Source organism: Marmota monax, unplaced genomic scaffold (assembly GCF_021218885.2).
Source record: "Marmota monax isolate L192 unplaced genomic scaffold, Marmota_monax_Labrador192_F-V1.1 WCK01_AAM20220418_F8-fsc00056, whole genome shotgun sequence".
Taxonomy (NCBI): Eukaryota; Metazoa; Chordata; class Mammalia; order Rodentia; family Sciuridae; genus Marmota; species Marmota monax.
The window spans coordinates 11,677,757-11,749,845 of NW_026695212.1; the positions used below are offsets into that span (position 1 = coordinate 11,677,757).

Genomic DNA, 72,089 nt, shown 5'->3' on the forward strand with positions numbered 1-72,089 from the left:
AGAGGTGGGGTTTGAGAAAAGTGATTGGATCCTTGGGTCTCTGGGACCTCATCAGTAGATTAGTCCATTGAGGGATTCATAGCTGAATGGATAATTGGGAGGTGGTGGAAATTGTAGGAGGTTGAACTTAGTTAGAGGGAGTGGGTCCTCTGAGGTGTTATATCTTGTCCATGGCCCCCTTCTTTTTCTCTCAGCTTCCTTGACGACACCAGCTAAGCAACTTTCCTGGGTTACACCCTTCAGTCATTGCCTTGCCTCAGGCCCAAAGCAATGGAGTCAGCTGAGGGAGGACTGAAACTCCTGAAACCACAAACCAAAACAAGTCTCTTTGTTTTTCTCAGGTATTTTGTCACAATGATGAAAACTGACTAATACAATACATAATTAACCAACAAACTATTGCTTATTAAAAAGGAATTATTATTGGGATAGAGAGATACATCTTACCATTCAATAATAAGCACAATTAATACATGGAAATACTTTAATCTGTACATAAGTTCATCAGAATGTGTATATGTGTCATGTTAACTTATGATGTTAACCAAATACAGCAGTCCTCTCTTGTGTATGTTTTTTACTTTCTATATTTTTTACCCAGTTACCATGGTCAAAAAATATTAAATAGGGGCTGGGGCTGTAGCTCAGTGGTAGAAGGCTTGCCTTGAATGTGTGAGGCCCTGGGTTCGATCCACAGCACCACATAAGAGTAAATAAATAAAAATAAAGATATTTAAAAAATTAAATTTTTGTGTATATTGTTAATTTGTGCTTGACTTTGAAGATCCCATGACTCTCCAAAATGTCTTATCTTCTTATAAAAATAGTATATTCTCACTATAAAAATAATAAAATTAAAGAATAAAAAGGATGGTAAAAATATATCCTAAAATGCCACCATTCGGTAATAATCACTAAAAGCAAATCTCTCTTTCTTAACACATATGCACATTTATAAAGGAGTCTATGATAAAAACGCAGGTAAGGACAGAAGAACTCAGAACAAAGTTGAAAGTCTCCTAAGAACTGGAGGATTCATTTGCATCTTGTAAATTTCTTGTCGTTCTGTGACAAACCAATTCTATGGACTTTTGAAATCTTAACAGTGTGGCTCTAAGGATTTAAGCTGCTCTGTATAAGAACAGAAAATGGTCTCTCTGATAGCAGACTTCCCTTTTGTTCAGTATTTTTAGGAAATTAAAGATTAATTCATTTTAATACCAAAATGATAATGCTAGTCCTTGGGAATTATATGTGTACAACAGGAACCGCTCAAGAAACCACAAATGTCACTGAATTTGCTGCTTATGAGGTCTCATTTTTCCTATTCTTTTGTCTAGCTCACAGAAACCCAGAAGAAATTGGGAAGTAGGCCCTGGATCAGACTGCAACTTCAAAGAGGTGGAAGGTCTCACTTTTGATTATCACTACAGTGATCAAAAAGTTGTCTTTGAGCCTCAGACAAGAGGCTTACCCTAAGTCAATGTGATGGGAAGAATGCTAGTAGAAATTGAGCACCCTAGGAAAAATTTGAAATTATAGAAGTGTTTTATTAGGTTGTATGTGTAGCAACAGTAATGTTCCCCTTAACTTTTTGTAATTTTTTTAATTCTACAAGTTCCCCAGTTAGAAATACTTCTGCAACTCCATTCCATTTTCCACATTTCTTGATTTTTCTAAATTACAGATATTTTCTAAAAGTAGATCACATCCCACCCACAGCTAAAATCCTCCAATGACTTCCCATCATTTAATCTTGGTGATTAAAAATCCAAATCATTGGCAGAACCAACAAGTCGTCCTTGATCTGATTCTTACCTCTCTCTCTCCAGCTGGCATGAGAACCAGTATCATGTTTCCCACAAGCCAAAATCAACACTTGAAAACCATGTATATAGAGGGAAACTGCATGTAATGTTTTTTTCTGTATCCTTCCCCTGACACCATGTTTCCAACTTCGCAACTAGATGTACAGCTCCTATCTCTCTATTCTGTTGATCTCTCCAGCCCCTTTTCACCAGATCATTACCTATATGATTCTAGTCTCCAACTAGACCTCACCTGCTGTACATAGGAAGCCATGTCTATCCTTTCCTAGATGGGATGAGCCTCCTTTCCTATTGAGTCCATACCTCTCTGTGCATTATTCTGTCCAGATCTTGAACAGCTTCTGTTGTAGACGCCCTTGTCACTATAGTCTCACTGCTCCTACCGCTGTAAGTTGCATAAAAACAGTGACTATGTTTTTAGCTCTATTTTACTAAGCCAAATACTCAGAGCAGGAATGTAATATGTGTCGAATCAATGCACTAGCTAGTTCATTTCATCCTCCCAAACCTCTATGATTAAGGAGATAGAAAACTTCCTGTTAGCCTCATTTAGTAGGTGGCTGGAGCTTAGAGAGTATGTTAACTTGCTCAAGGTCTCACAGCTATTTAGGAGCAAAACTTCAGCTAAAATCTGAAATCGAGACCAGTACTTTCTCTATAATTCTCTCTCACCCTCCCTTTCCTACACACACACACATACACACACACACACACTTCTACTTTTGTGAATGAAATTCTAGGTCAAGTTATGATATTAACCAAGTAGAGAAGTCCTCTCTTGTTCATGTTTTTACTTTCTATACTTTCAGTTACCCACTTACCATGGTCAAAAAATATTAAATAGAAAATTCCAGAAGCAAAAAAAAAAAAATCTTAAGTTTTAAACTGTGCACTTTCTGTGTAGCATGATGAAATCTTGCACCATCTTGCTCCCATCCTGCCTCAGGAAATAAACCATCCCTCTCTCTAGTATATATGCGCTGTCTATATTATTAGCCCATTAGTCACTCAGGTATCTCTGTTACCAGATCAACTCGTTGTGTCACAATGCTTGTGTTATTTTACTAATAGTGGTCCCAAAGCACAAGAGTAGTGATGCTGACAAATTTTTACACTATATTGTTATGGTTTTTCTATTTTGTTATTAGTTATTATTGTTAATCTCTTACTGTACCTAATTTATAAATTAAACTTTATCATGGTTACTTCTGCATAGGAGAAAACATAGTATATATAGGGTTTGGTATTGTCTGCTGTTTCAGGCATCATGATAAAGGAAACTCAGATAAGAGAGAGATATTCTATTCTCACCACTTTGTGCTGAGATGAGTCTTAAAGGTTTTTAAAAATATATTGCAAGTCATTCACAGAAACCAGAGATATGTTTTTATTTAATTACCACAACCCCCATAAAAAATTGGAGACTGTTATTTCTGGAGACTCTTGGATTTCCTTTGGAAATACCTCCCAACTCAGAACAAAATCTGAACAGTCTGATTCAGTCTCAAAAAAATTATGCAAGAATACTTGTTGGAATAGGTGCTGTGTCACCGAGAACCACTGACATGAAGGGTTAAGATTGCAAAACCAGCTACAAACCATATATGGAAAAACCCATTTCTTAAAACTTGTGATGAACTCATGTTCTGTTTTCCGTTTGCTCAAAGCTGAAGTCAGCTATGCTTTGTGAAGCTGGCAGCTGAAGACAGAGAGGAGAATTCTCTCAGAAACCCAGGCTCTGGATTTAGCTCCCTGTGGCTTTGTGCCCACCAGACTGAGCATGCGGGTCACACTTGCTACTATGACCTGGCTGATTTCTTTTGTCTATAGTTATTCATATAAGGTAAATAACTTGCCAGATATTGAAAATGAAGATTTCATCAAAGAGTGTGTTCGAATACATAACAAGTTTCGATCAGAGGTGACTCCAACAGCCAGGGACATGCGATACATGGTAAGGAAAAAAAAAAAAACAGTATTTGTGGCATAAGTCAATCAAAAACAGCTCAGGTATTAACTTTGGGGACATATTCTTGGTAATCTTGGATGATTTTTTGCTTATGATTAGTGTGTTCTGTAAATTCACAATCCGTGATTAAAATGCAGTTTAGCCCTTTACTCACCACATCAAAAGCAAACACCACAAGAGCAGTGTCGTTCTCTTTTGGGGCCCTTTCCTTCCTCATCTTGGGGAGACTTCTTTATTTTTTTGGTTATTTTCTTCCCTGTTAATAGGATTCTTTCGGTTTCTGTTTTTTCTTTTCTTGACTCTAAGCTCACTTTTTCTGTTGCCTTCTCAGGAAGACAATGTGGATTCTAGGGTAAGGATGGGATTTTTGATTCTGGGTTTGAATCCCTGATCTGTGACTTTGAGCTGGTTTGTAGCTTTTCTGAGCTTCTTCAGATGAGGGGTGTTGTGGCTAATAAATTGCATAGACAGTGAAACAGTATATACTATCTTGCACATAATTAGGCTTCAGTGAAACGTTGGTCTGTCTTCCTGGCTTAGATGCTAAATTCCATCAAACCAGATTATCGTTATTTCCTCAGCCCTAATTATTGCTTGAAGACTGTCTTTAGGGAAGATTTACATAGCATCACATCTCATGTGCCTTTTAAATCCCTGCTAGATCACACCACTTACATTGTTGTGGAAGATTCCATTCTTGATTCCCATATTGTTTAATAATTCCTTTTGCAGACTTGGGACCCAGCACTAGCCAAAATTGCAAAAGCGTGGGCAAAAACTTGTCAGTTTAGACATAACCCACAGCTGAAATCAAGCAAGATGCACCCAAACTTCACTTCACTGGGAGAAAATATCTGGACTGGGTCTCTATCCTTATTTTCGGAGTCTTCAGCCATCTCAAACTGGTATAATGAAATTAAAGACTATGACTTCAACACCCGAAGATGCACAAAAGTCTGTGGTCATTACACTCAGGTAAGTATTGCCTGATGGTTTTTTGCTTTGTTTTGTTTTGCTTGTGGAGCTGAGGATTGAACCCAGGGCCTAGGGCATGCTAGGCAAGTATTCTGCCACTGAGTCACATCCCCAGCACTGCCCCCTTGTGTTTTTGAAACCATCTTTTCAAGTAGGAGGAGAAAACTGAAATCTGATATTAGGAAATATAAAGAAGGCCAGTGCCCCTGTAAATATGTGTGAGTAGACATAACAGTCCTAGTTCAAAGATAATAATAAATGGAATAGACTCCAATACCAGAGGAAATAATTCTTGAAAAGTTTAGTTAAATGGACAAAAGTGATATGTGAGGACCATCAATCTGGAAAAATACTAAATACTAGTACTGTATGAGATAACTTGCAAACATTATATTTAAAACCTTATAACATCTGATATCTGAATCTGAACTTTTACTAGCTAAATGATATTGAAGAGGTAACTTCTTAACCTCTCTGGTCCTGTTGGTTTGGATATCATCCCTTTATGGGTCTGTGGTGAGAACTGAATTAGGTCTTCAATGTAGAGAACTAAACCCTACAGTCACTGTGAAAGTGGTTGCTATAGCTTTGTCTTCCCAGACCCTAGGGATCTCTGGGCCTCTCCCCATGAGTAGAGTCCTCTTTTCAAGTAGGGGCAGAATAGGGTGGTCTCTTAATAATGAGAAGAGGTTAAGATCATTTAGCAGGGGTTCTAATAGCTATTTTGTGTCTAAAATATTAGCCCTCTCTTTTCCACCTAGATATAAAGCAACAATTTACAAATAAGTTCAGTTAATTTGGGAAGATCCATCTCTCAAATCTGAGGCCTCTGTGGCATAAATTTAAGTTTCCTTCTCTTATTTTGACTCCCTGTAATGATAGATATTATGCCTTACTTGAATATGCATGCAGAGGTTAGGAGTCTGTTCTCAATTTAACTGTATTCTAACCTCTATATATTTTGCATGCTGAGCTACTTGTCAATCATCTGAAGTACCAGGCTCATTCATACACATTATATACCTTCTACACCTTGTTAATTTTGCCTGGAATTGTTTTCCTTTTCAGTTGACTTAATCTTCATGAACCAGCTTCTGTTTTTCTTGCTACATGAAGTCTTGCACACACACCCCACCCTTGGCTGGAGAGTTGTTCTGTCCTCTTTGCTCATTGGTACCTTGTCAGTAACTGTGAACAACACTAGCCAAGCACTGTAACACATCCATTTACACATAATGTCTCTTCCAAAATATGACCAACTTCTGAGGACTAGGGACCAATCCAGACTGTATCCCTCCTTCCCTGTCTCATTCCCTACATGTTTTCCCTCCCACTTTTCTTGAGATTATGCCCTAAAAATGTGTTAGCATATTGTTGACTTAGGCTCTGTTTTCTAGGACTCCGGAGTGAGATTTGTACTTTGAAGGCAGTGAACAAAGATCCATCCATGGGCTAGTTTACCAGAAGTAATATTGGAAAAGGATCTGATAGCTTGATTAGGAGTCCATTTTTATTTTTATGAGAAATCTTGCTGATAGATTCAAGATCACTCAATTGCCATTTTAAATTCATGCTAGAAAGTTACCTCGAGTGGATATAGTAACTCCTGACTTATTCTCATCTTCTGTTGAAAATTGAGCTATTTATAAATTTTGGTCCATGTTGGCTGGTTATACAGAATAAAAAGAATAAATTCAGATAAATTATCTCCCCACAAAAGGTTTAATATTTCTTGACATGTTAATTTAACACTTTAGCTTTATATTCACTGGATACAGCCTATTATTAAGGAATAATTTTAGTGTGGTAATATAGAAGATCAATCAAATCATATGTTTTGTTGCTGCCAGTCCATTTTGGAAAAATTTGAGAACAGTTTGGCAGTGTAGATTACTTGGGTCTGATAGTGCCAGAGCTTCCCACTAGATGGCACTATTCGTCTTATTTTTGTTTTTAATCTCGATTTCCCCACACATTCACCCTCCTGAAATTTTTCTTACACTCTTACACTCTCATGCAACAATGAAAATTTCACAATTTCTCTGGCAGGTCTTATGCTGTTATGATATTATCATGCTTCTGATAATGATTCAGATGGCTCCATGCTGAGAATTGAAAGGGTAAAGATGGTGGGAAGAAATTGTTAGAGGAAAAAAAAAGAGATATGGCTCTCCCATATGGGTTCCCCTGATGCAAAACTTGTTAGAAAGTATAGAATCCCTAGGTTCTGTATGGATTTCATATGGAAAAACACTCTGAAAGCATCTTGCTCAGGGCATATACTGTCCTTACTGTACTTTGTGATCAGGCAAAATTAGCTCCCAATCTCCCATCTACAGAAAATAGTGTCAAAACACCATTAAAAAGAAGCCAAGTGCTTTGCACAGGGCCATTTGGAAAGATGACCTGAGGGCATCTCTGGAAAAGGCAGATCCTACCCATCACAGGATGTCAGGTATTAAAAAGTATAAAATAATTTCAAAGACTTTCCTTTGAGAAGAAAGCCCCATGGCACCCTGCTGACACAGGGCCACTCAGGGAATTGTTTTCCCAATTTTTTTTACCTTGTTCAGTCATCAAGGCACTCAGAGGACACTGGAGCCATGGTTTAAGTGTGTCTGGTGCAACCCAGGCTGGCAGCAGTTCTTGGAGTGGTCAGTGTGATGGTGCGGACATGCGGAATGCAAGAGTTAGGGTGTCACAGAGGCTTCCACCAAGATTTCAAAGTAAAGCCCAGTAGGCCAGACGGTGTGTGATAGTGTGCAAGCCCCTGAAAGCAGTCTCTTACAGAATGATACATGAAGCTGGGAGAGTGAGCCAAACCACAATGGAGACCCCAGGAAGTTAGAGATGCCAGGAACGAGGAATGCCTGCTGAGGGAAGCTGAGGCAGCAAATAAAGCCAACCTGTGAGGGTGGTCATGTAGGCCATATTACAACCCCAAGATGGGAGAGGTGGGGCTGCCCAAATTGTTCAGAGCTCACATCACACCACCCTGTCCACCAGATGTTAGACAGGGAATGATAGGATTTGATGTTATCTGCTAGTTTTAAATCTTGTGTTGGTTTAATTCCTTTTTTTTTCTTTTTTCACTTAGTCCTCTCTTTTTGAATGGAACTGTATATCCTGTGCCATTTTTTATTAGTGTTATTGTAGGGACTCTTAGCTGTTTGCCTTGACTCTCAGAGGAAACTTTGGACTTTTGAACAATATTAAAATATTTGGGACTCCGGTGACTCTTGGGATGGACTAAATGTATTTGCAATAGGAGACAGACATGAGTCTTTGGGGACCAGGGGCAGAATGCTAGAATTCAGATCCTGAATGTCTCTCATGTGTTAAAGGTTAATACCGCCTGTGGCGGTATTAGGAGACTGGTAAAATGTTTAGTATTGAGGACTAGTGGAAGGAAGTTAGATCATTGAGAGGTATGCCCTTGAAGAGACTATTGGGATTCGGCTGCTTCCTTTCTTTCTCTTTGCATTCTGGCTATTATATGCTCCTCTCATGATGTACTTAGTATGTTGTCACAGGCCCAAAGGCAACAGTCAACTGTCCATGAACTGAAACCTTTGAAACCATGAGCCACCGTAAGCCTTTCCTCCTTATTCTCTCAGGTATTTTTGTCACAGGGACAGAAAGTTGACTAACATACCAAGTAAAACATATAATAAATGCTAACTAAAATTTGTATACTTTTGGACAAAAATAGCATTAAAGATACAGTATTACAAACATTAAAAATACTTGAGATGTAATGACTCTATGGAAGGAAGTACTCAAAAACCAAAAGATAAAACATATCAAGCTAAGGTGAAAGCCAGGAACAGAGACCACATTGAACCCAGGTAGCATGTGGAAGAATCACCGGAAGAACTTGTTAAAATAGATTTTAAGGACAATTCCAGTGACTTTGATGCCAGAGTTCTGAGATGAACCCCAAATTCTGCAAATCATCCCATGCAAAATCAGCTTGAAATGCAATAAATAAAAATTCAGAAAATTTCAAAGTAAAACAAAAATAATTGAAAAGCAAAAGTTTAAGAATCAAACCTGGGGAACAATAGCCACTCCAAAAGCTAGATTCTCTCAGTAAGATGGAAGCCTAAGCCACTTCTATGCCTATGTAGGCCGGGGTTCCCTGTAGAGGATTCCTTGGAATGTGATATGCAGAGAAATGTTCCTCAGGAAATACTCCATTTAGACCACAGAGAAGGGACCATCCCTTTCTAAAAGAGGGTCCTGCTCCTCTTCTCTGGGATGTTGGAAATGCCTTTCCGGATCCTCTGCAGTGGTCAAACCAAGAGAAAAAAGACAGTCTGAAAAAGCAGCTGTCCTCACTGGTACTATGATCACGTCCCTAAATACTCCTTCACCTCCGATGCCACATGTAAACCCTGGGGGAACTCATATTGCATCCGCAGCCCCCCTCTCCCCTCACTCTTCACTGTTTTCCCAGGGAATAAATTTTTTCTGCAGTCACCCTGGCCATGGTTTAATTCTGTGAACGAATCTTTTCCTCTTTGGGTTCACATGAGTATTGCCCTCTCCAGCTCCAACTTGCTTCCTTGGAAAAGGGCTCCATGCTACATATGCCCTTAGAACCCTTCACGATGGTCAACACTCTTATGTAATGGTTGCAGGACTGATTTCCTCTATATTTTTGCAAAGGCACCTGCTGGCTCTTGCTCATCCACTATTACACCCCCATATTTAGCACAATTCTTATCACAAAATTACTCAACAAACTATGGTAAAAAATGATTTAAAATGTAAATCAGTACCACTGTAAAAAGGAATGCATTTAATTGTTGGCTTGTCTTCAGCTACTGACTCTTTAAATGCTTTGTTTAGTCGTCTATGACACCAAACACTCTTTGTCAGGTAAAGCTACATAATTTGTGGGGCCTGGTGCATACTGAAAATGTATACTCCTTCATTCAAAAAGCAAGGGAAAAGTCCCACTGCTGGTGCTAGATTATGCAACAGTTTTGATTAACCAAATACGGAGCTCTTTTGAGCATGGATCCAATTTCCCAGCACAGGCTGCTCTCCCTGAAGCTGTCTCCACTCTTGATTTCCCTCCACATCACTGACTACTTTTGCATCTGATATGCTGCTCTTGACTTTTTCTTGGTCCCAAGCTCTGCTTTAATTTTTCATAATCTATTACTTTGCCTATGTGATGTAATCTAGCCTCATGTCTTTATACCTCTAACCTTATGCTGTTCACTGAACTGAAAATGGTTAAGTCCAGCAAATGTCCTGAATAGAACTGTTACCCATGCTCTACCCACCTTGCTTCTTCCCTAGTTTGAAACATCTCAATAAATGTTGCTTAGATCAAACCAAAATGCTTCCCACATCCATAATAAAAGCAAATCCTTCTACCTACGCTTCTAAGCTGAGCCATGAACTTGATCAGTCTTCAGGAATGCCATCACCCAAGTGTGAGTTACCATGTTTCATTCTTGTAACACTGAAATAGCCTCCAAAGTTACCTCTTTGTTAGTTAAAGCACTTACTACCATGCTCTTTTCAGTGTCTTTACTTCCTAACTGCTACTGGGTTCTTGCTAAGATATGATTAAAAAAAAAAAAAAAAAAAAAACAGTCACTCACCTACAAGAATCTCCACGGTTGGTTCCCCTGCCTTTGAGCTAATTGTCTATGACTCTCCCCCACTCAGTAGATCAGGCTCTATTTGCCTTTATTCTGCCAGTCTAATATATTAAGGAAAGGCTGCCTCAGGGCCTTTGTTCCTGACAGGGCTCTACAGAATGCTCTTTCTTCATTGTTGAGGTCTCCTAAACCATTAGCCTCTATGTTGTACCCTCATTGTTCATGTCGCAGTTCAAATGCCTCCCATTCAGAAATGGCTTCTCTGAACACCCCTGTTAAATCAGCCCCCTTTCTCCCCACTGATCACTCTTCATTGTTAACCCTGTTTTATTTCTTCATTGTAGTAACTCAAAATTATCTTGTTTATATGTTTATTTCTCTCTCTCGAACACATACACACAGACTACCACCATCAACACCAATGACAGTAATTATAGATCTTGTTTCCAGCTGAATTTTGAGCACCTGAAACTTCCTTGGTAGTAAGTACTTTAACTAAATAGAGCAAATATAGCTTACCATGTTTAACCACTGAGCCACATCCCCAGCTCTTTTTATTTTTCATTTTGAGACAGGGTCTTATTAAGTTGCTTAAGGCCTAATCATACCCAAATGTTCATTTCACTGTTTTCCTCTGTGTTAATATCCTCATTTATTTTCAGGTTGTCTGGGCAGACAGTTACAAGGTTGGTTGTGCAGTACAGTTTTGCCCTAGAGTTTCTGGCTTTGAAAGTCTTTCCAATGGAGCACATTTTATATGCAACTATGGACCAGCGTAAGTGCCTGAATTAACCTCTTTCTAAAAGTTAATGTTATATTTTAAAAGTATTCATCTTCATTTTAGAAAATCTAGTTAATAAAGTATAGAGAAGAAAATTAATATAACTCTTAATTACTCTGCCCAGAGATCTACTCCATTAACATTCTGGTACTTTTTTCTGTGTTTCTATACTCTTTTTAAATACACATATTTTTAAAAGCAGCAAGACTCAAGTGTTTATCAGGGACACAAACTAGTCTGATATGGTAATAACACAAGATGGGTCAATTTTTTATTAGTTTGTTAAAAATTTGGCAAATTTTATAGAATCTTCTAAACAAAAGAACTAAAGTTCTTCAATTTATATAACTTCATACTTTTGGTAGTTCTGTTTTTAAATGAAAAATGTTTTCACCCTTTGGAAAAAGTGGGAAGTGACCTTACCCATATCCTTAAAATAAACACATAAACACACACATAACATACCCAGATACATGTATAGGTATGTACATTTGTGTATTGTAAACATATGTAAAAAACTGTTACCATGCTGTAAATACAAGTTTTGTATTTTTTTTACTTAAAATTATACCATGTCTTTGTCACTTAATTTAAACCTGAAACTCAATTTCAATAATTATAAAATCATTGATGTTTTATATAATGCTTACAACATGCCAAGCACTGTTCTGAGTAATAATTTACATGTATTTAATCTTCATTAAAAGTTTAGGAAATGTAAAAAAAAGTTACACCTTTATCTTGTTTTGCAGATGAGGAAACTAAGGCATGGGCAAAGGAAATAACCTGCCCTGTCCTACAGTTAGTAAATGTCTTGGCTGGCCTCTGATCTGGCTGTCTATCTCAGTTTGTGCTCTTGATAGTTAATAAAACAGTTAATCTCAGTGAAGAATTTAGATTGTTCTGTATTTTGTGATGAACAACTATAGTCAGAAATATTCAGTCACTTTTATGTTCCTACAATTCCTAGGAGTAATACTAGTAACTTGACCCTTTTTAACTTTTTAATACCTTTTACCAAATTACTTTTCATCATTTATTTTCAATTTATACTGGGGATTGAACCCAAGGGGCTGCTTAACCACTGAGGCACATACCCAGCTCTTTTTTATTTTTCATTTTGAGTCAGAGTCTCATTAAGTTGCTTAGGGTCTCACCAAGTTACTGAAACTGGCCTAGAATTTGTGACCCTCCTGCCTCAGCCTCCTGAGTAGCTGGAATTATAGTCATGCAACATCACACCCTGGCGCATTATAAGTATTTTCTAACTTGAAAGAAATTATATTTGTTTTCTTTTGCATCTCTGATTACTAATGATGATAAAATCTCTTCACCTGATTGTCTATTTATATTCCTTCTTGGTAAATCATATGATCTTCCCATTTTTCTTTTAGAGTGGTTTTCTTAATGATTGATATTAGCTGTTTATATTTTAAGGCTTTTTAACCATTCGCCACATATGTAACATTGTTTTCTTTAATTTGTTGCCCTTGAGTTTTGTTTGGAGGGAAGGGAACTAAAATCAAGTATCCTTCAGAAAAGAACAACTTTGACTTAAGATTCCATAGTTGGAAAATAAGGAAAACCAAAGAAAAGGTAGACAAAACCTTAATTCAACCAGTGATAGTTTTTCATGACAGTTTAATGGTTAAGGTACAGTTAATTTACCATGTGACCAGAGACAAATTAGTTAATTCTCTGAATCTGTTTTGTTGTCAAAAGTCAAAATAATAATAGCATCTATATTTAGTGTAGCTACAAGAGTCATAGAAAGCTATGTAAAAACACCAAGTATGTATAATGCCTGGCACTGGTGATTGTTCATAAGTATTTATTATTTTTATTCTCATTATTAATTGCATGTGTGAATTCTAGTACAGAATCACTTTACTTACTTTTGGTTATAAACATTGTTGTGAAACTTATGTTTCTATAAAAAACTGAGTTAGCTTCATACATTCATTTATTCAGCAAATATTTCTTTACTAAACTTCAAAGAAGAGCAAGCCAGATGCACTCTGCCCTTATTTATATTTATGAGGCAGATCAATAAATATATATGACTGCATTATAATGGGGAAACTAAGAGAATATAAATAATACTCTAATAGGAACTACCACTGGAAAAGGCCCTGTTTAAAATAAAATGATCAGGGAAGGACATTCTGTGATAATTTTAGCTTAGGTGTGAAAAATGAGAAGGAATCAGATGTGAGAACTGCAGGAAGAGTTGTGCAGAGGGGAGAACAACTGCAAAACTTACATGGAGAGGACTTTGGCAAGTATGAAGCATGGACAGAGACCAGGGTGTTAGAGCATTGAGTGAAATGAAACCAAGGGGAAGATGGCAGCAGAGATCTCACAGGGCCTTGTAGATCATGGCGAGGGTTAACCTTAGTCAAGTCAGTAGAGGAACCCATCAAAGTATCTTAAATAGGGGACTCATGATGAGATCTGCTTTAAATCTGGAGATCAGTCTGTGAAGTGTGGAAAAGGAACTGGAGCGGCAGAAGACAAGAGGGGCCAGTTAGGAAGGTATTCATTTCCTTCTGCCTTCTGAGGCCTTTTCTTATATCTTCAAAGCCATACGCCCTCACTCCACATAATCCAGTATTTCCCCAGTGTTTCTGAGAATGCCTCAGAAGGGGAATAGGATGCTTAATTCTCCAGTCACCTGTACCTCTCTCTTCCCTGGGCATCATTCAGCAAAGCCATGGTAACAGATCTCTACCCAGAGTGGTTAGTGGAGAACAGGACTGTAACACAGAGGAGGAAATAACCTTAATTACAAGAACAGTAGCTAGTATGGTTTGGCCATCTCTGCCTTGGGAACCCTTAATCATATTTAACTTCTCTTCCTCAATGTCCCAATCTTCTCTCTCAAGGTACTAGAAAAAAATACTAAAGCTTTCTGCTTCTTCACTCCATAGAATACTTCAGATCTCTTTGTCATAATCACTCTCACTTAGACAAACCCAGGTCTTTCTAGTAGCATGCTTTTCCCAAATGCATTCTTCACTTTACCTACAACTCACAACTATATTGTTTTTAGCTTATTTTTAAGTAGCAATGTTTTCCTTCTCCTTCACAGTTTGGAATGCATAGTTGAAGCATAAGGTAGCATAAATGATTTTGTTAAAACCATCTAGAATTTAAACAATTTAATGAGTATTGTGCTTTTTAACAATGAAAGATATTCCAAGACTAACGTCTAATTTGGATCTTTTGTGATTGCTATCAGAATTTCTACTATATTGCTTTGATTATACAGTACAAGGATAAATTTCACTTCTGAAGCAACCAATAATGTGAAGCCAAATGAGATTAGAACATATACTTGGATTGAAAAAAAAAATGAGGTGTTAATATAAAGCCTCGAACTGGGGGCTTCTTAACACTAGAGTTAAATGTATAGTTTTACTGGGACGGGAGTTCATGAACATGGTTCAGAAAAAAATTACAATTCCTTCCACTTGAATGAAGACAACAGACTAGGCTTTTTAGTACTGTGACTCTGTATTAACAATATCTGTGTCTTTGAAAATAGTAGTTATTTTCATATTAACTCTAGTTGCTGCAGACACCTAAAAATATTTATGATTAACATTGATTTGAAACTACTTACAATATTAGAACCTGCTAGATCTGGTTTAATACTTAATAGAAAAGCACATATTTCTATGATTCTTTTTTCAACATTTTGATGCTCATTTCTGTTTAATCAGTTTCCCACATTCCTATGTATTTTATGCAATTAAAAATCATCCTATTTTAAGAAAGAGTCCTTAGGATTTACCAAGCTATCAAAAGGCAAAGAAGAAGAACTGCATTCCAAAAGCAGAGTTTAAAAAATTAGTGCAATGGTAGATCTGCTGATATAATGTACCAAACCTGTGAGCATTGCTACTCTTTAGGTGCTCATGGGAATATAAAATGTTTATATATAATTTCACTTTTGGGGGCTGGGGATGTGGCTCAAGCGGTAGAGCGCTCGCCTGGCATGCATGTGGCCCGGGTTCAATCCTCAGCACCACATACAAACAAAGATGTTGTGTCCTCTGAAAACTAAAAAATAAATATTAAAAAATTCTCTAAAAGGGCTGGGGATGTGGCTCAAGCGGTAGCGCGCTCGCCTGGCATGCGTGCAGCCCGGGTTCGATCCTCAGCACCACATACAAACAAAGATGTTGTGTCCACCCAGAACTAAAAAATAAATATTAAAAAAATTCTCTCTCTCTCTCTAAAAAAAAAAAAAATTTAAAAAAAAAAAAAAAAAATTCTCTAAAAATATATATATATATATAATATATAATTTCACTTTCTATCAGTGACTTTGGTCAGTTATTTGTACTGTGCCTAAGCCATTAGCTATCTAATAGGGATAAATAAGAAACAGTAACATCCTCATAGAAATGTTGTGAAGATTATCTCATTCAAGGATGCTTAAAACAGTGCCTAACACATAGTGAATGACCAATATTTAGCTATTATTCACAGATCATCTTTTATGTGAAAACAACCTGTAATTCAGAATTTCCTCTGTGTGTGTGTGTGTGTGTGTGTGTATTTTGAAAGGCATTTCCTATCCAATAAAAACTATGGTGGCTAGGTTGAATAATGAGAGTAAATACAGGCCATGATAGCTTTCATGAGATGGGCAGATTTTTGGATGACAGCAATTACTCAGGCCAGAGAACAGTAGAGGAAGCACAGCCCTGGTGTCAGACAAATCTAGTTTTCCTCCTGACTCAGGTATGTGTAAATTGTGATTTGGGGCAAGTCACTAATCTCTTAGATCCTCAGAAATAAAATAACTTCCTCCCAGAATTGTCAGAAGTGAAATAATGTAAATTAAGAGGGCCATTGAATGAACCCTACACATACTAGTAGCTTTCCATTTATTTCCTTTTCTTCACATTTTATGAACTACTGGTTGCTTACAAGCTCTCAATAATTTTCACTTCCACCTTATTATCATTCTGGATCTGGTCAAGGATTCACAGTAAATTGTAATTGGAAACAAAAACTCTACTAATAGACAGGCTTCTTCTGCTTTACAGAGGAAATTACCCAACTTGGCCATACCAGAAGGGATACACCTGCAGTGCTTGTCCTCCAGATGACAAATGTTTACAAAATCTCTGTGGTGAGTAAAAGGAACAATCCACAAATGAAATAATGGAATAGAAACTATTATGCCTTTCTCTACGGTTAAGAGTGTAATTATTTTATCCTAATAGCTGTTTTCGAGGAAATTGGCATGGAGGAGTAACCAACCCCATGGCTTACCGTTCTAGAAATAAATATGTTTAAGAAAAATTTGAGATATTCTTTAAGAAGATCTTTTAAAATATCCTTTATTTTCTCATGGTGTGAAGGAAAACCTCGTAAGCTATTGTGCAAATCGCATAATACTTTGTGCCTTTATCTGTAACAAACTCAACTGCTCAGAACAGCAGGGCTGGGGTGGGATGCTTAGGATAGGACAGTGAGCCAAATTTTACTGCATACATTTTCATTTGGAAAAAAAATGTTGCATTGCTTACATTTCCTAAGATTTCTTTCACACAAAAAATTAGGATTCTATTAAATTGCTGTTTCCTTCCTATTTGTAAACATTAAACTGTAAACCTTACTCCAGGCATAGGGGCACTTTCTGGATCAACTCTCTAAGCCAGTTATTTTTCCCTCAGTCCAACCATTTTTTTTTTTTTATTTTTATTCCACTCACATCAAGTTTGTTAGGAAAACCCAGTAACATGTATCCAAAATGCAACTAATCTCTTCTGAGAAAACAACATGTTAACCAAATTCTTTTAGGGTGTTACAACAAAGCATACATGTATACACAAGTGTGTATCCGTGTATAAGTTTCTTCCACATTAGGCAGTATAATATACGAGTTAAAACCATAGATTTTAGAACCATATGCCAGTTTCCAGTTCAGTGTCCAGTTCTACCACTGTGACCTCAGGCAACTTTCTGAACCTATTTCCATAACTATAAAATGTGCTTGATAGTATCACCTCATGGGTTTGGTGAAATAACTTAGGGTAAAATCATGTTTTCCCTTTAAAGTTTCTACATAATTAGTAATGCCATCACAATAATATTGCTGACAGTTTTTTTTTTTGATCTTTGGAGCTCTAAACTTGAGATGGTCTCTAATCTTGGGAGATAAAACTCAGATTAAAGCTCTAGTCCAAGAATGAAAATCCCTGAGCTCCTAAGGGTAAAAGCACATGCTAACTTGCATATTTACAAGATATTGTAAAACATATCACCCATTTACCATAGCATCCTCCAGATTAATTCTGCCACTAATTTTCAGAAAACTCAATTTTTCTGTAAAATGTTGGCTTCCTTGAAAGCATTCCATTTTTCTGCACTAGCGGGGAATGACAGGATTTATAATTTAAAAAATGAAAGGATAACCATCCCCATCCCACCTTTTATCCTGAAGTCTGAGTAGGGTAAAGTTAGATAAAACCTTTTATTTAACAGATTTCAACTCACAAATTATGGCAAACACCAGAAAAAAAAATTGTTCATAGTCTTCTAGATACTATCTGTAGTTCAATAAATACCAAGAGGCCATACCAAACTGTTTTGCAACATATGTCAAGCATACCCTTGATACAAAGGTAATTTTAGCTAGTAGATGTATATTAAGATGTATATTTGTTGAATATTTAAAAATATATACAAGAAAAAAATAATTAGAATATCACACCCTTGAATTCATGGATATAATTGCAAAAAGTTAGGTTAGCAGCTTCATGGTAACTCAGCACAAAGCTCACTCCCAGGTATGATGATGTTCAAAGATGCTCACAAGTGCCCAGAGGGCTAGGTACTTGATGGCTTCCATTACAGGAACCCAAGAGCAACTGATGTACAACTGGTGTAGAAAAGGTCATTTAATAAAACAAAAAATCAAGAAGGCTAAAGGCAGTTGTGGGACTTATTTCCTCCCAGTACTCTGAAATAAAAAATCTAAATAAAGCTCAGTAAAAAAAAGCGCATAGTTACTGCTTTTAATAAGCCAAAAGTCCTAATGATGACTTAGTGATAAACTGGAATGGATGAAAGAAGCTACTGTCCCTTTAGTATTAATTCAGCATTCACAATATCGTTGTTCTCAGGGAAGGACCCATTCTCAAGAAAAATATGTTGATAAACTGCTCATGTTGATTATTTCTAATATGATTTAAATTTTTAAATTTTTTTTACTCTTGATTGTATTTATTATCTGAAGGATATAGTTATGTAAGATAATTTTCTATTTATAATAGATAGTTTCCTCTGTATAAAAAGTTCATATAAAAAGCAGACTTAAAAATACAATGTTAGTACAGTTAAGACAAAAAAATTCTTTTGGCGAGGATGTGGGGGAAAAGGTACTTTCATACACTGCTGGTGAGACTGCAAATTGGTGCAGCCACTATGGAAAGCAATATGGAGATTTCTTGGAAAATTGGGAATGGAACCACCATTTGACCCAGCTAACCCTCTCCTCGGTCTATACCCAAAGGACTTAAAAACAGTATACTACAGGGACACAGCGACATCAATGTTTACAGCAGCACAATTCACAATAGCTAAACTGTGGAACCAACCTAGATGCCCTTCAATAGATGGTTAAAAAAAAAAAATGTGGCATATATACACAATGGAATATTACTCAGCAATACAAGAGAATAAAATCATGGCATTTGCAGGTAAATGGGTGAAGTTCAAGAAGATAATGCTAAGTGAAGTGAGCCAATCCCAAAAAACCAAATGCTTTCTTTGACATAAAGAGGCTGATTCATAGTGGGATAGGAAGAGGCATCATGGGAAGAATAGACAAACTCTATTAGGGCAGAGGGGTTGGAGGGGAAGGGAGGGCACATGGGGTTATTAATGATGGTGGAATGTGATAATCATTATTATCCAAAGTACAGGTATGAAGACATGGATTGGTGTGAATATACTTTGTATACAACCAGAGATATGAAAAATTGTGCTCTCTATGTGTAATAAGAATTGTAATGCATTCTGCTGTCATATAAATAAAAAATTCTTAAATCACCTTTGAAAATCACTGCAATGAAGTCAATAGTTACACTTCTTTTTTTTTAAATAAAAATCTTACCTGTACCTAACTTTTTTTATTTTTTTTTAAATTCTCCCTGACTTCACAGTTAATCCAAAGAGAGACAAGGTCACACGTATGTATACACATCCTAAATTGTTTCATTAAGCACTATGTAATTTATATCATTCCATTATGAGAAACAATGTCTCAGAGGACTTTCTATGTTTATTTCACAGGTTACTACTCTCTTGTGGATCCAGCCTGGCCCATATTTTTACGAAACAGATACACATCTCTCTTTCTTATTGCTAATTCAATAATTCTAATAATGTCTGTTATAATTACCATTTGGATAAAGAAAAAATACCCTAATTTAAGTCTTTTAGACTAATGCAGTCTGGGGGGGAGGGAGAGATTTATTCATATGGCTTTTTAAAAAAAGTAACAATTGGGTGTATTTCTAATTTCCACTTTAAAACATTATTTTTAAAAAATACACTGCTGCAGTAAAGACTTGCTCAAAATAAAAATGGCTCAACTTCCTAATTATAGAATAAACTCATCTTTACTTTGCACTTTTTTATGAATAAGCATTGTTTTCAGGTTGCCACCACTGGGCTTTCCATATGTAATCTAGTTCCTGTGCTTTAGTTTAGCTTCCAAATCTATAAAATGAATGAGCTAGACTTATGTGATTCTAAGTTAACTCCAGTGATTCACCAATCACTGCTTTAGCTCAATGTACCTGGTTTCCCTGTTCTCTTGCAATTTGGTATCTTTCCGGTTTAACACTTCCTCAGACTTGATAACTGAAGTATTTGATTTCAGAGGCCTTGATTTTCTGCTTATGAGCTGTTTACTCTTAAAATAAAACAAAATTGTAAGAAGGGATAATCAGGGAGAGAGAATGCACTGAAAAACTGGCATTTATTTTCCTCAAAACCAAATGCTGGGACATGATTATGTTTAAAAACTAACCAATGACATCAGACTTTGGATTTAATGAAAAATTACAATAGTCACGTTCCAAAAATGTATATATAAAAAAACTTAAAAGTTACTCCTAAACTCATGCTCAGGCAAAACCTGCCTGATTAGGTACAATGTACACATAGCACTTTCTAGCACAAATTTTTTCAAAATACACAAGAATATATTTATAAAGAATATTATTATATGAAACTCAGAAATATTATTTCTCACACATAGGACAACTAATGCCCTAATATCTCAAAATCCTTTACAAAAGGAGATAGTTTTATAAATTCTAGTTCAGGGAGTTTTGGTTATTTTTTTAATGTTACTTTTTTTTCTTCTTTTTCTTTTCATCTGCTTCCACCTTAAGTTTAACTTCTTCAGCTGTAAGAGCTCCCAGTTTCTTGTTCTTTGCTTTCTTAACCTTCTCCTTGATGGCAGCCACATCAATTTTAGTTTCAGTAGATACTACAAAAATTAAAAAGAAAATGTATGCAATTCTATACAAATTAAAACAATGTGTTTTAGATAATAATTTCAGATCACTATTTTAATAACCAAAAGGTTAGGTTATAAAATATACAATATGTTGCTAAAGTTAGAAATTTCTTCAAATCATAGTCTCAAATATGCACTTGTGAGAGTTCATAGGAAAATGGCATGACAGTTTAAACAATTTGTACCAATTACTGAATTTAATTAATCTTTTTTCCCTAAATCTTGAGATTATTTACATTCTTTTCCTTATTTTGGAACGTTACTCATTAATATATCAATTTTCCATCTTACACACTGAAATAATTTAAAGTTACATTTTATAAAAAATATTACACGTAGCTTTTCCAGCTTCAATAATTTTAATAAGCAAATCATGAAGCTACAGGTCAAAATCTACTTCATCTAAGACCATAACAAAAACTTCAAGCTTGACCTGGGGATATAGCTCAGTTAGTAGAGTGCCTGCCTCACCTGCACAAGGCCCTGTGTTCAATCCCCAGCACACCTCCTACTCCCCCCAAAAAACCTTCAGGCTTTCCAATATTATTATTAATGACTAGTATTAACAAGCTTTATGTAAAAAAAGACAATAGCTCCAGAGTATTTGGAGGTCTTCCTAACAACACAAAAGCATCTAATCAATGCCAAAAACATGAACAAAATAAAGGCAACAATGAAAAAAATGCATCTGTTTACATTTACACACAGTATTTAAGAACATGAAAGAATCCCAAGGTAAAATGTCACCATATGTACAGCCTAGTCACTTGAGATGCACAGAGATTTAAAGCCTCCATTACATACTCCACTACAAAGCAGCTACATTCTTAGTTAACACAGGCTGAGGTTAACTAGCTACTAGGTATCCAAAGTACTTAATTGACAGATTGCACAAACTGAAAACAAATTAACAGGTTATGTACGTGTTGCTAGGAAATGGCATGACAGTTTAAACAATGTGCACTGACAGTTTTGGAGGGCTACTTTAGAATGAGGCTAGAAAATCTCCTGTTATTACTTTGTTTAGTAATAAGTACTCAACGTTAACAACATAGAAACAAATCTTAAGCCACAGATCATATAAATAATGAGAAAAAACAGTTTCTCTGAAAGCCCTCTTTGAATCATGATAGCAAAATTTTCATTACTTCTATTCATTCGCTTCTTGTCCTTAGACTTGATAATTAAGGAAATGCTAAGACAACTGATAAAAGATATGATTATTTCTTTACTTATTAACACGACAGATTTAGACAAATTCACTATGGATTTACTTTTCATAGACAATGGATTTTTTACATCAAAAAGTGAAAAATGAGCATTACCTTCCTTAGGTTTCACAACTGTTTTTTCTTTAGGTGGAATAAATGCTTTGTTTCTTTCCTCTTGTCTCTTACTGAGAGCTTCTGCTTGTTTAGCCTATGTTATTAAAAGTACATTTGTAAAATCAAGGTTAGTTTTAAGAATTCAGAATCTATGAATGTTGTTACTAACATTGTCAGCAAGACATAGTCTTACCTTGATTGCTTCCATTTTTTGTCGCTTCTTTTGATTCGCTTTCAAAAAGTATTCACCACTAGCCAATTCTTTATCAATCTATTGAAAACAATATTGATAATTATGTTGGAAATAATGTAGATGAGGACAGAATAAAATAAACTTTATTATTGCTGTCTGTATATACGTGACTACATGAACAATGTAATTCTGCAACCTGGAAACTCAGAAAAATGAGAAATTATACCCCATCTGATTCAAATATGTCAAGATCTTGCACTGTCATGTGTAACTAATTAAAACAAATAAAAAAATAAATACATAAAAAAAAGAAATAATGTAGTTGAAAAGTAATTTCCTAAGAAAGTCACAACATCTTTAGGGTAACAGTGGAGTCAATACTCTCTCTCTTCATAAAGGTAGCAACATGAACTAGACTGGGGGTAGAGGTAGAAAAAGGAAGGATAGGTCTTATCTGGGCTCTGTGTACATACATTTACATAAATATTACACTGAACCCTGTTAATATGTATAGTTAATACATGTTAATTAAAAAAAAGTAAAAAGAGATTTGCAGAGGTAAAGAAGAAAGAACAGCCAATTAGTACAAAACAGGTCATAAGAAGTATGGCAGGTGCTATGGAAGCAAGGTTTTAGCGATTAGCTCCACTATGCTCTTCTCAGCTATCATTTTCCTTCTAATCTCGTTCTCCGTGAGCTAACATTTCCATTGTTTTTTCACCATGATCACTACTCCTTTTTCCCTTTGGCCTCTTATCACACTTTCCCTGAAAAACTCAAACAAGGAGGAGAAAAGATGATAGAAAAGGAAGAGTTTATATCCTGAGCAGAAAACAACTAGTAGAGATGAATTATTTTTAAGACATATGCAAAGGAGAGAATACTTAAACAGAGATATAGATGAAATTCACACAGATGGAAATAATTAATGCAGATGAGGAAAAGAATTACAGAGAGAAGAGTTAAGTTGAAAGAGTTTTTCCTGATGACCTCAAATATTTCAGAAAAGTCAAGGAAGTGAGAAGGTGTTGACAGAATTAAGACAAGAGCTGCCAGATAATACTGAGGATGTAAGGATGGAAATATGAATCTCTAGTAGATTTAATTCACAGACAGGATTTTCTCCAGCTTCATATGGTAGTGCATTATGGGAAAGTTTGGGGACTTAATCCAAGTCTTAGAAGGTATGACAGAAGGGAAAAGTGGCATGAGGGGCTGGGGTTGAGGCTCAGTGGTAGAGCGCTTGCCTAGCATGCGAGAGGCAGTGGGTTCGATTCTCAGCACCACATAAAATAAATAAAATAAAGGTTCATCAACAACTAAAAATATTTTAAAAAAAAGAAAAGTGGAATGAAAGAAAACAAAGAGAAAAGAAAATAACTCAGAAAAAGAATGAATATTGGAATTTGTGATTTCTAAAATCATACAGAACAGGGTCAAAAAAGAATATTGCTGAAGCAAAGTAGAGATACTATGGGCTAAATCTCTGAATTTTTAAAAAAATCTATAGAACATTTTCATTGGCTACAGAGACACAACTGACAAAAAACATCTTGATGCAGTTCACTCACAATGTAAAGGCCCCACTCCCCAACTCCATGCATTTAGCTCAAAATGTGCCTTTTTACACTTTAGCTTCTTCCACCTCTCCAGACAACATGCACTCTCTCTCCCTCCCTGCGCCTAAACTACCCTAAATAAAATTTCCAACAAAATAAGATTAGTTCTTTCTTTATATACTAAAGTTCAACATTTAATACTAACCTGACTTTCTGGCTGTGGTGGTGGAAATGGCGTGTATGCTTTCTTAACAGTTTTCTTCTTCGGTTCCTTGCGCTTATTCACATTTTTGTGTTTGAAGTGTGGCAAGAATCTTTCCCAACTTTGTGATCGTAATTCAGAATCTTTTGCCAATTCCCGTTTAATCATTAAGGTCTTCAGTCATACACATAAAATAAAATTTAATTTCAAAATTGATACATTTATTTAAACTATAATAAATATTGCTTCTACAAATACAATTTTAAAAGGAACAGTTCCTACTCTCTTTAGTAGAATTAACCAATTGCACTAATAAAAAGATATGTCATCATAAATATGTATAATCAGTTAAGCATCAGAAAATCATTAGAAATTTACATTAAGAAACAGGGAATTGTTAAAGAGATAAAAATGATACTTGGTTTTTCAGTGAGTATTCTAATAAAACCTTTATAATTCAACTTAATTATAGCAGATAGGATTCTTAATTAGCTGATGTTCCCTGTAAGCAGGAAACTTTAATAGTTTTTAATAAAAAAACTATTAAAAAAACTTTTTAATAGTCATTAAGAGGGAAAGGAAAAAAAATTTCTTGATGATTAGACAAAAGTCAATACTATTCTAACATTCACCCCCACTCCATTTGAATTTTATATACATTGGAATATTAAGAGAAAGCCAACCAAGCATCAGATGCACAACTAGCTTTCTATCTGTAATATTCCAATGTAACTCAAAATAACTTTAACCTAATCTAAGTGACTTTTTTAACTTTATCAAATTTAAGTGAATTGCTCAATAAATACCCATAATAACAGAGCTCATCATACTATTATATTTCCAAGTATAATCACAAACTTTTTGCACATAGGGATGTAACAGATCTTTCTGAGGGACTACAATTTGTTGAAATCCAAAGGTTTTAATGTAATCTAAGATATTCCAGTTTCAATAGAAATAGGCAAAATTTTGAAAGATCACATCTTTAAATATAATACATGTGCTCATAATTCAAGAAAACTGAATTGATTATGATCTACGATAAATTCTATGAAACTTATTTTCATTATATCAGAGCTATAAAATAAATTATAGTATTCTCTTCAATAATTTTTACACTGGAGATCTAAGCCCCAAAGGAGGACTAGGGGAATTGAATGGGCTGAATTCTACCTCTAATTCACTCAAATTAGCTGTATTATCAGATTTGTATATTAGACTCTCATAAAAAATTTAATTTCAAGAAAAGTTTCTGTAGTTAAGAGTAGTTTACAATCACTAGTAGAGTCATATGCAATTAACACTCACTTTAATGTTATAAATGGGATGAATATTCTTCATAGTATCTAGAACTACTTTTCGAACCTGAAATTTGCAAAGAAAAATAAATTAGACTCTTAGAATATTTTAATAAAACAGATAAAAGAGGAGTTAACATATTGCACGGCAGCCTATAAATCAAGGAATGATCACCAAATTGAAGATAATTCCTTCAACTGTTCTGAGTGGCTTCTAAATAATAGCAGTCAACCTCCCTTGGTTAAAATGTTTCTCTATTAGTGCTGAAATATGGTACTTGGAACCAATACAACAACCTCCTGGAGCTGTGTGATTTAAGGAGAAAAGAATTGGAAATAAGAGTCTGAAAATGAGTGTTCAAGTACTGAAACTGCTACTTTATTTAAGAAAGTAACTTGACTTTCCTGTTCCAGCTTTGTGACAGTAACAAAATGAGTTAACAGAAACAGCATTTGCTGTAGGTTTTCTCATAACATTTGGCAAATTAAAGTTTCAGGAAAATATTTAATATACTTACTAAAATTCGAACAAAAAGTTTTTTGTTTTTTTTTTGGTACTGGGGATTGAACTCAGGGGCACTTGACCACTGAGCCACATACCCAGCCCTAATTTTTTTTTTTTTTTTGTATTTTGTTTAGAGACAGGGTCTCACTGAGTGGCTTAGCAGCCTTGCTTTTGCTCAGGCTGGCTTTGAACTTGCATTCCTACTACTTCAGCCTCCCAAGTCATTGGGATTACAGGTGTGCGCCCTGCACACGGCAAAAATGTATTCTTGGAACAAAAATATTTCCAGAATCTGATCTTTATTGGCTGTACACATTATTGCAAAGTAATGAGATGTCTGCTCAATTCTCCAATCACTTGAACATATGTAAATATACTACACTTCTCACATGTTATAGACTAAGATCTTAAATACCTATTCAAATTTTATAGTAAGAAGAATGATGGTGCACAGTCCTATTTCAGAAATAGATGTCTCCACAGTCCAATAAATTATAATCAAATAATTTCATTTGTTCTCAAATGATTACTTGAAGATAATAGTTCTTACCTCTTTTAAGCCACTAAAAGGTCCAATGGCCGAAACTGTATTTCCCTGAACCATAATGTAACAGTTTGTTAGGAGTTCCAATGCCTATATTGAAAGAACAGTTAAGTTAAATTCAATACAATGAAAAATTAATTATAGAGGAAGAAACTCAAGTTTTCCACTGATAAAAAGTACCTTTAATGTAGATCCTTTTGGACCAATAAGCCGTTGTCTTCTTTTTACAAATCTTTCCTTATTTCTTACTAAGGAACCTATTTTAATGATATCACACGCGATATCATCCTGAAGAATTCGTACTGCCTTTTGGAAAAATAAAAATACATCAATATGCTTCACAATTACTTATTTTTACAATTACTCATTAGCCTAATAATTGTAATCTAAACAAACATGAAAACACAATTGTGAAAGGATGCAGGAAAAGGGGGAGGGAAGAAGGGAGGCAGGAAAGATACATTATAGGTTGTCTAACGTTGATATAAGTAAATCCAATTCTAAATTCACCTGTTCAAATGAAACACTCCTTGCCAACAGTTTTATTAGGTCTCTGGCCCTAATGATGATATATGGGTCAAAAGTCTTCTTTGTAGTACAAACAGTCATACTGCCCTCGATCAGGTCCAGGGTTGCTTTAACATGCTTCAAAAAGAAAAGACCAAACAAAACAAGCAGTTGTCTAAAAATGAATTCAAGTTTAAATAATTAAATAGCCTGTACTAACCAAGCTATTAACTTCTATGCCATTAAGCCATCTCTCAAATTCTATCAACTCCCTCCCTGAAGAAGCTGGGTAGTTAAATATAAGTAATGAATACTTGATTAATTTCATATTTCACAAAATATAACAAATCAAAGCTATTGAACCATTTATACTTGGCTTTAGAATACTTCACCTAGAATAAAAATGTAACAGTGTATAGCTTCACTATCCTGGACCCAGCTCCAATCTATTTTCCTTCCAAAATATTTTCGAGATGTTTTGAGGATTAAAATCAAAGTAAAAACAAATTATCCTGGGTTCAGAGAGAAGCAATAATTAGGAACACTCAGCATTAACTCTCAATGGCAAGAACTAGACTTCGACCACACAAATAAAATGCAATTATCTGACTTGTGGAGCATAATCTGAAGACTAATTCAATGGAGTAAGTGGTGAACGATTCAACATAAGGTTGGGTATCTATGAATTTACAAGGAAAAAAAAAAAGAAGAAGACCAAGTTTAATTTCAGATATAGATAGCTGTAAAACAGCCTGGAGCTGGACTGGCTACCTTCACAATGGGGTACAACCAACTCCAGCGCAGTCCCACTGTGAGAAATACATTTTATATCACAATCTAGTACCCATATAAACACACACATGTAAAATTGAACCATAAGCTTCATAAAACAATACTTATCATATGTGATACATTCTTTTTTTAAGGCTCATTATAGTCACTTTGACCTCTCAATTTATGTGTTTCAATCTTCAATTTAAAAAACAAAAAAACAAATACATTTCTCTAGCGACAGGGCCACAGAAATAGAATAGTAGATAGTTGGCCACATCTACAGCTTTTATTGAAAATGAAAATTAAGCAATTAGGAACATGACTCAGTTCAGAACGAACAGGGATATGGTAACTATCATAGCCTAGAATAGGCATTCTGAAATTTGGACTTTATAAGTTTTTGACAGTTCATAAAACCTCTAAAATATTAATGGTATGTGACTTTTTCAAAGTAATTTTATTACTCACTAAAGTAAAAATAAACTATACGAATAAAATTTACCTAGACTGTTTAAACTACCAAAGAAACCAAAATAACTAGCTACGTGGCACCTTTAAAAAGAAATCCATGAGCACACATTCACTTAATTCGGCATATGTGAGAGCAAAATCTCAAAGAAATGTATAAAATATGCTTACATGTTCATTCAAGGCTTTCTGCACCAAAGGCCAACACTCTTTCAAGTAAGCCTCTCTATATTTGGGAAACAAAGTTGCAAAACTGCTCTCTTCCAAGAGTCCCCTGGGATTGTCCTCTTTAGAAAAAGCTGGCTCCTTCCAACCATCAGGAACAGTGAGGAGCTCCGATTCATCTACAAGCAAGAAAAAATTTACAGGTCACATTTTAAAGCTCTTTAGGGCACTCTGTTAACATTATATATACACACTAACAAGGTTCCCAATACTCTCTTTGTATTACTTCTTCCCTGCTTTTTATATATTATTCAACAAAGAACATGCCTCCTCATTATCAAACACTGTGTAAAATTATCACCATACATTGCAGTTACCTCATAAGACAGTTCTTTAAAGGAAGGGAGTCTCCTCCTTGTTCCATACTCAACAGCACATGCCGAGCAGATAGTGGGTACTCTAGAGACCTTATTGTATTACACTACGACAGTGCTGAAGATTTAAATATAATTTTGTTTATATCACTATTTTAAATATTAACCTTTCTTTCGTGGAGTGGAACTTGAGAGAGAGAGAGTAAGAGATAGAGTGTGTGTGTGTGTATGTGTGCACGTGTATGCGCGCACACAACATCTTAAAGCTAAAAGCTCATTCTGGGGTATAATGTCAGTTAAAAATTACCTGAATAGGATTTTAGGTTTTTCCAAAGAGCTTTCAGTGCCCCATTTCTATATGGCTTTCATAGCAAATATGCCAGACATGAAGGATCGGTATTATTATTCCCATTTTATAGAAAAAGACACTCAGTCTTGCTTAAAGGAAAATAAAGCTGGCTCAGTCTAGATCTTCTTTCACTAAAAGAAAATATGTTTTAAGGGCCAAAATATTATCTCCTGAATCACTTATTGGAGCTCCTAATCCTGGATTTTAGGAGCCCCTTAAATCCAATAGCTATTCTCTAATATCATTCTACTCAAAGGCATGATCCACCACAGACTTGTAACATCATCAAAAACTGGAAGTTTTTTAGACATGAAATTCTTGAACCCTACACCAGATCTACTGAATCAGAATCTCTTTTGAGAGGCCCAGGAATCTGTGTTTTAACAATCTCATCAGGAGATTCTTTAGCACCCTAAAGTTTGAAAAGCAGGTCTTTAGCCCATGTTATAGATCCAGGTCAAGTAAACTTGCTTTCTTCTTCTTTTAGTCACATTCACTTTGCTACTTCTGGTTCAAATTAAAGAGAATTAGGTAATCCTCATATATCATTCATCCCCCAATATCTTGAAATTTTTTTTCAAATTCTACTTAAAATGCATCTTTAAAGTCCCTATCCAATTTCTACAGCTATGAATTGATAAGAAAAGCCATCCACTCCAATCCTGAAACAAAAAAAAGCAAAAGAAATTAAAAAAAGGGGATTCATAATAAAGGAAATATAAATAGCTCAGAAACATATAAAGTAATGTGCAAACTCATCTGTAATCAGAGATGTTCAAAGTAAAACAACAACCTGTTATCATGTCATCCCTATCAAAATAAAAAATTCAAAATTCAGATATCAAAGTTCAGTATGGATTTAGAGTGATGAGAACTCTCTTCCACTGCTATTGGGAATCACAATTGGCACAATTCTTGAGGAAGTGTTAGCATTACTTACACATACCTGCACTTTAAGGATTCCAACCCTAAGTGCATAGAGAAACACTTAAGCATGTTAACAGAAAACATCCACAAAGAGTAAATGCGTCACCCTGGTTGAATAATCAAAATAAAGCCAAGCCGGAGTAAAACAGAAGAATACATACAAGTCATTTTCATTCATGTAAAACTGAAAAAGAGGCAAAATTAAACTATTTTGCTGAACAGGCAATAAAGAGTATAAAGAAAGGTAACGGAATGCTTAACACCATTCAGAATGGTTATTGCAGGTTCCCAGAAAGGACAATATGATTTGACACATGCATGTAGAGAGCTTCTGGGATATGGTAACCTTATTTACTCATAGTCTCAGCGCTAGTCCCCCAAGTGCTGACTTTGCTCTTCATATACAGTCTCTGCTATGTACGTTACATACTTATATAAAAATACAGCAACAACTGAGAACTCTTTAATATCTTCCCAGTGCATTTTGAATGAGAGTTCAAGCTTTATACCACTTCTTACAACATTGGTTGAGCAGCTCCCCAGCTATTTCTATAGTCTCTTTCATTCATAATGAAGGTAGATATGATAAACGAGACTACAATGCAAGATTGCAATTTAAAAACAAGGCAGTCTAAAGTCTAAGAGTTATATCAAGTCTAATAGTTTGGCCATCTGACAAAAAGGAATAATGATAAATGTTCCAAAATTTATTTGCTGAAGAAAAAAATGGAGTTAAGGGCATGCCATATAGCTCCTTCCCCGTATTAATTACTATCTCTTGCACTCTTTCAATTTTAGCGTTCCGTATATAAAGATTACCTATCCCACCAGATCTTAGTCCTCTGTCAATGACTTGCAGCCACCGGCGCGCTGTAAATTTCCACAGCGCCCTCTGCAATTTTTAAATCCTCATTCTTTTAGAGGAAACGGGTTCCACAATAGTTTCACTGGGATTGGTGCTGTGGTGGGGGGAGACTTGGCAAAAAGAATGAGCTGGAAACACGGGGCCAGAATACCTGTCAGTTATTCCTGCAGGCGCAGTCAACTCCGGCACCATTAGCAATAATATGTACAGACACTTAACTGCATAAACAGGCTACAGATGGTTTTATAAGTCCAGACACAGGGAAAGAAAAAAAATCGCAATTCAATATCCACAAAACCAAGACTTCACTTTTCATACAACCTCACCTTTGCTCTCCGGCTTTGACTTCTGGTTGCGAAATTCACTTTTCCCAGCTACTGGAACGGGACCGATCGGCAAAGAAGACGCCATTTTCCAATTGCTTCCGGTGGTACCGGAAATGAAGCTGTTCTTAAATCCTACCGGCTAAAATAACTGCACACAAAATGAGTTCCGCAGGACTCGGATGTAGAGATTTGCGCAGTCTCCGCACAAAATACACTTCTTCCAGAGCGCACTGCGACCGCTGCGTTTCGGTGAATGCTGGGAATTGTAGTTTGAGCGTGAGCAACTTGTAACCAATCTTATCCCTGGTTTTCTAGGACTTCGTAGTCTAACCCGGACGGAACTGGGTATTGCAGAATTTGACCACAGAGTGCAATGGGACTATCGTAAATGTCATCCACGCATTCGATAAATATTTATGTGATCGCCAAATATAAGCTAGGTGTTGGTGGGACGTACAAATAAGAGAATATGAGGTATTCCATGACAAAGTGATGGTACTGTTGTTTATTGTGAGACTACTGTATTTTATATTGAGCACTTTATTTGCATTGTTTCTAATTAAAACAAAGACAAAGTTAAGACAAACAGAACTCTGTAATATTGATGAATCTGTGGCAGGTAGACTTTCCTAGTCCTTAGTTCAGATGGTAATTTTCTAGGGTGTTGGTATTTCTCGAAGTCAGAGGGATAGTATTTAAGTAACACTTCTGAAGACAGTACCCTGACTTATAGGTGAGGGAGACGTTCAAGATCCCAGTGGATGCATGAAACAGGATATTACTTAAACCGCCCCCCCCCCCCACACACACACATACACAAATATATTTTCCTACATACCTATGATAAAGTTTAATTTGTAAATTAGGCACAGAAAAGATTAACAATAACTAATAAAATAGAATGATTATAACAATACACTGTAATAAAATTTATGTGAACATGGTCCCTTTCAAAAAATCTTGTACTATATTCACATACTGTCTAGATGGTAATGCTTATGGAATGAAATGAAAGTAAATGACATAAGCATTGTAATATAGCATTAAGCTATAAACTTCTATCCATAAGTTAGGAGGAGTAACCAAAACCTTACAAAGAGAAACTGAAGATAAGTGGGGATTACTATGTTTCAGCTAACCTAGTAAATCCCTAAAATACCACTCCTGCCTACTACAGAACTAAATATAGCTAATTTCAAGATGTGTGAGGAGGTACATCAGTAGCACAAATCACTACAATGTTACTCTACAAATTTAAAAGTTCTTGGACACTTTAAAGACTTCTTTTGTTAATTGATCTTATTGCTTATCCTTTCTAAAATTTTCTGCAGCACAAATAAGAGAAGCCTTTGTTAATTTGAATTCTTTTCTGTTAATGAAATGGAGAATTCTTGTCTGAAATCCACCTTGGTGTATCTTCTATAAAAATTTAGGCTTTGTGTATAAAACAGATCATCTTGTGGATGATCCTAAGACACATGATTACATTAAGAATTCTACTTTCATCCTGTGTATTTTATAAACGACAGGGATTTAATCTTTAAAATTTTCTCAAAAATATCAACCCTTAGATAACAGATGAAAAACATGAATACTAACAGACAAAAGTTATAAGCTAAGGAACACTTCCTTCAGAAACTCTATGAGGCAGGGTCTTATTAGCCTTATTTTAGGTGACAATCATTAATAAGTGGCAGGTCAGGCTTCAAGACTGCTCCAAAAAGACATTACATTAGTAGCTGTATATGTGTTACAAGGAGGACTGGCAGGGTAAGCACTGGATGGAGAAAGAGGCACCTAGTCTTCAAGTATTCTTTGCAAACTAGCACTTTTTTTAATATCAAAATTTTCTAAAGAAGCTTTTGTTTTCACTTGCATATGTGTCTTTAATATTTTTTTTGTTTACTTCCCATTTATTCACATTTCATGGATCAGCACTCCCTCAACAAGATTATTCTAAACTAATACAAACTGAGATTATGTTTGACAATTCAAGTATTTTAGTCTTAGAAAACAATTTCCTATTTAAAGTAAAAACAAACAGTTTATCCACTTGATAGCTAAGAAGTTTTACATCTCCCTTAGAGTGGTGTCCACATCAAATGGAGAGTCCTTAGTCCTTACCATGATAGCCTCTGGCCAGGAACACACAGAGCCTGTGCTCAGTGCACGGTTGGAAGAACCAAAGACCAGTCTTGACAGGCTGCTGCCCTCTACAGGGCTACAGGACCAGCTGTGTTTCCAGGATGAGAAGACCCTGGTGCGAGGACGCCAGAGTCCACAGAGCCTTCTAACCCATCATGTGTCTTTAATTTTAACCATTTTATTGTTGACATTACCATTATTATTTGAGGAGGCCTGATAATGAACATGAGAAGGGAAGTACCAAAACCCACCCTTCCTTTGAAGTCAACATTGAATCCATTTGAAAAACCTACCTTTTAAATTATTATACTGAATTTAGAATTTGTTCACAAACATATCTTTGTTCTCATACTGTTTCTCATTATATAAACATTTTAAGTTTTGAATTATCAATTTTAATATACTCAGAGAGTCACAGAGTCACTGACAATTAGATGAAATTAGATGCATGCGGACATCATCATTCTATAATCACTTTTGAGTTTCTAGTTTTTAAATTGATGTTAGGACACTTTTCAATATTTATTTAAGATCAACTTATTCTTTCAACTTGTTTTTTCTTCAAAGATACCACATCTTTTGAAATCATTACTGAAAGAGAAACAAAAACATGGATAAATAACAGCTAGGTGCTAAGATCCCTAACGCCCTGTAGGAACCCCTGTTACATATGACATCACACAAAAACATCTTGTCAGATTTCCAAAGGAAAAGATCTGTCAGGCCCCAATAATATATGATTCCAGAATTAAATAATTTTTCCCTTGTCTAACAAAAATGCTCATGTTGTCATCCAACCAAACAACCAACCAAATACCATATAAAAACTGGATCAATATGACTGGAAGTTAAGTGAATGTAAACAAACAAACAAAACATCCTTTGCCTTCCAGCAGCCAGTAATCCTACATGAGCTGATATCACAGGAGTAGGGAGTAATTTTATAATATGGGAAATAGAAGACTTTATTAAAAAATAAACCCATCAGGCTAGAGTTGTGGCTTAGTGGTAGAGCACTTGCTTTGCAAATGTGAGACGCTGGGTTCGGTCCTCAGCACCACATAAAAATAAGTAAACAAAATAAAGATATTGTGTCCATCTATAACTAAAAATTTTTAAAACGTATTAAAAAATAAACCCATCACCAAAAACCTTATAAGTCAATCTCAAAGTTAATATTAATTATAACAAATTATTGTTAGTTATGTACCAAAGGTTAGATACAGTTTAAGATATATAGCACATTGTTCTTGATGAAAATATGAGATAAAATGTAGCAAGATACCAAATCAATAATTTTGTTGATAGTAGTTAGGATAATAATTATCACAAAATTAAATGAATGGAAAAAATATACATTATACAAAATATGAGAGGTTGGTGCTTTCCCTCAAGACACATACATCTTTTTCAGATTTAAAATGGATTCTGATGCTTAAAGACTTTTATTTAATTTACTTAAATTTCATATTATGGCTTTAAAAGAATAGTACTCATAAGGATAGTAAAATCAAAATTGAAAAGTAAGCCGAGTGAGAACAATGTTTGAACAATTTGCTTAGACTATGTATTCTTGTCAGGTCTTTTGCTAGAACATCATGGCAGAAGAGTGTGGCAGAGGAAAGTAGGTCAGGACATGGCCACCAAGAAGGGGGGGGAAGGGGGGAATCCACTCAGGGACAAAATATAAACCCCAAAGGCACAACCCAAATAAACCCCAAATAGCCACACCCTACCTACCTACAGTTATCAATTAATTCTTGTCAGGGGATTAATTCACTGATTGCATTATGGCTCTCACAACCCCCTCATTTCACCTCTAAACCTTGCACTATGTCACACATAAGCTTTATGTGGAAATGTTTTAAAACAAACTGATTCACTGTAACAACATGGGATAAATTCTGAAATTCATTTCCTCGGTTTTTCTAAGAACGAAACATTGTAACCAGAATTACATTTCAAGATGGTGAATTTTAAAAACCTCTAAATAATAGTTTCCGTGTACGGAAACTGCTTAGTTCAGATAGGAGCTCACGTGTGAAACAATGCAAGTAAGTTTAGAAGTGAAATGAGAGCCTTGACCTAATTCAGTGCATTAACCCACTTGAATTGATTAACTGGAAACCGTAGGCAGGTAGGGTGTGGCTGGAAGAGGTGGGCCCCTAGGAGCGTGCCTTTGGGATATCTATTTTGTCCTTGGTGAGAAGAATTGTCTCTCTGCTTCCTGATTGTCCGGTCCTGACTTCTTTTCCCTCATCAGGCCTTTCTGCTCGATGTCCTGCCTTATCTTGGTCCTGAAGCAATGGAGTCAGTGTCTATGGACTGAGAACTCTGAAACTGTGAGCCCCATGTAAACTTTTTGAAAGGAAAGTGACCACAACACTCAGAGCAACCAAAAGATCTTTATTGCAGCAGTGCAACAAAGAGAAAGGAAAGAAGGAAAGAGAGAGAGAGAAAAGAGAAGAGATGAACAGGGAGAGAGCAAGAGCAAGAGAGAGACAGAGAGCGCGCGTAAGAAAGATAAAGAGTAAGAGAGAGAGAGCAAGAGAGAAAGAGCAAGAGAGAGGGGGGCCTGGCAGGAGGGAGTTTTTATAGCCCAAATCTAATGGGGCCTCTGAGTCTGCAAGCTGCCTTGTTGGCCCAAGGGGGGGTTAAGTGTTCAGCTTTAAGCAGGGTTGAATGTTCAGACTTGAGGCAAACAGGTGATAAAGGACCAGATAGAGGGGGGTTTGAGTGCGTGGGCTATCTTGCAGCCAACATCTGTTCAGCCTGCCCTGCAGACAACACAGTTCAGCCTGCTCTGCACCCAACACTTTTCACCTTTAAAATTGTTCTTGTCAAGTCCTTTGGTCACAGTGGCAAAAAAAAAAAAAAAACAGACAAACAAACAAAAAAACTGACTAAAACAGGAACTATTCACTCTAGGTTTCTCCCCCCAACTAAATAAATATAAATATGATTGGTGTTATAAATCAGTAGCAGAAATAATAAATATAAATAGAATTTCCCACTATCTTCCTTGGAAATTTGGTTTCTCCTCTCCTTCAGCCCTGTAATTCTTTCATACCCATGGAATGATGAAACAGTGAGAGATTAGTAAAGGCAGGAAATTGTCACCTCCTATGTTAGTTTGCAAGGGCTGCCCAACCAAGGATCATAGACAAGGTGTGATAAAGTATCTCAGGGCTGGGTGGCTTAAGCAATCACAGTTTACTGTCTCAGCCTGGAAGCTGGAAATCCAAAATCCAGGTGTGGCAGGGTTGGTTCCTCCTGAGGCCTCTCTCCTTGACCTATAGATGGTGACTACTTCTTGTGTGCTCACAGGTTGTCCCTCTATGTTTGCCTGTGTCCTAATCTCTTCTTACAAGAACACCAGCCATATTGGATAAGGGCCTACCCTAACGACCTCATCTAATTACCTCTTTAATGATTTATTTCCATGTAAATGGTAATCCCATTCTGTGGTACTGGGTTAGGACTTCAACATGAGAGTTTCGGTGGAGGACATATTCAACTCACAACACTCTGCCCCTCCAGGCATTAAAGGGTGAAAGAGGAAGGGCATTCCCAGAGCCACAGGGGCCTGCTGTGGGGAGAACAGCTGTCTCTGGGAACTGTGGCCTTTGTTCTGAGTGGGCCCAATTTGTAAGCACACCTTAACCCACCATGCTGCTTTTGCCTGATGGTGCCTGAGACACTGGAGTTAATGTGTTCTAGAGGTATATGTCTCTTGTTGCCCACAACCAAGGATTCAGACACAGTCTTCCTCAAGACTTCTAACTAGTCAGTGTTGCCTTCAGATTGGAGTTTGCGCTTATGTAGGAGTAATTTCTGTTTTGTTGAGTTCTGACCTGTATCTGCACGTTTGCCTTCTTAGTACCTGCACATGGGCCCCATAGTGGAGTTTGTGTTTGCCCTGGTGGCCAAACTGGACGCCATCAACAAGCACTCCTTCAATGACTTCAATCTGATACTTGGGAGGTGGAACACAAAGATGGAGCTTCTGCTGCGGCAGAGGACAGGAACAAAGAACAAACTCACAGGAATGCTGCTGCCTCTGGCGGTGTTGGAGTAGAATAATTGCAAATGCATCTTTAGAGGAGTTGGACTGGATTGTAGATGGGAGGACTCTGGGAACAATGAGGCACTTTTGTATAAATTAGGGGGAAGAACCCCCACACCCTGTAGTTGGACCCAAGCTGCAGACACATGGTTTATCAAGTGCAATGTGAACTGGATCTCACGCAGCCTCCTGCTGTCTAACCAAGGTCCAATCTGCATGGCACACAATGTATAGCTGTAAGCTGTCCAGAGGTGCAGATACGACATGTTATTGATTGAAAGCTGCTCTGCTAAATTCCATAGACTGTTACCAGTGAAGTTAGGATCTGCCACTAAATCTCACATTCCTCCAGATTTCAGAGATGTGAAAATATAATTAAAAAAATAAATATTAGAATTGTTGAAATATAGTCCCACATTCCCAGGTCACAATCTAGGTTCCTTGTTTTGGACAAAAAAAAAAAAAAAAAAGAAGAAGAAGATGATTTATTTCATATTTTTCAAAAAACTTTGTAGAGTTGAAAGACTGAGTTGATTTTTTTTTAAAAAAAATTAAAAGTCTCCTAAAATCAATTTAGAAGATTAGTAACTCAAAAGTGATTACAAGAATAATGGAATCTACTTGTACTCTATAATTTTCATCTAAATTTCAATGACTCTATGGTTCACTGATGATAAAGTATTAAATTAATAATTTAAAATGTAAAATACTTATGAGAAACAGTATAAGAAAGAAAGTGTATAAGAGAATGGGAAAATATTTACACCACATTTATTGAATCAATATCAGTAATGTTCAAGGTGATAAAAAAGACAATTCAGTAGAAAAATAATGAAAAATTATTAATAGGCAATTATGATGGCTAATTTTATGTGTCAACTTAACTGAGTCATGGTGCCCCAGGTATTGGTCAAACATTATTCTGGATGTTTCTGTGAGGGTACTTTTGGATGAGACTTACAGGTAAATTAGTGAACTCTGAGTAAAGCAATATGTCTTCTATGTGGGGCAGGCCTCATCCAATCAGTTGAAGACAGAATCAAATAAAAAATCTGACCACCTCTCAAGCAAGAAGGAATTCTGCAGCAAATATCCTTTAGGCTTGAACTACATCATTACTTTATCTCTGGGTCTCTAGCCTGCTTGCCTACCCTGAAAATTTTTGTATTTTGCAGCCTCCGTAAACATGTCAACCAATCCCTTATTCTGTTTCTCTCACACACACCACCCACCACCCACTCTTATTGGTTCTATTTCTCTGAAGAACGCTGACTAATGCAGGAATTTATAATAAAGCAAGTCAAAATGGCTTCTAAGTTAGTTGTGTTGCTCAACCTTACTACTGTTGGAAAAGCATATAGACTTAATGAAAATTCCCTTCTCACCCACCAGGTTGGAAAAAAAAAAGAAAGAAGAGAAAAATACATTTCAAAAATAATACTGCTAGAAGAAAGAACTCTCATAAACTGTTGGTGGAAATATGAATAATTACTGCCATTTTGCAAAGCAATCTAGCAATATAAAATATACCCATATTTGCAATAATTCCTCCCCAGAGAAGCTATCAAATAAAAACAAAGCATCATTCTAATACATGGCGTGATTGTGTCATTTACTACCTTTTACCAGAGTAATTTGGGGAAATATACTTGGAACTCATACTGACTAGTTTGCCACCTACTGCCAGTATAGCCTAGAGTAAGTTTCTTACCTTCTCCTGCTCAGTTCCCTAGTTCCCTAAAATGGGAGAAGAAGGTTACCTCAGTAACTTAATATACATAAAGTGCTATAAAACATACTTGATATGTGGTAAATACTCAATAGGTGTTAGTTGTTATTAATAGTATAAAAGAGTAAACCCATCTTGACTATTAATTAGTATTGTAGCTAAGTAAATTAATGTTACCTTAGAGCCATGGGTTATTTTGCAGCCATCCATAATATTGATTAAATCTATATGGAGCAATTACATAGAAGTATTGATAACTCCAGATACAAGAAAGTGCATAACACACACACACACACACACACACACACACACAGCAAACTATTAATTCATTCAACAAATACTTATGGAGCACCTATAATGTTTATGACACCATTCTGAGAGCACACTTGGTTCTGTTTTATGTGCTGAAGATAATAAGATATTAACACATATGGATGTATGTAATTTTGTAATGAAAAAGGATACAGAAGAATATACATTTAGTTTTCAAGACTGATTAACTTAGAGCTGGAGGTGATTGGAAATGAAGATAAAAACAGGCAAGAAGACTAAAAAAATGCTCATGATAAAACTGCATAAACTGTATAATATGATTCTATTTATATAAAACTGTGTGTGTGTGTGTGTGTGCCTATGCACATATCTGCATCGGAAAGTCTATAAAAGATGGTTATCAAAGTGTTAACTCTCAGTATGGAAACATTTCAAAGGATGTCAACTAAATAACAGTACAATTGTAAATCAATTGCTGTTTATAGCATTTTAACATTCTTGGAAATCTGTATGTACTCAGATCTGCAAAATTATTTTCATAAATTGCATGAATAACAGGAAAAAGAAAAATTGACATCTGTAAAGTGTTTATTGGCACAAATCAGAATTGGGAAACAGTCCTCTCTAGGCTGCAGCAACAGTAGGTGGGCCCATTTTGGTTGTGATTTGTTTTTCTTATGGGCCTCTTAAGCAATCTAAACCTACATGCAGCCACCACCACCCCTTACAAACCTGCTCTTTCATTTCCCCATAGAAAGCACAAATTGTCATCCTAACTCTCTTTTAGGATTAACAACCTGAATCCCCACAGTGAGCAGAGTATAGTGGGCAAGAGTCAAGACAGAGCTAAGAATGTCTCTGGGGATATATTTTCCATTATTAAAAAGAGCAGAAAAACTGGGCAGTTAAATGTCTTTTAGATATTTCTATATTCACTTATCATCAATAAAAATGATTTTTGTCAAGTAATCTATTTTTTTCTATCTTTTCTTTTTTTTAAATAAGCAATTCATATAGGGTTTCTCAAATATATATGGTCAGCACACATTTTTTATCTTCTAACATACATAAACTGATTTTCATTCCAGTTCAACTCATAGAAACGTTTAAAATTATAAAACAACATGTCTTCCAATATCAACAGTAATAATAAGTGAGATTATAAAAATAAGGACTCTTCTAACTCCAAGTGACTGTGTAATAAAATAGGTATATGATGATAACAGTCAAGAAGAAAAACACGATAAGGCAATTAGATGTAAATTCATTATATCACTAACCATAAAGTGTCAATAAAAGTGTTCTGCATGAAATTCAAGGAAACCTGAGAGACTAGGAGATCAAATTTGAGAAAGATAGCTAGCCAGTCTTGGAAGTTTCTCTTCTGTGCAGCAAGATGTTTCACATGTTATTGTGTGCATCCATGAATACGTAACAACAGATACCAACATTATGTAGAAATATAATGCACCAATAAAAAACGTGGGGAAAGCTATGTTTCACATGTCAATACTGTGGTTGGCTTTTGGATGAAATATCTTACAGGCCCCTTACCTCTTCCGCTGAAGCCACACTTAGCAAACCCTCTGGATAATAGGATATGGTATACTAATTTGGCTGCTAACCAGCTGCTCTTGGGTAGGACTTGTTATGGGTTAGATATGATAAGAACCCCCAAAGTTCCTGTGTTAATTCAGGAATATTCAGAGGTGAAATGACTAGATTATGAGAGTTGTAACCTAATCAGTCCCTCTGAGTTAGAATGAACTGTCTGGTAACTGTAGGCAGGTGGAGCATGGCTGGAGGAGGTCTCTGAGGGCTGACATTGGAAGAGCTCATTTTCTCTGTGACCCTTTCCTCTCAATCCCCCCACCGTGTTTCCAGGCTGCCATAAACAGAGCAGCAGTCTTCCACCATGCCCTTCTGCCATAATGTTCTGCCTCATCTGGGGTCCAGAGAAAAGGAGTTGGCCCATCACAGACTGCTCCTCTACAATTGTAGAGCCAAAATAAACTTTTCCTCTTCTAAGTTGTTCTAGTTAGGTATTTTGGTCACAGCAATAAAAAGATGACTAACATAGCCCTTAACCAACCTCTGTTTTTTTAACTATAAAATGAGGGAATTGTGTTAGATTATCATTTCTCAAACTTCAACAAATCTGAGTCACTTGGAAGAGTGGCCCCTTTCCAGTTTCATATCATAGTTCCTTAAGCCTAGGGTAGGACCTGAGATCTGTACCCCCAAAACAACAAAGAATTATCTAATCCAAAATGTTGGTCATACCATGATTAAGAAACTGGTCTGTAGGTGTTCTGAATTTCTGTGATTCTATTTCAGAGGCCAGTGAATACCTTAGTCATATCCAAGCAGGCCATGAAAGCAAAGTCATGGGAAGAACTTTGGTATCAAAAGCCAGAGTTTCCAGATGGCTATTCATTATTCTTCTGGATTATGTGGTAGACAATCCTGATCCATTCCCCTCAACTTTAACTCTACCATTATGGAATCTGTTGTCTCATTACCCAAACAGACAATGAGACTTGTACTTACAGAGGATGCCTGGTATCTAAAGACACTTGTTCCTGCTTTAGTATCAGTCTCTCCAGTCTCCAGGACAATAAAACATTCATATTTCACTGGGAACCGAATCTAGCTTCTCCTAACTCTTTACAGAGCAATCTTCCCATTCTCTTCATGAGTGTTCTCATTGATAAGCAGCTTTGATTTAATTTTCAGTTATAATATTCTTTCCCCTAAAGGAAATCTGGAACACATTTCATAATATTAGGTTCTACCATAGCAACAGAAGGCTTTTTAATGCGTGCATGAATATTCGAGATTTAATCAGTGGCATATGAAATGTATCGATGCTGCTGAGAATTATTATTTTATGCAAATAGAACGAGCAAACTACAGTCTTTTATTTGTACAAACCACACTGGAGGAAGAGTTGGACTTTTCTGGAAAGCTCATCTTTAGTCATTTATTAAATCTATGTGTCTCTTCATCTTTCAGAGAGAAGTAACTGCAGATGGCTGGCAATAAAATAATTTTTTTAGAAAAGCATTTAATAGATTCCTACTTAAAAAAAGTTACTTTATGATGTTAATAAGATGTTAACCTTGCTGTTTGTTGTTTCAAATCCTCTAATTAAAATGTCTAGCCACCTGATAAACTGGAAGGCATGAAAATTCAAGCTTTAACATTACATTTTATTACTCAGTAGTGATTTCAACCTTTTTTGGTCTACCAGTCTCTTTATTAGTATGATAAAATCTCTAGACCTTTCTCAAGGTTAGCACATATATTTGAGTACACATAAGAATACTTCTATAGAACACCCCCACCCCTCCTGCCACAAATCAGGCTATCAGGTTAAGTGTCCTTACCTCAAAACGACATGGGTAGAGTATCTCGTGAGCCTGGATTTGATCTTATGAGCACTAAGTCCTCTGTGCTTAGGGCTTTCAACAGAGGGAGAGGTGATGGAGGGACTTTTTAACTTTAATAAGCACAGACCTTCTACAGTAGAATCTCAGCATAATTTATGATTTTCATATAGCTATATTTTAAGACTCCTTTGCAAGTCATAAAAACTCAAAGTAACTTAATTAAACAAGAGAATTATTGTCTTATAATCCTGGGCACTTGATCTAGGAGTGTCACTATATCATAAAGACATATTTCAGTCACTTGCTTGTGTCTGTCTGTGACTGTGTCTTTTTCACCACTCACGCTGGGGAAACAAGCCACCTTGTTATAAGCATGAGGTGTCCTGCCATTAGCCGGGTGAGCAAGCTCTGTAGCAGAACCCCCAAAGTATTCAAGCTTTTGGATGACTACAGCCCTGATGCTCCTTGATTGTAGCCTCCTGAGACACTCTGAGCCACAAGTACCCAGCTAATCTGCTTACAAATACCTCACCCTCAGAAACTATAAATATTTGTCATTTTAAACTACTAATGTGAAGGGTAATGTGTGTTAGATACAACTAACACAATATTGAAGTGTGTCTAAGCATTCATCTTTTCATTTATTAGATTTGGATGGGGTGTTGATATGAAACTTTCTCATTAGAAGTATCGTCTCTGGTTCTTGCCACTAGAGGGCAAGTAGTCACAAATGATGGCTTGAGTAAAGAATTGAAAGGCCTTTTCTATATCTGTGGCACTGCAGAAGTCAGAGGCAAAAAACCTCAGTGATATCATCTGATGCAGTTCTGTTAATTTACACATGAGGATGCAAATGCCCAGAGACATTAACTCACATCTGCTAGGTCCATGTGTGCAAACTCAGCATCATTTAGTAACGTACCCATCAGCTATCAATCAATTTTGTTGTTTTTGAAATTTCTGAGATATAGAATGAAAAAGATTCCTTTACATCTTTTTAGCCTTTATTTCAATTAACATATTAACATTCCTAAGACCACAAAACTTAAGAAGGCAACAATCGTTCCTATTTCTTGGGTGCCGCATGTCTTTTCATTTAATCTATAGAGCAAATCTTTGGAACTTATGGCCATGAGAACAGAGGGTCAGTGGTTTGTCCAAGAACTTATAACTAAAAAGAAGCAAAATTTCATTATAATGATTATTTTAGTGGACAAATCATAGTCTTTGATTATACCAGATGTTTGTTTTTGCTTCTGGAAATATTTTAGTATATTAGAAATGATTGGCATATAGCATAGGTAGATAAATGAAAAAATAACTTTTGATAATATTCTTTCCTTTTTTCCTTTTATCCCCCTCATACACATGTGGTCTCTCTTCTTCTTGCTTGTGTGCGTGTGTGCACACATATACACATCTTCCCTTCATCCTACCTGACCAGCCATGTGATCACGGTCAGCTTTCCTAGAACTTTATTTTATTGCACCTTATTTGTTTCTAAAATGGGAATACACCTCTGCCTTCTCCCAGCTCTTAACAGTGATCCTGGGATGATTAATGAAGAAGTCTCCATGAATCTCATTTGGTTTTGCTGAAGACAGGTGTTGAATGAACTTGAAGAATTGTTATAATGAGAATCAGCCATATAGAACAGATGGGTGGGGTTTGGCAGTAGTAGCTTTTCGGGAGTAGGAGCCATACCAAAGTGATGAGGTAATATCAATATGTCAGAAGCATCAAAAGCAGAGAGGGTGCAATATCAGCCTATGTCACATGCTGCTTTCTTCTCCCCTGCCTGGTACATACTGGAACATAGTCACAGCATTCCCAGTGAATACAGGTGGGCACCTCATTGTGGTCTATGATTGATTACATACCACATCATTGTGGTACTTAATCTCTAACGAGAGCCATCATTGATATCTTCCCTCAAACATTTTTCTTTCTACTCTTCCATGCCCTTGAATCTGGCTGGTCCCTGTGACTTGCTTAGACCAAGAGAATGGAGTAGATACAACTCTGATAATTCCAGGTCAAACCTTTAGGAGGTCTAGCAGCTTCTCCTTCTGCTCTCTTGGAAGATAGCTGCAGTGTGAGCAGTTCAATGACCTCAAGACTACCTCACTTTGAGGAAGCCCAAGCAAATCATGTGAAAGAAGAGATAGAAGCATCATAGCTGAGGTTCTGACCTAAGTGAAGAAGCAATCTTAAGTTTTAGACATTTTAACTGCTGTACATACCACATGGAGTAAAAGAACTGCCCAGCCCAGATTGTGAGAACAGGCTATTAATAAGTATTTTTTATTGTTAAGCCATTGTGTTCTGGGCTGTTTGTTACATGATGACAGATATTTGAGAAAACTGTCAATATTTAAAATAGGGTCATGCTTCTCTTGATTTCCCCCTTTCTTGGCTAAATGAAATAGAGCACTCTTTCAGAGAAGGAAAATGAGAAAAAAAAGATAACAACTTGGTACAACAGAAGGAGACAATTCCATTTTGGAGAATGTGTATTTTAGATTCATATGAGTCATGTTGAAATAGAGCACTTTCCTCCCTTTTTCACTCTCTCATTCATGCTTAGTAAATATATGTTGAATAAATTGATTTCCTACTCTGAATCATCTGGCACAGTTCTAGGCATGGAGTATATTGTGCCAAACGGGGTAGACTGGGAAAGACAAATATAATGACAAAAAGATTATTCTGCTAGTGGTAATTATAGTCTTTCTAGGGGTCCTTCCCTGACTCATCAGCAGCAAATGGGTAGACAAGGGAAAAAAAGAAAGAAAATGTTCCTCTTGAGCTTGTAATACAGTTTAATTTTCTGCAACCTAATTAGCAGTTTCTGGGTATAAGTACATATTCACAAGTCATAGTGCTGTCTGGACTTTTCCTTTTTGTACTTTATGGTCTAGCTTTGCTAATAATGTAGCTGATCTGATAAGATAGGCTTTCCTCCTTACCCTATCAGCTTTAGGAGAAGCAAAGATGCTAATACTGGAGGAATGGGCACTGAGCTGGCCAGTGCCATCTAGGAACACAAATCCTGAGACAGCCATTGCTGTGCCCACAGAAAACGAGTTTGAGTTAGGAAAGAGAAACAAGGAACTGGATATTATATACTCCTAAATATCTGGAAGACTTCAGTTGCTCATCTTATTCTCAAGAAAGGGTATTTTTTCACAAGACAATTTCAAGTGGAAAAAAAAACACTCTTCTTGGGGGCCCAATGGTACAAACTGGAGGCTGAAGCAGGAGCTTGGTTTGAGCCCTGAAATTTGGAGCCAACCTAGGCAATGTAGCAAGACCTCGTCTCCTAAAAAACAAAAACAAACAGAAGTCATTCTTCTTTCATACATAGCATGATTCTGGTAGATCTTACAAATCTATGGAAGATCTTCCATGTTCTTTTAAATTAGCAATAATTTCTTTTTTTCCCAACATCTATGCCCTTTTTACATTTTTTTCAATTATACAGACCTTTATTGATGAGTGCTCCTTTTAATCCCTTCCTCCAAAAATGCTGCTGAGAGCAATTATGACTCCATTCCTTGTAAGATTCAATTCTAATCATATATAACCATCATATCATCATATCTTTAACTTGAATAAGATAAGCAAACTAAGATTATAAAACTTGATAAACTTTTGTACTATTATTTTTTAAAATATTTTTTTAGTTGTCAGTAGACTTTATTTATTTATAAGTGGTGCTGAGAATTGAACCCAGTACCTCACACATGGTAGGCAAGCGCTGCACCACTGAGCCACAACCCAGCCCTTTTGTACTATTCTTTACTTTCTCTTCAAAATTATGCTGAACTATCCAAGTGATGCTATGAGTAGCCAATGAGGAGACATTTAAAATAATAAGTTTCAATAATGACCATGAAACAAGACTAATCTTGAAGCCTGAAGATACTATTCTTCAAGTTTGTTTCTTTCATGTTAAAGTCTAATTTTAATCATCTTTTCACAGAAAGAAAGAGGATAGGCATAGTTGTATTGATTTTTTAGAACAAATTAAGAAAGACTTTTATAAAAAATTGTATTGAATTAATTTCTTTCTCTTCCTTCCTTCCTTCCTTCCTTCCTTCCTTCCTTCCTTCCTTCCTTCCTTCCTTTCTTTCTTTCTTTTTACTGGAGATTGAACCCAGGGTGCTTTACCACTGAGCTACAAGGCCTGCCATTCTTATTTTACTTTATTTTATCTTGAGACAGGGTTTCTGTAAGTTTTTAGGGCCTTGTTTAGTTGCTGAGACTGGCCTTGAACTTGCAATCCTCCTGCCTCAGCCTCCCAAGTCAATGGGATTACAGGCATGCACCTGGCTAGTATTGCTTTCTTAAAACAAATTTAACAAATGATTTTATAAAAAAAATGGCTACCTACCAAAATACCAATGAAATTCTTCACAGAACTAGGAAAAATAGTCCTAAAATTTATTTGAAAGAATAAAAAACCCAGAATAACCAAGTCTGAGAAATGCCAGAAGCATCATGATACCCAGTGTCAAATTACAGTCAGCTATAGGAACACAAACAATATGGTATTTGCAAAAAAAGACACGAAGACCAAGGAATAGAATAGAAGACACAGAAACAAACCTAAATAGATACAGTTATCTGATTCTTGACAAAGTTGCCAAAAACATACATTGGAGAAAAGACAGCCTTTTTAACAAATGTTCCTGAGAAAACTAGATATGCAGGAGAATGAAACTAGAGCCCTATCTCTCACTGTGCATAAAAATTAACTCAAAGAGGATCAAGGACCTAGTAATTAGACCAGAAATTCTGCAACTACTAGGAGAAAACATAGGACCCACACTCCAACATATCAGCACAGGGGTCAGCTTCCTTAATAAGACTACCAAATGTCAAGAAACAAAAAATTTTTAATCTTTTTTTTTTAAAAAAATATCCTTTCTCCTTTTGTTTTCCTTTTAGTTTTCACATACGAGAAGAAACATATGACTTTCTGAGTTTGGCATATTTCACATAACGTAATACTCTCAAGTTTCATCACTTTCCCACAAATTTTGTTCTTCTTTATGGATAAATAAACAACTCTATTGTGTATATGCCACATTTTCTTTATCCTTTATTTGTTAGGGGACACCTAGCCTGGTTCCATATCTTGGCTATTATAAATTGCACTGCTACAAATGTGGGTATGCATGCATAGCTATAGTATGCTGACTTTCATTCTTTAGGATAAACACCAAGAAGTTGTATAGAGCAATGAGCAATGATCTGGTAAATTTTGCCTCACTTTCTTCATTTTCTCAAATATTATGCTGCCCATAGTACATGCTTAATAAAATGTATACACACACACACACACACACACACACACACGCAACAGTGCCTGGAGGTAACTGAAATTAACTAAATGTAGTTCTTCCCATATAGAGGTTATTTGCTTCCAGGTAAAATCTGGGAAAAGTGAAGATTTCTCCTGCTAGGATTCAATTTTAATGTATTTTCACTTAAATGTTAATTTTTCAAGTTCTGTTTTCTTCTTAAACAAATTTCATATTCTTCCAGCATTAATGGACAACAGCTAATAATTAATTATAATTTATTAAGAGTGACCATTTAATATATTTAATGATATTAGTTTAAAAATAATCGGATGGTTGAAATTAATTAGGAGAAAGAGGTAGATAAAGGAAAGGAAGAGAAGATTTAATTTATTTTAAAACCTAAAGACATAATGTCAAAAGAACTAATCTTGTAATATTGGTTCTGGAAAACTCATTGAAAAATCCTATGATATTAAAAAAATAATTGATACATCTTGGGCTAAAGCAAACCCAATAAAAATTTTGAAAAATTCAATGAAAATTAATGTAGGGTAGAGAGGGAAAAAAATCATACAAATTAGTCGTTTTGTCATTTTTTTATACTTATCACATATATGTGGACTGAATCAAAGTATTATTGGTATAGAATTTGAAAAAAAAAAACCAATGAGATTATTGTAACTTTCACAGCATAAGCTTTGGCAAAATGAGGACATGTAGTGATTGAGACTTGTCAGTGTTTTGAAATGAATGGTAATGTCATGATATGGTCAGGACAAGCAGCTTAACACCAGGAGCCATTTATTTAGACTGTGATTTAACAGGAAACAAACTGATAATATCCAATTTATAAGATAATCTCTGTAGGTGGTGGAAACTCTAGCCTTTAGGAGGATTCAAATATTTTCTTCTTTAACCGCTGTGCAGAAACTTACCTGCTATAAAGAGGCCCTGAAATAGCTGTAGAGTGGTTCAAAATCACCAACAGTCCTACTTCGTGGTATCTCATCCTGCAGTGAATGCAGGATTTATAAACAGACTTAGAAATAGTGACAGCATGTGATTCCTCTTTCTCTAATGCTTTCTTACCTTGGGTAGCAAATGCCTGAGAGATGTGCCCTTCCTCACAAGCCTTTCTGAAGGGCCCACTGAGCTCTCTGAGGGTGTTCTCCAGCCTCCAATTCCAAACAGCATCTCTGCAATGAAATTGGAAAAGTGGATCTGGAACCTCGGCATGAAGATCCCCCACCCCCAAGAAGATAACAGCAGACTCCAAGAGTAAAGTGTTTTTCTCACCGAACCCCAGGTGGAAACAGGCATGGAGAGGGAGAATGTGGAAACCAGTTATACTTTCCATATCACCCCAGGAAGCTCCATGAAGATTCCTTAGGATTTACCAGGACAGACACCACTATAATCTCTTCTATCCTCCACTTAAAGACAAAAGCCTGATTCAGTTCCCACCCAAAAGGTCTGGGTTTGCATCGCTGCTTGGAAAACAATGTCTTCTCAAATCGTGGAACACTAACTGGAAATGTCTCTATTTCCTTTCACTAATTGATTCACAGACAAGATGGGATTAAATGCTTCTATGTTCTGGGAGAAGGGGTGATGAAGGGGTCAGGAGTGGCACAGGTGAGAGAATCTTCCCTAATCTAATACAGTATTGACTCTTGACCTAATTTCTGTTTATGACTTGAATAACAGTGGCTTTGGGACACTGTGATTTGGGGAACAATAGTGTCTATTAGGTGTTGTTTAGCGTCTTTTGAACCATCTAGCCATTCATTTATTCATTCCATAAAAACATAACAAGTGGTTAGCTTATTTCCCAAATTATACTAGGCTCCAGAAATAGTGCACTTAATGAGACATGGTTCCTACCTGCATTTGAGCTTGCCGTGTAGAGGAGAAGGCAGATACTAAACAAAACTGAAAGGCAGGTGTTCAATATTTGCAGTTAGGTGTTATGGCAAGCGCATAGAGCTATGGGAACACACTAGAGGAGAGTTCCTAACTTCTTCCAGATGGTAAAGAAAAGGCCACCAAAGTGATTCTCCTCTGGGTGTCCTGGGTATAAATGACTTACTTTCCCATGCACTAGTTTTCTCATATAAAGTTGAGAGGGCTTAGAAGAGATAAACTCTAAGGTCCCTTCCAGCAATAAGATGCTGCAATCGTAGTCAAACCTCCAATATCATGTTCCAGGTCTTTTTCTGCAAGAGCAGTTTGAAGATTTTTGTGTGTGTGTGTGTGCGCGCGCGCGCACGCACCAGGCTGGATGGTATGTTCTTCTGATTCATAGTGAACTGTCACATGCTTCAAAGGTGCCAGCTCAGAGAGTGATACCCTCTCATTTTCTCCCTGATGTAACCAAGGACATTAGCAAGAACCCCAAATTATTCTCCTTAAACCTTTCATTACCAAAATAAGGGAATGAGTAAAATACAGATATGTGCAAATATCCCTACAGTTTCCATAGTTTCCACAAGTGGTAAAAACACAAGTGACCTCCAGTCAGTGCTGCAATCTGGCTTTTTCAAGACCTATTTCTGTTTTCCTCCCCTATTGAGATTAGAAAATGAAAATACTCAATTCTCAGGCTCTTTTCTAGGTAAGGGTAACTATACAATGCAATTCTTGCCAGTGAGGTGTAGTTCGAATTCCTGGGGCAGTAAGAGAACTTCTTGGTGCTCTGCATTTCTTATTCTTCCTGCTTGGAACAAGCCCTTGATGGCTGGAAATACAGCAGCCATCATGAAACCAAGAGGAAAGAAAGGCATCACTGAGGTTGACAGAGCAGAAAGGGAATGAACTTAGTTCTTTGATGACATTTTAGAGAAGCTGCCTCAGCCTTATTTTAAATATTTACTGGATCTTTGGTTGTCAGAGATGAATATAACCCTAACAATAATAATAATACTGATTATATATAGAAATATCACATACAGAAACCTCAAGATGGCCTTGGTGAACTTAGCAGCAACCCCAAAATTGATCAGAACATGTTATTCCTTGGTTCCAGTGGTATAAAATCATCTGAAATATTTCATAGAATTTTATCTTCTAGGTATAAAGCTTCCAGGACCAACTGTATTAACCAAGATGAATATACACTTAATTTTGAAAAATCCAGAGTTATGATCACTCTGAATTCAATGATGAGGTGCTGTGATTCATTCAGAGAGACAGAGGCAGACTGAAAATACATATTTTTAAAAATGTAAACCTGCCTCAAGCTGCGTGTCATGAGGGATTTTCCTAATCTAAAGTAGATATTTCTCATACTTAAACATTTTCAGAATATATGAGGTTCTTTGTGCCTTATTAAACCAAGTGTTTTGAAAATGTCACCCCTCAAGCCTCTAAAGTCAGACTAACTGGCTCAGATCCTTGCTTTAATTCTTATTGGCTGTGCAATATTGGACAATTTACTGAACTTCAAGAATGTTCAGTTTACTCAAGTGTTAGTTTGTGTTTCATGACTATAATGAAATACCTGAGGCAGGCTAACTTTATAAGCAAAAGAGCTTAATTTAACTCACAGTTTTAGAGATTCAAGGGCATAGTACTTGCTTGGGTTCAATTCTGATGATGTTTTTTATTTTTTTTTGACTGTCAGAGTTCAAAGGTGGCACAAGACACAGCGAGGGTACATCTGAACTCTGCCCCCTCTTCTTATAAAGCCACAGGATTCAATCACGGGGTCTCCATCTAATGACCTCATTGAAACCTAATCACATCCTCCAAAGCCCCTACTCTGAACACCATAGTTGGGTTCAGTTTTCATTCTCTCAATTCCATTAGCATATTTGGGATTAAATGCCTGCACAAGGGTAACAAACCATATTCAAACCATAGTGCTTCATTTGTAAAAAAAAAAAAAAAGAGTAATAATGCCAATTATTGCAGAAGACTAGATTGTATACAATTAAATTTTCCAGTAACTGTTAACTGTTATAATTACCAAGGAAGAAGCTTTCCCTGAAAGTTTGTTTGTTTCATTTTTAGTTGATATAAAGTTTCTTTCTTCATGTTTAAGTTATATCAGGTATCTTAGTTCATTTTCTGTTTCTATAACAAAATACTCAAGGATGGGAAATTGATAAAAAGTTTATTTGGCTCACAGGTTTGGGAGGCCGTGAAGTTCCAAAGCGTGCTTCTGGCATCTTTTGGCATCTGATGAGGGCCACATGCACATCTTAACATGGCAGATAAGTGGAAGAACAAGAACAAGTGGGGGCATGTAGAAGAAACAACCCATAAAGCTCAGCTTTGTTTTTTATAATAAACCTGCTCTAACAGTAACTAATCCTGTCCAGAGAGAGTGAGAATCTGGGGGAAAAGCATTAATCCCTCTTAACTTCTCAAAGGCTGCACTTCCAATACCACCACAGTAGCAATCAAGTGTCAATATGAGTTTCAGAAGCGACAAGCCATATTTGAACCACAGTGATGGGGAAGAGGTCATCAGTAATACTTTTGATAGATTGTACATAATCCTACCAGACTCCTTGGATTCCTTGGAGCTCCATGAAGTCAAGGAACATTTTTGCCCAGTGCCAAGCACAGTGTGTTTGGTACATAGTAGGTACTTGATAAACACTTCTTAAATTGACTGAGTACATGCTATGGAAAGAGGCAAAAGGAATTCCCTTTATCTCTGTGTCTCTTTATCACATTACATATCTGAGGGGCCAAATATAAGAACTATTTTTTAGAGCTTAAGTCCCCACTGTCTCTGAATACTCACTTCTGAACTCCCAGGTCTTTTTGAAATTTTTAGTTTATATTTGTAGTACAATATTATTTGTATTACAAACAGATCACTAATTACCTGAGTTTTCTTTTGTTTACTTGTTAGTTTTGTTTATTTTGTTCAAGTGGGGTATCCTTGGTATGGGAATTCAACTTAAGCCCTTGAATTATTTATTAAAATTAAAATTTCAAGCAGGGAAGATCACAGCCAAAACAAAAAATAGATTTCATCAAGTCTCAAGATGACTATTTTGTACTTCTGCTGACCCCAAGAATGGAACTAAGCACTTCGTTATCAACAGATTAATACTTTTGCCTTCCAAAAAATGAGATGGTCAACAGCGGGTCTTCCTCTGAAGTTTTAACTCCTAATTGACTGGCATGCATTGTCCACAAAACAAAGCAACATTAGAAGTGAAAATGTAGACTGGTAAATTTTATAAACCTAGTTACTCTGCCTATATGTGGCAAGAGAGGTTCTATGCTAGATGGATCTGCATTATTGGCAGAATTAGTAGTTTGGGCTGCATCTTGAATACAGAGCAAGTTAAACCACATGGAGGTTATTTTCTGCGAAGTTTTTTTTTTTTTTTCCTATAGTGCTCAGGCAACATTTATAAGCAACCATGTTATAAAACTTATTAATGTACTTATATAAATGTCTTATCCATATCCTTAGATTTATCTCTAAGTCCTGGTTTCTCACCTGTAAAAGGCTCAAAGTTTCTTTATAAATAAATGTATTTGAAAGGTTATTTATATTGTAACAATAGGTGTATTAATGTCACATCATAACAGCTTTTCATCTTATGAAGATATTTGAAGTGCATGCCTTAGGACACTGGAGGGAAATTAATTAAACCGAAAAGGAATGCTTCTAGCATGTCATTATTTTTGCAGGAGAATAAATGGCTTTGGCTGAATAGCATCTGTAAATAAAAGACACACAAGATCTCCTCCTGCTTTCACTCACAAAGATTCATCTCATTAAAATAAAACTAATGGATGCTTTTTAAAATTCTAATTTCCACAATTATCCACTTAATGTTGTTAAGACTTCCAAAGACACTGAACTAATTTTATCATTTGAAATCCTTTCCTTTTATGTCATGAAACATTTAAATGTCCCTGTGCTAGTCACTGTGGGAAACAAGAATAAATAAGATATGTTTCTTAATCAAAGAATGGTCCAAATCAGAGATAAAAACATGTAAAAATGAATATATTTTGACAAATGTTTTACTGGATTTACATAATTAGGAGTCACGGAATCTTAGAGAAGGAAAAACCTTATCCTATACCTGGAAGGTATACAAGTGCATCTGTGGGAGTCTTCTCCAGATTCTCATGTTAAAGCTATGCTTTTGTCTGGTTGTATATGATGTAGAGTAATGTATGATGTGTCAAAATACATTCTACTGTCATGTATAACAAATTAAAAAATTTCTTTTAAAAATTGAAGGGAGATCAGTAAAGAGTCCAGGAGGAGGGAAGAGGAAAAGGAAAGGGGAAATAATAAGGAATGATATTGGCCAAATTATATTATTATATTATGTGCATATACAAACATGTAGCAAATCCCACTGTTATGTACAATGATAATGCATCAATAGAAAATTTAAGAAAAAAATTGTACAAAAACAAAAACAAAAACAAAAACACACCTGTGTTTTCACAGGACAATATGTGAGAAACCGCCCAAATTCAGTACTAAACTATGTGGAGAAACAAGTTGGGGCCTGTCCAAGGAGGGCCTTGTATCCATGCTGAATACTTCAAACTTTATCCTGGAGATGGTAGGAAGCCATTGAAAAATTTTAAGCCAGGGAGTGGAATTGTCAGATTTCATTGTATGTAGATAAGAAATTTGAAGGGATGAATCTAGAAACAGAGGTATCAGTGAGGAGATTATTATAAAATGCTAGGCAAGAATGTTTGTAGCCCAGATAAAGCGTTGTGGCAATAGAGATGAAGGTGGAGGTAACAGATCTAAGAAACATTTAGGAAGTAAAATCATTGGGGCTTGGAGACTGGTAAGATTTAGTCCAGTATGTGAGGGGAAAAGAGAAGTCTCAGTTGACTGACTCCAAGGCTTTTGGCTTTAGTGATGAGGCGAATAGAGGCGCCATTAACTGTGTTAGGAAGACAGGAGAAAAAGCAGATGTGGGGAAACTAACGAGTTTTAAATGCCTAAGGAAGTCAAGGTCAAGGCGTCTGGTGCCCAGGTGAGAAGGCAAGGTTTAAGAATGAGATTTTTGCATCATTAATATAAAGATCATGGTTGAAGCCACAAAAGACCTGAGTATATATGAGGAGAGCCTGCAGAGAAGTGACCCAGGAGCTAAACTCAGAAAGTATGGATGTTGGAAAGCAACTGGTATAAGATGAAAGGGAATTGTCAAGTGAGGGAGAAGATACCATAAGCCCAAATTCAGAATTTCAGTAAGAAAATATATGGAGGAGTCTGTGTGTATGTTTTATTTCTAACACCGGAGTCCCATTTAGATACTTGTAAGACAACTGTATTCACTATCTTTCCTGTTTAAAAGAATTCCTGGGACCTACCTTTTATCTAAAAATTCAAACTTTTTGTACAAATTCTTGGGTTCATCTGGTTCTATAAAAGAATGAGAGCTTCATCTGCAGCTCATTTTCCTATTAGGCAGGAAGATGCCGTCATTAGTGCTAATGGCCATTGTTAATAGAAATGTTAAAAAGCTCTTTATGAAGAGAAAGATATCCCTTTACCCCTAAAGTCACCAACTAAAAATCCCCGCTATTACACAAATTGAAAACCAGGAGGCAAATCTTAATTAAAAATATTTATAGCAAGTGGAATAGCAGCTGCCAGTGTCTCTTGAATGTATTTTGCAGCTGGCCATAATTCTCCATTTCAATCAGCTTAACCAATAATCACAGCTGTTCATTAGGCAGGGGACATTTTATTAGCACCCTTGTGGTATGTGGTACATACTGGTAAAGAAATCTTCATTATGAACGATTTTTAAGAGAACCACCCTGCGCGATTTGATGGATCACTGTCTGAAGGACTTTAGTTCCCCTAAATAAGTAAAAAATTTCTTTCATCTTAAAAGAGTCTCCATCTTCTGTGAAGCTCAAACATTTCTATGGATTTCCTAATTTATTCCTTTAAAACCATAAGAAAACTTTACATTAACAAAACCAGGAAAAACAACAGGAAAGGGAAGCCAGAGTTGCTAAAGAGTACTTAAGGATGAATTTGATGCAATATTTATGGGGTTTCTTAAGGGAACATGTTCTTAAAGATACTAAGAAAACTTACTGATGAATTCAAAACCCTACTGAGTTAGAGCCTAATTACTTTTTTGGATCCTGGGGAGACTTATTTGGGTTTTCTCCTTTGCTTGTTTACTAAATCATCAGTGTTTCTGTGTCTAGTAAGACATTCTGTTTTAGTTCACGAGAAACAGAAAAGTCAGACAAAAATAAAAATGAAGTGAACCAAAGTTGCTTAAACCAATGTCTCACACTATGATACAATATCTAGCAAATTTATGAGATGTGTTAAGAAAGGGAACTGATGATTTATTTGGAAGAGATTCATAGTGGACCCTGCTGCCCAGAGCTTATTGGGTAGAGAAGACACAACACTTTTATTTATGTGGAATAAAACAGATTTGAATAGCACAGTCAGATAGATAAGAAAAAAAAGTATTTTCTCCTAGAAAAAAAATAGAAAATAGGAAATTGTATCAAATTCCAACAGAATGCACAGTCCTCCTACCAGGGAAAAGAGGAAATAAATTGTTTAAGTACAATTTAAATTTCATTCTTATCAACAGACCAAATATACCCAATACATGATTTTCAGTGTATTCAGAATTGCTTTGGTGCAATCCTTTCTTAAAATACTCTACTTAGTTAAAGCTATTATTTATGAAATTTAACTGATTATTAGAGGACAACTAAATTTCTAGTTTGATTCCCCAAAAGTCTTATGAATCAAACTTTTTAGTTGAATCATTTATTAAGTTATATATGTAAAAAAAGATGACACTAAAAATTAATACATTTTTTGTCTTACCTTTTTTAATAATAAATAAATAAGTAAATAGAAAGTATTTCGAGGTAATTACTTCCCCTTCCTATTTAAATCTGATGCTTCTGAGCAACCCTTTTTAAAACAAAATGAAACAGCCTCTGAGATGATATGTGAGACTAGATAGAGCAAGCCAGCTGCAGGAGGTTGGACCCTGGACCTGGAAACCTGTGTCTGAACCACAAGTTTCTTACAGCTGCCTTCTCACCTGCACAAAGACCCAGCTCACATTTTGAAATGGTTAATTACAAAAATCCGATTAAATCTGTAGCTGACAGTTTTCTCTTTACCAGACTTTTTTTTTTTTAAAGAGGGACAGGAAATGAAATGGCTTTATTTTTATATTAAAGAGTAAAGTGAAGGGACTTTACCCAACTTAAAGGGTTTTTCCAGCTCTGATTTTCCTCTAAGGCTTTGAGTTCCTCCATATGAATTGCTGTACTAAATTTACATGGCAGGCATAGAAATAGACTGGAGGCCAAATTTACATCTTATGAGATTCATCTTAAAATGGAAGAGAATTGGCAGAAAATAGGAAGGAAGCCAGAGCAATTCATAAGGGAGAGGAGTAACTGATTTTTATTTTTAAGATGAAAACTGGGAAATCAAAATTAAGGGGAATATGGCAGAGGAATGACATTTATTCAACTGGATGCTTTTTGTGATTTCACTTGTATTCTTAGAATAAATGATACATTTTGATTTAACCTATTTTAGTGCAAAGCAAAAAATACAAATATGGGCTTTGGAATGGCACCTTGAGCAGAAAAGATAGCAACAGAATGTCTCACTCTTTCTGTGACATTGCCCTGGACATCCCAGAGAGACCCTTCCCTGGCTGCTGTGCAATCTTCCTCATGAGTTTCTAATCAGGTTAGGACAGAATAATTAAAGTCTGCAAAGTGCAAGTGGTTATCCCAGCTCTAAGTCCATAAACACCATGAGGATTATCAGTTAAAGATGGTTCTCTTACTCGGCTGTGAAAAAATTTAGGTATTGGAACCCAGTTGAGTTTAGATTATACCAACTTCCCTCTCTCCTACACATTCTTCCACGAATTGAGTTTCTTGCTTGGAGAAGCTTCTATAGATGTGATATATACCTTGATTCATGAAGCTGTGAGCAAACCATAGTACAAGGAACAGAGAGGGACGTGGTTAAACCCTAAGGTAATCTCCTGTTATCACTTTGGAGTTGCAGGACGTTAAAGATTTTTTTTTTCTTTCTGTGTCCTTACATGCTTATTTTCTTTTTAAAATTTTTTCTTTTTTCATGGCAACTTATTTATTTATTTATTGGTACATTATAATTATAGAAAATAAAGGGATTCATTGTGATAGATTTTTATATGCACATAATTTAGTCAATTTCATTGTCCAGTACCTTTCCTTACCTTTCCCTCCTCTCTCTCCAGTTCACCATCCTCTACTCTCCTGGTCTCCCTTCTATTTTCATAGAAAAAAAACTAAAAAACAAAACAAAACAAAACAAAACAAAACTCCTTTTCCTTTTATTCTCACTAGCTCCCACATGGGAGAGAAAACATGTGATCCTTGACTTTCTGGGACATTTTTTTTTTTAAACCAGTTTGACTCTGCATGACTTTGTGTCACTTTTTTGAATGCATTTATCCTCTCACTGAATTATTTTAGAAAATTCAAGTCGTTCTTTTAAAAAAGGAGTCACAGCATTTCTGGAAGGGTTATCTTAAGAACTTAGTAGGGAAAAGGAGGAGGAAAAACTAAGAGGTCAGTAAGAAAAAACAGTGTAAATCATTCCTTTGTTTTCCATTCTTTTAACTTTTCCTTCTGGCTCTCTTCAGATTAGTAAGAAGATGGGCTATAAGAAGAAAGAATCCCAAGAGCCTCAGTTGAAAAGAAACTATAGCTCTGCAAAGCAATTCAACCAGAAAGGAAGAAACATAATCAAATATAAGTTGATGAACGTTAATTAGCTTTCTCTCTCCCCAGTACTCTATTGTCAGGAGCTGAGTAGAAAAAATCTGAAATCTCAATTTTCCTCTATTACATATATCTTTCTTTACTCAAACTAAAATTGAGACAAACCTCTATTTAAAAAAAAATTCTGAGTAAATTAGCTGTGTCCAATTATTTACAAAGAGAGGCAAGTGAATAGATCTGAAATAACAAATGGGCTTATCACTATTGTTCTTGATTTGTATTTCATGTAACTCATTCTTTGTGAGCCTTTGTATAAGTAAAAGGTGTCTTTTACTCATTGGTAGGAAAAATATCTTGCTTTGTATCTCTGTCATGAGTTTTTAGCAGCTTGTGTTGTGTTTATTCAGTGAACAGCCAGGGGTTAACTCTTTTAAGTGAAAACTAGATATTTATGGAATATTTGACTTCTATACTGCAATTTTCCTCTTGAACCTACAAAAAGATAAAAGAAGGAATAAATAGTTGAGGAGGGGAAGAAAAACAGTATTTTTGGCACAGACACATCCAGACTCCAACATTTACTGAGTACACATCGTTTACCTAGAACAGTGCTGGGCTCTGGTTGGTAAGGAGAGAATTACAGGAAATGGAGAGTGTCAAGGAGTCCGCTTTCTATGTGGTGAGATATAGACACATTGGTTGTCTGAAAACCCAACACACAAATGAAAAGTGTCATTAATAAGAACTTTGGGAATCCAAAAGTTGAGGAAATCAAGCATGAGTCCTAATGGTATAAGAAGACCACCAGGAAGTCTTGAGAAAAAGAATGACTGGAACAAGATTATCGTTGCTTCCTACGTGGAAGTGGAGAGGACAGTGCATTGGGCACATAAAAGAGAAAGTAAGGAGCTTGGTGAGCCAAGGGACAATAAGGAGTTGACCTGGCCGGAGTAGGGCATTTGAGCTGGTAAACAGCATAGATAAGGAAAGCAGGTCACAGAGGGTTTGGGAGGACTTTGAAAGTCAGGTAGAAGAGTCTAGGAAGAATGAAGTCCAAAACTTATTTTATTTCATTTGTTTTGGCCATGGGCCATTGCTGAGGGGGAAAAGAATTCTGAAAACATCAGATCATTGATTTAGAGGAACAATATTTTATTCAAATAAAAGTAAGGGAGTTTAAATATTCAGGATTTCTTCCTTTGCATATAGTGAGACTCTTCAATAATCAATGTACCTGGATTTACTTAATAAATGTTATTGGGCACCAAGGTAAATTGACATGTACTGAAAATTTCAATGACTCTCATAATCCTCACAATTTGTGACACATTTGTGTCAGGAAGGAAAGATGTTTCCTCTGCTCTCTATGCTCAGTGTTTTCCAAGCTTGTAAATTAAACTAACAAAAGATTAACAAGAGGAAAAGTACACAGTCTTTAGTTTGCATGCATTGAGTTGATAGAAATAAAACTCAAGAAAAGTTGTTAGACTTGGGGTTTGCATACCAGTATAACAAAGGAGAGAGGGTTTGGAACTTGGAAAATACAGGGAGAAACTAATGAAAGATAAATGTTGGAGGTATGCAAGTTCATCTTGGTGTCGATTCTGCATCTCAGGTAATGAGAGTTAGTCTCCTCTTCCTGGTACACAGAGGGCAGCTTATTTAAGGGAAATGCCTGCTTTTAGGCAGCTAAGGGAGGGCAGAAGACGCTTCCTGCGTCTGTTGAATCTCTCGCCTTTGGCTCAAAATAATCCTTATGCTAAAGTGACATATTGTGGGATGGCATATTCTGATGCCATTGTGGGATGGCTTATTCAGGTAATGCTAAAGTGATAGATGGCTAACTATAATTGCTCCCTCATGGTCACAACAGGTAAATTATAAGCAGCACTCCTTCCAAATGTAAATCCCATTGCCTTTCCACCATTTTACTCCATTTCCAATCTGTGCCCACAGACTTTATTTTTAAAAGCAGCACTAATACACAGTAACATATTTTTATTTTAAAACACATCTCAATATAGTCTGCTACAAACTAATTTAGAATTTTTAGTAATTTTCACCCAAATCAAGAATGGGTAATCTTTCTGTACTTAAAAAAAAAGGTCAGTAAAAAATCAAAATGTTTAATCAGTAAGTACCCATTAAAAATATTTTAGGTGGCATGCTTTATAGAAATTATATTTTCACTAAAATTGAAAAAATTTGCTATTTAATATACTTATTCAGATATATTTATAATTATATTAGCAAAGGCTCCTTTAGGGTTGGGGTTGTAGCTCAGCAGTAGAGCGCTTGCCTCGATTGCGTGGGGCACTGGGTTCGATCCTCAGCATCACATAAAAATAAATAAAAATAAAATAAAGATATTGGTCTGGGGTTGTGGCTCAGTGGCAGAGCACTTGCCTAGCATGTGCGAAGCACTGGGTTCGAGTCTCAGCATCACATATAAATAAATAAAGGCCCATCAATAATTAATAAAAATATTTTAAAAAAGAAAGCCTAAATTAGTAAATGTCATGGAAAATAAGTAAACTACAAAGATTGAAATAAATGCCTTCATTTTGACCCTCTTGTAATCAGACTCTGAAGAAGTGATGGACACATTGTTCAGATCACTACGCTGTTTACTTTCCATGCACTCGTTTTCATCTGGCCTTTCCAATTTCCGAAGAAATAATAACAATTTGGTAAGAATAAATGTTTTTTAGCCATTTCCCTAAGTTTCCAGCAATTGTTCTGGGAACTGTGGGCTCTGTTGTCTCTCTGTCAGAGTGATTAATTAGATTTAATTTCATGTTGTTTTCTCCGGCGTCCTTTTCCTACCCCCCAAATGACTAATAACTCTTCTACAAAGTCCAAACAAATGGCCATGGTATCTAGTTTTTATTTTTGGAAGTTTTTCCCCCAGCCAAAATGCAGAGAACCTCTTCACAGACAGCAGTTTAGAAATTCCTGGCTAGGATTCCTGCCCTTAACAGCGGCACTTGATATGGCGAGATGGCCCGTTGACTGATATCCTAGGGGGCATTTTGCCAGCACAAAAGTCGTCAAGGTATTCAAATCAAGAATAGGCACTGGCCGGTGATAAATGCAGACAGGCAGCCTGCAAAACAACTCTGCGAGGCCCGTATCTTCTTCAGGAAGTACCTCTGTGCCGGCGCTAGAGCATTAACACCACATGTCTTTTTTCTACACTTGACATTTGTGGACACTTAGAGTGTGTGACAAAAGGAGGAAGAGAATGAGAGTGGAAAAGAAGACAAGAGAGTTTAATGGGTTCGGCCAGCAAACCAGAGAGAGAGAGAGAGAGCATGAGATGAATTCCAGCTGGGGCTCTGCAGTCCATTAGGAACCAAGCCTGACTATTTAGCATGTGATGCAAGTACTAACAGATGCCTCATTTCAAGGCCAGAGCTCAGCACAATTGGAGAAAGGGGTCAGGAATGGGCCAGTCAAACCTCTATTTGTAGTCATGCCATGCACCCTCCAAAAGGGTACATTCGTCAAAATGTCACATGGCCACCAGGTGAAACCGTAGGGTGGGAAATAGTCACTCTCCAAGACATGGGCACAAAGAAGTGAGTTTCAGATGCCCTGAAACCAGATCACTGGCAAACTGAGGGGGCGAGAAATCACGGCTGTTGGGACAGTTCCAGACATCCAGACAATCTTGACATAACTTGAGTAAATTCATCAGTGAAATAAAGATGTCTAGTGGTCTAAATATGTGTGTGTGTGCATGGCAGGACTTCAGACTCAGGATTTGTGGGGCTGAAACTCTGCCCTGTGGCTAATTTAAGGCTCAAGGAGGTTAACAACTGGCCCAGTATCCTTTTACAGATAATCCTCAATTTCCTCATCTGTAAACTGAGAATTAAATTAAAATATACCTCATGGGGTTGTTATTCAGCCCATCTGAGACGAACTGTACAAAGCACTTATTAAATGGTAAAGTCCATACAAATGTATCATTAGGCCTTTTAGGGGGCAGCTCTTTCTCCTTTATAAGTTTAACACCAACCTTTACCATTGGTACTTTAAAAACATCTAATATAAAACACACTTCATAGGTCATGACTCTGCTCTTGGTACAAAGATAGTTTTAAATGAGTAATGTTTTAGAAGTCCTCATCTTGGGATATCCTATTTTCAGACTACAAGCAAAGCCATTTCAGTTTGAAAAAGTCTTTTCATTGAGTTAACCTATAGCACCGATAGACAAATTGAAGGAAAAAGTCAGTCTCAAAAACCACCATTCATTTTTAACCTAAAATCGTATCAATTGTATGTATCTGACATACTTTGTGTGTCTTTTGGCTCAGATACAAAAATAAAGTCCACAAAGGAAGATATTTACATTATGCTTCATGGTTACAATTTCATCTGATCTTACCATCTGAACCTCCTTGCCATTCTTTAGACTGGGCATGGCAGGGCAATCAAGCCTGGCTTGTGAAGAAGCCAAGGGGTAGAGAGAAAGAGACTCTGATGCAAGACATGCATTCTCATCTCCAAAAGCATTTTTATCTGAGCGAGAAATTTCCCCCTATTTATTGGGTAGTTCCCCTATTCCATGAATTGCTCAAATCATTAGGCCAGCAACTATACTGTTGCAAAAAAAAAATACTGTGAACATTGGTGACACCATTGTCATATGAATATAGCCACCCAAAGAAGCCCTATTGAAATTTCTGACATTTTTACAAGTGTTAACTTCTGATATATTCATTTGAAAATCAGTCTGAGTTTTTAATCTTAAAGAAAACTTATATGTTACCTATTTATAAAGACTTTATTTTCAGAAGAAATCACTCAGAAGATTTAAAGTCTTTTCATCCATGTTGGGGTGAATTGCCAAGGTCAGACAGGAAGTCAGAATCAAACCATGAAGGAATAATCAATGAAGCCAGATGGCTTTTTAGAAAGCAAAAACAATATAGTGGTTTTAAAAAGATGGTCCCCATATGTATATCACATTATCAGCAAAGGGTGACTTTCAAATTCTGTACCTTTTTTTTTTTTTTTTTTGGTACCCAGGATAGAAGTCAGGGGCATTCGAACACTGAGCCACATCCCCAGCCCTATTTTGTATTTGATTTAGAGACAAGGTCTCACTGAGTTGCTTAGCACCTCACTTTTGCTAAGGATGGCTTAGAACAGGTGATGTTCCAGCTTCAGCCTCCCAAGCCGCTGGGATTACAGGAATGCGCCATCACGCCCAGATCTAGACCTATTTTTTAATCTTGGAAATTCTATTTTTTACACATTAATTCTATTTTTTCATAACATGCCAAAATGAACTCCTGTCAACTCATTGTTACTCATTTTGGAGAAGTCTTTATTCTTTTTCCATCCAGACCATACATGTTTTCTTCTTGTGTGTTTCACCAGGGCTTCCTTTATGAGTCTTTTAACACTAGTACATTACTTTCTGGTCATTTACATGTATCAATCTCCAGTTTGCACAGTAAGGGATCTTTGCAGGCAAGGACCCCTGCTGGTTCCTCTTTCCTAGCACTTAGTACCCTGGAAGGCACATAAAAAGTATGCTCAATAATTATTTGATAAACAAATGAATATATGCAGAAAATTTTAACTATGAGTATAAATAAACAAAAGACGTTTATGATATGTTAATACATATCAAACCTCACAAAATGCTTGTGTATTTACTATCTTCTGTTTATCCAGGAAAATGTCAGGGATTTTGACTCAGTATTCTACATAGCATGTAGCCATAGTCACCTCAGAAAGACCTGAGCCGAGGATACCGCGTGAGGATTATTGTTGTTAATAGAATTATTTTTAGTCCTTCTGTGTAGTTGAATGCATTCCTTTGAGGGAATTTGAAGTGCTTCATTCACATGTCTGCTTAATTGTCACAACCTCATGAGCTGTGTAGGGACAGGATTATCACTTATTTCATGAATGGGGAACCTGGAAACGCTTGACACACTCAGGGTCACTCAGGTAGCTTTCAGGAGAGAAAAGATTCCAGATGCTTTCCTTACTCTGGATGTTTTTATTGTGTGGAACTGCAACGAAGGTTAGCATTTTCAGAATAACCAAAGCTTGACTGCTTCAGAGAGACCCAAACAGTCACAAACCCCAGGGTCTTGTGGCTGCACAAATTAAAGCTGCCACAATCAAGAACTTATTAGGTCACATTCATTTTACCTCCTAGCATTTGGGGGCCTTGGACTCAGCATCTGTGAATCCTGTCTCAGAATGAGCTACTCAATTTGCAGGACCCACTACAAAGTAAAACCACTGACTTCTGGTTTGAAAGTTGTTAAGAATTTCAAGAAGGGGTCTGCAGAGTGTTAAACTCAGCCTTTCTGAGATTGCTTGCTCATGAGAGTCACTTTGTCCTTGCTGTTCTGTTATCTTCCAGATCATTATCAAGTTTTATTTAACTGCTCCTAACATCTACCTTCTCTTTACTTTTGCCAACATCCCATTTCTCTTTATCCTCTAGGCTGGCAGCACAGTGAACTTTCAAAACTGAAAACATTGAGGTCATTACCTTGTTTAAAATCTTTAAAGGAGCTAGGATGTAACTCAGTGGCAGAGCATTTGCCCAACATGCATGAGGCCCTGGGTTCAGTCCCCAGTACCACAAATAAAATAAAAAAGTCTTTCAGTGGTTCCTCTCATCTCCTGTATAAAGTAAATTTCTTAAACTCCTATTTATGCTATCTTTTGCTGCATGACAAACCATACTCAAATGACTTAAAACAATCACCACTGATTTGCTCTCAATGCTGGGTGTGACACTCAGGAAGGAATCAGCTGGGACAAACTGTTCTTGTTTCCTGGGGTACTTACTAGTCTTGCTTAAGTATTTCACAGTCAGGTGGTGGTTCAGCTAGGGGCTGGCTGGCTCCAGATGATAGTTTACTTGGGCTCTTGGCTGGGGTGCCTCAGTTCCACTCCCCAATGGACCAGCAGGCTGGCAGGGATCTCCTAAGGCAGCTCAATTCTAAAGGAGTAAAATTGAAAGCTAGAAATGCTTCTTGAGGCCGCAGCCCTTACATTGTACAGTGTCACCTCTGCACAAATCGTGAGGCCAGCCCAGATTCATCTGAGCTGATGGAGAAGTAGATTTCACCTCCAGATGGAAGGAATGGCAGCCTCACATTGCAAAGGGGTGCAAGTGATCGCTGGACATTTTTTACCATGTGCCACACACACCTTGCTGTGCACCCATCATGACCTATAGGTGCTGACCTCTGCTTCCCTGTCTCCCTTTGCTCTTGAAACACCACATTCTAGCCTTGATATGGACAACGATGATAATAAGAGCAGATGTGGTCACTGCGGACTATTTTGCATCAGGCAGTGTAACTGACGCTGTGCATGTATTATTGCACTTTGTTCTCCAAACTCCCCATGCTGGAGGTAAATGGGTATTTTATCTCCATTTTACAGATGAGGAAACTGAGACATTCAGAAGCTTAAGTTGGTGTCACAACAAGGAAAAACTTAAATTGGGATTCACACTCAGGTGTGCTCAAGGCAATGTCCACTACCTTTTTACCATACCATACAGCCCTCCAGGGTTTGATGTGCTCAAAGTGTACACACAAGCATCTGGGACTGTACTGTGCTGTTTCTTTTGCCTGAAAAAGCTGCTATGTGTCTCCTTCCCTTTCTTCCTTTTTTTCTTTCAGCCCCTTCTCCACATACACGGAGAAAGCCCCTCTACAACTCTTCTTGAAAGCCTTACTGGTTGCTCCAGGCAGAGTCGGGTGACTCACTATAATAACCTATGCAACTTTTTGCTTGTCTTTTTATTCTGCAGCATATGCTCTTTGAGTAGATTCTTATTTCTCTTTTTGACTGCAGGCATAGTGTAATGCTTGGCTTATAGTCATTGCTTACGAAATGATGAGAGAATGGCATTTTTTAAAGCACACTAATTTTGAGAATTCAGGCATGTTGATAGTTTTCACTAAAATAAGCAATTAAAGTAGACGAAAGAGCCAAAATAATTGTCCCTGTGATGTTTCAGAAAATCTTCTGTATGTGCCAGTTTCATTAGGCCATTCATTCCTTTAATCAATTACCCGGGCTCCTTGGGGTACTTCAGCAGGGCATTCATACATATATTCACACATTACAAAAATCAACCAGTCTAGATGGCACTGGTTCTGTTCTGCTTTGTTTTGTTTTTGTAATCAACAGGATTGACAATGTAGATTAGATAATTTAGCACCCATTCCCAACTCTATTCTTTCTTGATTCTCTTCACCCTTGAAGGCTGGAAATACTGGATACTCACTTTCTTGGCCTCCCTGACATGAGTGGTCAGGTGGTACAATTCTTATTAACATCATATAATTTGATATATACTAGTTCAGTTTTTGTGAGCATTTTGTTTTCTTCTTTATATAATAAACATAGCTGGCTTTGGATCCATCTCCCCTCCTTCCTGTGGTACCATACACATAATGCCAGGAGCTGCAGAAACCATCTTGTAGCTATGAGAAACTATCACTGTGCTAAGAATGACAAAGTGTTAGGTTAGAAAGAAACTAAATCCCCTATGCCACAGCTGAGCTGCTGCATAGACTCCAGTCTATCTACACACAGACTCTGTGCCAAGTAAAAAAGAGAATCCTATATGTCTAAACAACGCCTGGTCAGATTTCCTCTTACTTGTAGCCAAATTCATACCTATCTAATGTACACACTCAGTTTGACAATACAGGAGAGAAATTACCTATAAGTGTCCATGTCTGTTTTGGGGAGAACTATTTTTAGCTGAACAGCAACAGTACTGTAAAATAAGTCTATAAGGCCAGGGCTACTTGTTTTTGTTTTATTCGCTACATATAGTTCAGAATTTGGAGGAACGATTAACAGACCGTAAGCATGCAGTAAATATTTGTTGAGTGAAGACTGTAACTGTATTAAAAGTTGACTCCTGAAGTGTGTGTGTCTTAGATTCCCTTCTGCAAGATGCATTCTTAACTGGACATTTTAATAGGTCTTTGAAACCTGACAAGCCGCTATATATCTTGCAACCAAAGTTTCACGCAACCTCAGAATAACCAGAAGAAATAAATCACAGGAGCCCTACAAATTTAGTGCAATCCTGTGCTTGTTTTATTACAATATCAAAAAGGCCAGTTTAAGAGGATATCAGCAAAGGGACATGGACTCTCATTCCACAGCCATATGACATGTGCCTGCAGTCACCTGCTTCATGACTCTGGATGCCTATTCTTCCTCAGGTAGGATGTTATCCAATAAGAAACTGCCCCAGGTACCAAAGTGTAGTCATAATACCTTGTAGTTCATTGCCTCCTCTCTACATCTGTCCTCAGGGAGATGATGGGGGTTCATGAAGCATAGGCGTGTTACTTGTTAAACTTTGGCCTTATGTACATACTCACAGGTATTTTGTTCTTGTTCACATTCTGCATTTCTCAACAGACTTGAAATATGAAATGACATTTGGGTGAATTCCATATGTAAATAATTCAACATCACTCATCTGTCTACCTTCAACAGGTATTTTTTTTTTAAAGGAGAATTCTTCCTCCTATTGATCCACTCTAACAGAAATACTGTATTTTTAGTACTGAAAATACCTTTTAGAAAATACTTGCTGTATGATCGGTTACTTATAAGCTATGGATGTGAAAGAAATGATGTTAGTGGAAATCTAAAGAATGAGAAACAAGGTTCAATATTTTGTCAGAAAATAATTCGTTACTCTCTGGAAAAAGAACATTATCAGAATCAATATCTGATTGATTTGATCAATCAATATTTGATCAATCAATCAAACATCTCCTCCTTTTTAGAGATGTCTATAAAATCTAGAAAACTAGCCCTTTGTCAATCTTCATGATTTCCTTATATGAATAGAAAACAATATCAACTACATGACTTACAGTGCATTTTTGTGCTAGACTAGTCCTACCCACAATGTCCAAGGACCAGAAATTACTCTCTTAAGAACAGTTTAAACCAGTCCAACAATTTGCAAGAGCGAAGCCCAACAGCCTATTCTCACTTTGTTTTTTAAAGTAAAAACACATGTGATAATATGAGTTCGTTTTCCATGAACATGCTATCTGCCCGCCAGAGGACATGAAGTCCTTAGTTTTTTCACAAGAATTCATTCAATATTAGGAACATCTCTTAGTTTTCTATTGTCTTTGGAGTTCATTTGTCTCATTTTGTCCTTCCTAATATTTTCCACTCAGGTTTCCCCCCACCTGAGGACAAGTCTATTTACCTATCTTTGGAGAAGGTGTGCTGTGTTTACTTCTGCAAAATAGGAATAGGCTTCCTCTGCTGATTTTCAATTCCTGCTCCTCATACCCCTTCTCCAGCCTGAGGCAGCTCTGAGATTTATAGGGAAGGGCAGGAAAGAGTCAACCGCCAGGCCAGGGACAGGCAGTCATGAAATACTGGGATCAGGTGGCAACAGCTTCAGCTCCTTTCACAGGACACTGAGCAAGAATGAAGACTCAAGGGCACCTTTCAGGCGAAAGCAGAGGGGAGGATCGTCGGGGCTTGGCTGTGCCAGAGCTCCCATCAGCCACTGTTGTCTTGCAGAAACATTCCGAGCTCTGCAATTAGCTTGGCTTATGGAAGGCTGGAACCATTTAGGATAGAGATGTGCTATGCTGCGAACTGTTTTATAACCCCGAAGGATTTAGACAGAATCTACAAAGCAATGAAAAGCATGAATATTTCACAGATTATCTCCCAACCCTGGCTTCTCAGGAGTTTGCCTGCTCTGAGTCTGTGGCTTATGCTCCTTTGGGCACGGAGGTCGGATCACTATTTTGGGAACTGACAACAGGCACAGTCGATTTGGCTGTGTTCGTGCTCTTGAGTGTATTTAAGCATCCGCAAAATTTGGCTTCTTAATACGAAATGACACCTGATATGAGACTGTCCCCTAAGGAGGTGTCAAACCCAAAAATTCAATGGAGAGTCGGAAGCACAGGTTCAGCTGAGCACGCACAAGAAGCAGAGGCATTTTTATATGTAGTAAGAGGAACTAGTTAAAGTGAACTCTGGAATGAATTTTAAATAGTACCCTACATGCTTCAGTGGACAAACTATCATCTGGGGCTTGGCAGTAGGACAGAGAGCTTTCTAAAGGCCATGTCAAAAAAAAAAAAAGTACAAAAAATATTTAGGAGAATACCTAATATTTATTCAGTGTTTGTAAAGAGCCAGAAACTATGTTAAGTATTTTTCAAGCATCATTTCGTAGGTTCATGACTAAATTCTTTGAGGAAAGCAGCATTGTGATTCCCATGTTACAGCTAAGGAAACCGAGGTTTAGAAAAACCGAATAATGAATGGTTAATTCAAGTTTGTTTGAGTCTAGAGCCCCAAAATCTTAACCAATGGATCCTGTCAAAAAATTCATTCATAATTTCAAGCAAGCATTGCACTAATAAAATGAAGAGATAATAATCTGGAAAATGTGAACAGTCAGAAATATCCTATTAAGTAGCTAGCCCGACTGGACACGCGCAGATACAAAGACATTTATGAGTTTGCTACACATAGCAAGTAATTTCAGAATAGCCAACTTGTCCAAATGATGGCACTTCCTCTGAAATGCTGATTGTTAAAAACAACAACAACAACAACAACAAAAAAAAAAAACCCAGGAATTGTGCCCTTTTCATTGTGTTGCATCTTAGCCAAGGCTCATTGGACTTAGGCTGTAGGACAAACCCTCTTCTTTCCTGTATTGGTGGATTCTGATGATCTTGCATTGCTGTATCGAGATACATGCACTATCATGAATTTTCTTAATAAGATTTACTCTAACTCAATGATTAAAAGGGTCAGTATCCTTCTGGAAAAGCCCCAGGACTGGCTTTGGAAAGGCATTTGCCAAACAGTAATGCTAGTTCTGAAAGCGCTAATATTTATTTTGCCACAAGAGGGCAGTGCTTGAAAGAATAACGATCCTGACCCCCGGCGGTAAGGCAGCACCAAGAACTGGAACAATTGGGCATTGTGACTTCCCCTAACCCACGTGCCCAGCACATAAAGATTTTATTTCTTTGGAAGAAAAAGGAGAAATAAATATGTTTACTCTAACTTAAGGCAGAAATCAATGATGATGCTATCTTAACTTGCTGAGCACAGAGAAAGAGAAATGCCAGCAAAATTTAATATTCTGAACTGCCAAAGAATCATGAAAGAAAACATCCTTATAAATGTAGTTGAAATCCATTTAAAATAAACTATTAAAGAGACAATATTTGTTGAAGCTGTGATTAAATTCTCAGTAAAAAAAAAAATCCATTGCTATGATTTGACCATTAGAATTTACTGTGGTGAACAACTTATTTTGAAAAATGTTTTGTTTTCCTTCCTTAGTATAACAGTCACCCATATTGTGTGGTACAAAATAAAAACTCAGAAATATTTAATATTATGGAATGGCTAAAGTTCACCCTTTGATGAAGAGGTAAGCCTTGGAGTAGGGGGGTGGTTAAAGGTGTTTTTGAAGATGGATTTAAAGCTGTAAGACCCCCTTTTTGTTACCTGCTTAAATCTTCCGGCAAGACCATCATTAATTAGGTAGATTGCCAAAGTGAAGGCATTGTGTCTTTAAACCATAATTAAAGCTCACAGTCCCAGGTCTTGACCTTTGCTTTAGATGACTAGGACCCCAAGGGATTAGTGGAGCATGGGAGTTGGGTGTCAGATGGGGGGAGATAAGGAGTATACAGGTGAGACTAAAGGAGGACTTGATCAAAGGATACTAAACCAAAACTCACTTTTCTGGAGTCGAATCAGGCAATTCACCAATCAGCAAGGAGTGATTGAGTCCCTGCAGAGACACAGAATTGGAATATTGGCAAGTCCAGCACAGCGCTGGGTACCCCTAGAAGGTTATAAAAATTGCACATCTTTCCACTGCCCTGAAGGATAAGTGAAAACAGTCAATAAGACAAATGGAACAGGAGGGATACAGTCAAAGTGGAAAGAAGTCAGACATAAGACTGGAAGAATAGAGGGTACTTCCACCCCAATTGAACAAAACAGGTCCCTTTTCCTCTAAAAGCTTACTACTTTGTGAAGAAGACATTCTGACACCCAACTAGACACCCACTTCCGGAGTTGGTGGGTAGGCCTGAGGAACACTAGGTTCATTCTCATTCATTTCTGCCCTTGACTTGAAGGGACCAGTTGAAGGATGCTGAAAGCAGGATTTCTAAGAATCATCATCATCATCTGGAAGATCAAGATTTTTGGACAATCTTCCCAATGTGGCGCTCTGTGACCCTGCCCAGGACTACTTAGCACTCCGTGCAACAGTTT

The 72,089-nt window shown here is 36.6% G+C and overlaps 2 protein-coding genes across 2 annotated transcripts; one reads left to right on the plus strand and one right to left on the minus strand.

Moving 5' to 3' along the window:
- The first annotated feature begins 3,479 nt into the window (after positions 1 to 3,479).
- Glipr1 (GLI pathogenesis related 1) lies at positions 3,480 to 19,801 on the plus strand. The gene is made up of 6 exons (XM_046430642.2): positions 3,480 to 3,783; positions 4,531 to 4,773; positions 11,057 to 11,169; positions 16,236 to 16,321; positions 19,362 to 19,388; positions 19,492 to 19,801. Exons 1-6 carry the CDS (start codon positions 3,610 to 3,612, stop codon positions 19,644 to 19,646), a joined length of 798 nt encoding a protein of 265 aa, XP_046286598.1. The 5' UTR covers positions 3,480 to 3,609; the 3' UTR covers positions 19,647 to 19,801.
- A 362-nt stretch (positions 19,802 to 20,163) lies between these two features.
- Positions 20,164 to 31,260, minus strand: Krr1 (KRR1 small subunit processome component homolog). The gene is made up of 10 exons (XM_046430641.2): positions 31,110 to 31,260; positions 28,275 to 28,447; positions 26,865 to 26,999; positions 26,535 to 26,660; positions 26,361 to 26,444; positions 25,316 to 25,372; positions 24,011 to 24,181; positions 22,247 to 22,324; positions 22,054 to 22,147; positions 20,164 to 20,698 (listed from the first exon to the last, which is right to left on the minus strand). Exons 1-10 carry the CDS (start codon positions 31,192 to 31,194, stop codon positions 20,556 to 20,558), a joined length of 1,146 nt encoding a protein of 381 aa, XP_046286597.1. The 5' UTR covers positions 31,195 to 31,260; the 3' UTR covers positions 20,164 to 20,555.
- Positions 31,261 to 72,089: the final 40,829 nt, after the last annotated feature.

What these genes read in the sequence shown, in the direction of transcription:
- Glipr1 (XM_046430642.2), top strand. Translation starts at nt 3,610, where the DNA reads ATGCGGGTCACACTTGCTACTATGACCTGGCTGATTTCTTTTGTCTAT. An exon ending in CCAGGGACATGCGATACATG is followed by an intron (nt 3,784 to 4,530) that starts GTAAGGAAAAAA and finishes TTCCTTTTGCAG; the next exon opens with ACTTGGGACCCAGCACTAGC. An exon ending in AAAGAGAGACAAGGTCACAC is followed by an intron (nt 19,389 to 19,491) that starts GTATGTATACAC and finishes TTTATTTCACAG; the next exon opens with GTTACTACTCTCTTGTGGAT.
- Krr1 (XM_046430641.2), bottom strand. Translation starts at nt 31,194, where the DNA reads ATGGCGTCTTCTTTGCCGATCGGTCCCGTTCCAGTAGCTGGGAAAAGT. An exon ending in GGAGTGTTTCATTTGAACAG is followed by an intron (nt 26,661 to 26,864) that starts GTGAATTTAGAA and finishes TTTTTCCAAAAG; the next exon opens with GCAGTACGAATTCTTCAGGA. An exon ending in AGTTGTGAAACCTAAGGAAG is followed by an intron (nt 20,699 to 22,053) that starts GTAATGCTCATT and finishes TAATTTTTGTAG; the next exon opens with TATCTACTGAAACTAAAATT.